This window comes from Leptinotarsa decemlineata, unplaced genomic scaffold, assembly GCF_025532065.1.
Source record: "Leptinotarsa decemlineata unplaced genomic scaffold, Ldec_3_MD MMD2_tig00004307_RagTag_RagTag, whole genome shotgun sequence".
Classification (NCBI taxonomy): Eukaryota; Metazoa; Arthropoda; class Insecta; order Coleoptera; family Chrysomelidae; genus Leptinotarsa; species Leptinotarsa decemlineata.
In genome coordinates this window covers 7,314,080-7,386,168 of record NW_027412606.1, presented here as the reverse complement: position 1 = coordinate 7,386,168, position 72,089 = coordinate 7,314,080, and the positions used below count along the sequence as shown (strand labels likewise).

Below are 72,089 nucleotides of genomic sequence, written 5' to 3'. Positions count from 1 at the left end.
TGTCCCAAGATAGTGGCTGAGGCACCTGAGTCTAATAACCCCAGTAAACTACGCCCCAAGACTTCAACTTTAAGGTAGGGTCTCTCATCGTTTTCGGCGTGATCCAGAATATAATCAAGGATTGGTTGAATAGCAGTCGCCGAGTGCAATTCGCGAGCGCCTTCCCCTCGACGATTCAAAGGCGTCGCTTGTCGTTTCCCGACACGGAGCAGTTTGGACAATTACGAACGGTATACCCTTTTCTCTTACATCTGTAGCATTCCAGTTGCTTCGGTAGAGCACATCCTATAGCACGATGTCCGGGTTGATCGCATCGGAAACATACTATCTCCTTCGACTGATTGTTCGACGGAATTCGTGCCGTTGCTATCTCTAAGGCATTCAATTCCTTGGTGACCTCTACGAAAGCCAAATCCTTCTCTATCACGTTGCCACGACGTGCTGATGGTTCTACGTAGCTATTGATTATGTCCCTTCTGGCTTCCATTCTTCGACATACCGAGCGAAGTTCTGAAATGGTTGTGGGTAAGGGTTCACGTAATCTGTCTTGGTAAAAGGGATGTAAATTCTTCATAACTATGTTCAGCTTAGCTTCCTCTGTCATTGGGCAACCTAGGCGGCTGAAGTAGCTTGACATCACTGCAAGATAAACTCCGATGGTTTCTGAGTGGTGTTGAGTCCTTTTCTGCAATTCTTCGAACAATGCGTCAGAATGATTGGCAGAGAGATATTCTTCTCGAAACTCTTCCACTAGTTCTTCCCAGGTCGATACTCGATTCCGACAATCTTTATAAAATTGATACGCCTTGTCAGCAAAAAGGTCCACACCTGAGTCCAACAAAACAGCGTTGGGGACATGTCGCGCCAGTCTCAACTCCTCTATTCCCTCGAAAAATGCTGTCACCGACATTCCTTTATCATCTCCAGAAAACTTCTTCAGATTCCATTTATAAGGCGGAATCATTTTACTGGTTGAGTATGGGTCAAAGACTGGATCTTCCGTCAGAGACGATCGAGCAACTGCTCCTAAGTTAGCATGGAATGATTGCGCTCCCAATCTGCTTTCTAATTGATTTAGTGCAACCGGCACACGCTTCGTATCACTTCTCTTGCTGCTGTCAACTTTATGTGAAAATTCGTCCATCAACGACAGAGCCAAACCCAGGAGTTCGGATTTCCGGGTTTCTTTGTCCTTATCCTTATCTGGGTCCATATTGTCTATACGATTCAACACATGTGCTAGCTTGGTCTGAAGTTTCATTGCCCCGCTACTCGTTCCAGAATCGGTTATGTCATCAATCAGCCTTCTGATATCATCTAGTTTCCCTCTGATTGCAGCCTCATCTTCCTCGAAAGTGAATGGATATGAAGGATATCGAAGACTCTCGCCGTACCTTTCCATCTGCATTACTTGAACCAAACGATGTCTCATTTCCTCACAAGTGCCAGTTGCTACGCCCCGATATGCTAATTCATAGGTCAGTTCGTCTTTATCAAGACGATTTATTACCAGTCTTCTTGCCATAACGCTATTCTACTAGAGTGGTATCAATTAAAAAAAAAATATTTATATTTTTCCAAAGTTTCCAAAAGTCACCTACTAAAGCCAAAACGCAAAAAAAAAACCTTCTTTTAAGGGCCCCACGTTGGGCGCCAAAATGTCACCTCACAAACCACAAGAGGGGACTAAATCATCTGTCGGTAACAAATAAGACAGATGGGTATCCGCGGCTAAGCTAAACAGTGGAGACGGGAGTGGGTTAAACAACTTAGCAAATTTCAAATAGATCTTAATGGGCGCCAGGTAAATTTAATCCTCCAGATACCCTAAGTAACTCACAATATCAATAACTTACCAATTAATATTGGAAATAAAAGATAAAAATCCCCAATATGATTTATTCAGTAATCCTAACTTACATGGATTAACCAACAACGCTTCTAAGACAACAATGCAATATTCACACTACTACGCGATGTTCAAATGTCCATACAAGAGCGCGGTGTATCTAACCACGAATTCAATCAGCCATAAATTACGGTAGTAACGACGCTCAAAAAACTACAATACGTCGAGTAAAACTACCACGAAAATTGAGTAGGTGAAATCGTAAATACTAGTATCGGATGGTAAGACAAACTCGTTTGCGTCGCGTGAGCTCAGGCGTAGGCGCATCGGTGTCAATCAGCAATCGTGAAAGGAAGAATATACCTCAATTTCCGTTTCACAAATATCTATGTCAATCAGGTATCAATAACAAACTCTTAATCAATAAACGATAAACAAACACTATCTCAACAGGTATCAATAAACATAAGGGCAACAATTATTCAAATATCTCAGTATATCACAAATATTCAATTAAATCAATTATAACTTGCGTGCTCCTTTTGGGCCACCCGGTATATGGTGTTAGGCTACCCTGTAGTATGGCGGAGATGGATCACCCTGTAGCACCACCAAGATAGATCACCCTGTAGGGCACGACAAGCTGGACCAGTAATGGATCACCAAATAAGATCCAGAAAGAAAATAAAGGAAAACAGGAACCCTTGACGAAGACAAAAAAAAGCAGGAAGAAAAGCAGGAAGAAAAGCAGGAAGAAAAACAGGAAGAAAAGCAGGAAGAAAAAGCAGGAAGAAAAACAGGAAGAAAAGCAGGAAGAAAAGCAGGAAGAAAAAGCAGGAAGAAAAACAGGAAGAAAAGCAGGAAGAAAAGCAGGAAGAAAAACCCTACGGAAGAAAATTCTCAATCAGAATCAGATGAAACAAGGTGAGATTCAACCCCCATTCAATAGGACTATTTGACTAATCAATACCCCTGGTATATTTTCATCAAGCAAAGTAGCAAGATAACAAGAGTATATTTTTGGGTGCCCTGTATAACCATATGATCCGTAAAAATCAAGAAAATTGAATGAGTGTTGAAACCTCTCTTCAATACTAATATTCCGTTGAGATATAACGATGGAACCAGAAATTACTAAAATCATTTAAAACACATTTAATGGTAAAATTCTTACCCTGGCCAAGGGGTTTTCTATACGATTCTTCGTGTGCGGTGTTCTGCACGGAAGTCCTGCTGGGACTTGATGAGTGACTGAGGGCCTTCTGTTTCTTATGAATCTAGAGACGAGAAACGAAGGTTGTAGAATTGAAGAAGTGATATCATAGCTAAGATCACATGAGAGATGCGACAGTGATTCAGACATACCTAATTTCGGAAATCCTTCCACCTGGCACGAGTTCGGTAACCACCACAAATCCTCAAAAGAGCTTAAGTTTCCGACTGCAAATATCCACACCAAAATGACCAATCAGTCTTCCACTATACAATCCTGACTTGTAGAAATAATCCCCGTGAAGGATGGCACAAATACAACCAAATATATCCTACAATCAGTCTGATGATACCCTTTGAACTCCGAACCAAGCTCACCGAAGGCTAACTTCCAAATACTAAGAGAATGCCACATCTGACAGCTAACCAGTTGTTGCCACAGTGCATCCAATCTACACTACAAGCACCAAGGGGGCGCTGTGCACAACATCATAAATCTAACAATTCCTCCACAGCCACTTGATACATCATCAACAAGTCCATGACCCATCAAAACTCCTTCTCAAAGCAATGCAACCCTAAAACAACCCTTGACAACTTGAGTAACCGATAAATCCTCCACCCGTGAACAACTGTAGAACTAGTTCGGTGTAAGTCGACGGAACGACACTACGAAAGTTCGGCAGATGTCAACCAACAGCTGTCTTTTAACCTTGTTTACGAATATTTACAAAATATATTGTTCCAACCTATTTTCAACTATTTACCAATCCTTATTCATGCGATGGAATAGAAACATATAAGGTAAGTCGCCATAACCTTCCCTTTCAGTACAAATATTAGAGCATTCATATTATGCAGAATATTTACCGAAAATATCAAACAGTATTCAGAAACCCAGAGGTAACTAATATTGTTTTTCAGGCGATATGGCTCTAATATGTCAGTAAACCTTCTGGAAGTGATGAATAACAATCTATGCAAGAAATATTCTCGGAAAGGTATAGGGAATAAGGCAGACAACGGCTGAAAAAAATGATAGGTGAAGAAAACTGAGAAACAAACAATAACAACTATTTCAACCTAGCGAGGAATTTCGGATCTCCAATGTCGATTGGCAATAGGAGAACGCGTAAGTACTGGTCAAAGCAGTTAGTCAGGGAGCATACATTTATTCTTATACATTTCAGGTATGGTTTTCTATGGAACGGAAGATTCCCATTACTATGATGTTAAATGAATAAAATGAACTTGTAACTGAATTACATTGTTAATATCCTCTGAATAAAGATCTTAAAAGGTAAGGTAGTGGTTTTGAAAGGTCACATAAGAGCAGTTTGATCTAGTGCTAAATTGAAACGTAACAACTTCTTTGAAAATGTAGGTCGGGCACACTGACAAACCAGATGTGTCCCTAGCTGTGACGAAAAGTTCGTCATCAATAAATGACAATTCTGTCGATTCCATAGTAAATAAACGAACAATATCTACAATATTTACAAGTAAATTTAGACCGTTACAATTCCCCCCTTGCCTCAAGAAAATTTACTAGCGTAAATTTTCATCAGCGCTAGCTGACTTTAGGTCTTTCGCATTCCATATTCCCTTATAATTACCGTCTTCATCTCTTAATTCATATGTCCACGGGGATACCCTTTTTTTAATATAAAAAGGCCCGACAAATCTTGGCGCTAGCTTAGCACTAAAATATTTGTCCGCCTCTGATACCACAAAATTCTTCCTCCAAACGGGTTGATTTGGCCAAAATTCTTCACTCCTTCTTCGAAGGTTATAAGTTTTTTCATTCTTTCGAGCAGCCACATCTAACCTTTTCCTTATCTCCTCAAAGAGTTTTCTGAATCCTTCAGGCCTCGAATCTTCAGCAGGTTCACTATCAACCAATAGATTTTTCCTCCGAGAGATCTCCTCTCCGCACAAAACCATTGAGCGGCCGAAATTCACGAAATATGGAGTGTGGTTAGTCGTCTCATGTCGAGCCGTTCTCAAGGCGCATGATAGCTTGGGTAAGTTGAAATCCCAGGTCCTGTGATTATCGGACACATACATAGCCAACATTGACTTCAATGTTCTGTTCACTCGTTCAGTCGGGTTTGCCTGAGGATGATAATGGGCATTATACCTAATTTTCACCTTATATTCTTCCACGAGTTTTCTCATCTGTCGAGATCGGTATTGCGGCCCATTATCGCACAAAAGAATTCGGGGAACTCCATATACCAGAAAAACTTCCTCTTCGATCTTCCTTATGATGATTTCTGCTGTTGACGATCTTAGCGGAAAGACTAATGAAAACTTGCTAAAGTAATCTGTTACGACTAAGATAAATTTATTGCCTTTTGTAGATCTAGGTAAGGGTCCCATGATATCACTGGCGATCATTTCCCATGGCCGGGTCACTTTCGGTTGTGGAGTCATTAGTCCATTTGGTCCTCTGAGGTCGGGTTTATAGGCGGAACAAGTGGAACAATTTCGAACAAACTTCGACACGTCAGATTTCATCTTTGGCCAATAATGCCTTTCCCTGATACGATGGTAGGTTTTGAATATTCCTTGATGTCCTGAGGTCGGGTCTGCATGAGCTTCAATAAGAATTTTCTTCCGATCCGCTTTTGGTACAACTAACTTCCAAACGTCGGTTTGGTCTTCTAATTCCACGTAACACGGTTTGACGTACTTGTAGAGTGATCCCTGAGAGAATCTCCAATTGGGGTATTTTTCGGGTTGTAAACTCACTCGATCTTTCACGCGCAGGTACCACTTGTCCAAAATCTCTTCTTTCATCTGCTGGTTGATGGCATCAATGACTGGGACCGATCGAGAAAGGGTGTCAGGAACGATGTGATCCTTCCCTTTCCTGTGAACAATTTTGAAGTCATATTGCTGCATGCGGACTGCCCATCTTGCCAGTCGTCCTGATGGATCTTTCAAATTCTGTAACCAGACCAAGGAATAGTGATCGGTTATTACGGTGAACGGAATAGCTTCTAAATAAGGTCGCAGTTTTTCAATCGCCCACAGCACGGCCAAGCATTCCCTTTCTGTAGTAGAAAAATTGCGCTCTTGTTTCGTCAATGATCTACTCAAATAGCAAATTACTACGTCCTCATCCTCGCGAGTCTGAGTGAGAACAGCGCCAATTCCAAATGCCGAGGCGTCTGTTTGCAGAACAAATGGGAGGGAATAATCCGGACAGCTCAAGACTGGTGCTGATATAAGACGTTCCTTCATCTTCTGAAAAGCGATATCGCAAGTTTCGGTCCAATCAAACTTTCTACCCTTTTTCAGCAGCGATGTGAGTGGAGAAACGATGGATGCAAACTCAGGTATGAATCTCCTGTACCAGGAAAAAGTACCCACCAGTCTCCTGACATCTTTTACCGATTCTGGTCTAGGAAGCTGCAACATAGCCTTGACTTTATCGGGGTCGACATGCAACCCATTTCTATCTACAACGTATCCCAAATACTTCATTTCTGGCCTACAAAATTGACACTTTTCGAAGCTAACAGTGAGATTTGCTTCCCTCAATCTGCGGAAAACTTCATCAAGAATTGTCAGATGTTTCTCCAGAGTTTGGGTAACGATCACTACATCATCCAAATAGACGAAGACGTGTGGTTCTAGTTCAGGTCCTAGGACGGTATCGATCAACCTCTGCCACGTTGCTGGTGAATTATGTAATCCGAACGGCATCCTTTTAAATTGGAACAAACCACGCCCAGGAACGGTAAACGCTGTATACGGTCTCGACTTTTCCGCCACAGGAACTTGCCAATACGCAGACTTGATATCAAGAGAGGATAAATAATGTGCATTTTTCAATTTATCGAGCGTGTGGGAAACATATGGGAGAGGGTAGCTGTCTCGTTCCGTTACCGAATTTAGTTTTCTGTAATCAACGCAAAAGCGGTAGCTCCCATCTTTCTTCTTAACGAGAAGAACCGGTGACGACCAGCCACTATTCGACTTCTCGATAATATCGTTCTTCAACATCTCTGTTAGTTCTCGATCAATATGTTGTTGAATAATAGGCGACACTGGATAATAACGCTGCTTGATGGGTGGTGAGTTGGTCACGATGACATGTTCAGCTAGATTAGTACAGCCTAAATTATTCCCCATGAGCTCCTTGTTCTTCTCTACTACAGCGTTTAGCCGGGCCTCTTCCAATGGTGATAAAACTGTTTGTCCTCGAAGATGGTCCAATGCGTTCAGATAGCAAATTTCCTCAGAAAATTTCCACTCGTTGTGCCTCAGATTCGGAACCACTCCCATTGCTCTCCAGAAATTCGTTCCCAAAATTAAGTGATGAGGGACATCAGGAACCACTAAAACTCGAATTAATTTCAGCTTGCCTCTTAAACAAAATGGCACTTCACATTCTCCTATGCTTTCACATACTTGACCATTGGCAACAGTGCAACTAATTCTCTTTGCTGAATTCAAATGTACCAAATCTTTTACGATTTGCCAACCTGGGTGTCCCAAGATAGTGGCTGAGGCACCTGAGTCTAATAACCCCAGTAAACTACGCCCCAAGACTTCAACTTTAAGGTAGGGTCTCTCATCGTTTTCGGCGTGATCCAGAATATAATCAAGGATTGGTTGAATAGCAGTCGCCGAGTGCAATTCGCGAGCGCCTTCCCCTCGACGATTCAAAGGCGTCGCTTGTCGTTTCCCGACACGGAGCAGTTTGGACAATTACGAACGGTATACCCTTTTCTCTTACATCTGTAGCATTCCAGTTGCTTCGGTAGAGCACATCCTATAGCACGATGTCCGGGTTGATCGCATCGGAAACATACTATCTCCTTCGACTGATTGTTCGACGGAATTCGTGCCGTTGCTATCTCTAAGGCATTCAATTCCTTGGTGACCTCTACGAAAGCCAAATCCTTCTCTATCACGTTGCCACGACGTGCTGATGGTTCTACGTAGCTATTGATTATGTCCCTTCTGGCTTCCATTCTTCGACATACCGAGCGAAGTTCTGAAATGGTTGTGGGTAAGGGTTCACGTAATCTGTCTTGGTAAAAGGGATGTAAATTCTTCATAACTATGTTCAGCTTAGCTTCCTCTGTCATTGGGCAACCTAGGCGGCTGAAGTAGCTTGACATCACTGCAAGATAAACTCCGATGGTTTCTGAGTGGTGTTGAGTCCTTTTCTGCAATTCTTCGAACAATGCGTCAGAATGATTGGCAGAGAGATATTCTTCTCGAAACTCTTCCACTAGTTCTTCCCAGGTCGATACTCGATTCCGACAATCTTTATAAAATTGATACGCCTTGTCAGCAAAAAGGTCCACACCTGAGTCCAACAAAACAGCGTTGGGGACATGTCGCGCCAGTCTCAACTCCTCTATTCCCTCGAAAAATGCTGTCACCGACATTCCTTTATCATCTCCAGAAAACTTCTTCAGATTCCATTTATAAGGCGGAATCATTTTACTGGTTGAGTATGGGTCAAAGACTGGATCTTCCGTCAGAGACGATCGAGCAACTGCTCCTAAGTTAGCATGGAATGATTGCGCTCCCAATCTGCTTTCTAATTGATTTAGTGCAACCGGCACACGCTTCGTATCACTTCTCTTGCTGCTGTCAACTTTATGTGAAAATTCGTCCATCAACGACAGAGCCAAACCCAGGAGTTCGGATTTCCGGGTTTCTTTGTCCTTATCCTTATCTGGGTCCATATTGTCTATACGATTCAACACATGTGCTAGCTTGGTCTGAAGTTTCATTGCCCCGCTACTCGTTCCAGAATCGGTTATGTCATCAATCAGCCTTCTGATATCATCTAGTTTCCCTCTGATTGCAGCCTCATCTTCCTCGAAAGTGAATGGATATGAAGGATATCGAAGACTCTCGCCGTACCTTTCCATCTGCATTACTTGAACCAAACGATGTCTCATTTCCTCACAAGTGCCAGTTGCTACGCCCCGATATGCTAATTCATAGGTCAGTTCGTCTTTATCAAGACGATTTATTACCAGTCTTCTTGCCATAACGCTATTCTACTAGAGTGGTATCAATTAAAAAAAAAATATTTATATTTTTCCAAAGTTTCCAAAAGTCACCTACTAAAGCCAAAACGCAAAAAAAAAACCTTCTTTTAAGGGCCCCACGTTGGGCGCCAAAATGTCACCTCACAAACCACAAGAGGGGACTAAATCATCTGTCGGTAACAAATAAGACAGATGGGTATCCGCGGCTAAGCTAAACAGTGGAGACGGGAGTGGGTTAAACAACTTAGCAAATTTCAAATAGATCTTAATGGGCGCCAGGTAAATTTAATCCTCCAGATACCCTAAGTAACTCACAATATCAATAACTTACCAATTAATATTGGAAATAAAAGATAAAAATCCCCAATATGATTTATTCAGTAATCCTAACTTACATGGATTAACCAACAACGCTTCTAAGACAACAATGCAATATTCACACTACTACGCGATGTTCAAATGTCCATACAAGAGCGCGGTGTATCTAACCACGAATTCAATCAGCCATAAATTACGGTAGTAACGACGCTCAAAAAACTACAATACGTCGAGTAAAACTACCACGAAAATTGAGTAGGTGAAATCGTAAATACTAGTATCGGATGGTAAGACAAACTCGTTTGCGTCGCGTGAGCTCAGGCGTAGGCGCATCGGTGTCAATCAGCAATCGTGAAAGGAAGAATATACCTCAATTTCCGTTTCACAAATATCTATGTCAATCAGGTATCAATAACAAACTCTTAATCAATAAACGATAAACAAACACTATCTCAACAGGTATCAATAAACATAAGGGCAACAATTATTCAAATATCTCAGTATATCACAAATATTCAATTAAATCAATTATAACTTGCGTGCTCCTTTTGGGCCACCCGGTATATGGTGTTAGGCTACCCTGTAGTATGGCGGAGATGGATCACCCTGTAGCACCACCAAGATAGATCACCCTGTAGGGCACGACAAGCTGGACCAGTAATGGATCACCAAATAAGATCCAGAAAGAAAATAAAGGAAAACAGGAACCCTTGACGAAGACAAAAAAAAGCAGGAAGAAAAGCAGGAAGAAAAGCAGGAAGAAAAACAGGAAGAAAAGCAGGAAGAAAAAGCAGGAAGAAAAACAGGAAGAAAAGCAGGAAGAAAAGCAGGAAGAAAAAGCAGGAAGAAAAACAGGAAGAAAAGCAGGAAGAAAAGCAGGAAGAAAAACCCTACGGAAGAAAATTCTCAATCAGAATCAGATGAAACAAGGTGAGATTCAACCCCCATTCAATAGGACTATTTGACTAATCAATACCCCTGGTATATTTTCATCAAGCAAAGTAGCAAGATAACAAGAGTATATTTTTGGGTGCCCTGTATAACCATATGATCCGTAAAAATCAAGAAAATTGAATGAGTGTTGAAACCTCTCTTCAATACTAATATTCCGTTGAGATATAACGATGGAACCAGAAATTACTAAAATCATTTAAAACACATTTAATGGTAAAATTCTTACCCTGGCCAAGGGGTTTTCTATACGATTCTTCGTGTGCGGTGTTCTGCACGGAAGTCCTGCTGGGACTTGATGAGTGACTGAGGGCCTTCTGTTTCTTATGAATCTAGAGACGAGAAACGAAGGTTGTAGAATTGAAGAAGTGATATCATAGCTAAGATCACATGAGAGATGCGACAGTGATTCAGACATACCTAATTTCGGAAATCCTTCCACCTGGCACGAGTTCGGTAACCACCACAAATCCTCAAAAGAGCTTAAGTTTCCGACTGCAAATATCCACACCAAAATGACCAATCAGTCTTCCACTATACAATCCTGACTTGTAGAAATAATCCCCGTGAAGGATGGCACAAATACAACCAAATATATCCTACAATCAGTCTGATGATACCCTTTGAACTCCGAACCAAGCTCACCGAAGGCTAACTTCCAAATACTAAGAGAATGCCACATCTGACAGCTAACCAGTTGTTGCCACAGTGCATCCAATCTACACTACAAGCACCAAGGGGGCGCTGTGCACAACATCATAAATCTAACAATTCCTCCACAGCCACTTGATACATCATCAACAAGTCCATGACCCATCAAAACTCCTTCTCAAAGCAATGCAACCCTAAAACAACCCTTGACAACTTGAGTAACCGATAAATCCTCCACCCGTGAACAACTGTAGAACTAGTTCGGTGTAAGTCGACGGAACGACACTACGAAAGTTCGGCAGATGTCAACCAACAGCTGTCTTTTAACCTTGTTTACGAATATTTACAAAATATATTGTTCCAACCTATTTTCAACTATTTACCAATCCTTATTCATGCGATGGAATAGAAACATATAAGGTAAGTCGCCATAACCTTCCCTTTCAGTACAAATATTAGAGCATTCATATTATGCAGAATATTTACCGAAAATATCAAACAGTATTCAGAAACCCAGAGGTAACTAATATTGTTTTTCAGGCGATATGGCTCTAATATGTCAGTAAACCTTCTGGAAGTGATGAATAACAATCTATGCAAGAAATATTCTCGGAAAGGTATAGGGAATAAGGCAGACAACGGCTGAAAAAAATGATAGGTGAAGAAAACTGAGAAACAAACAATAACAACTATTTCAACCTAGCGAGGAATTTCGGATCTCCAATGTCGATTGGCAATAGGAGAACGCGTAAGTACTGGTCAAAGCAGTTAGTCAGGGAGCATACATTTATTCTTATACATTTCAGGTATGGTTTTCTATGGAACGGAAGATTCCCATTACTATGATGTTAAATGAATAAAATGAACTTGTAACTGAATTACATTGTTAATATCCTCTGAATAAAGATCTTAAAAGGTAAGGTAGTGGTTTTGAAAGGTCACATAAGAGCAGTTTGATCTAGTGCTAAATTGAAACGTAACAACTTCTTTGAAAATGTAGGTCGGGCACACTGACAAACCAGATGTGTCCCTAGCTGTGACGAAAAGTTCGTCATCAATAAATGACAATTCTGTCGATTCCATAGTAAATAAACGAACAATATCTACAATATTTACAAGTAAATTTAGACCGTTACACTACTCTGGAACGCTGCTACTACTAGACTCGAGAGTTAGCGATTATAAGCTTCGCAACCCTCACCAAATAATGCTAACATTAATACTCACATGATTCTCGCTAAAAGTTCTCTCGCGCACTGGCGACAAATTGAGTCCATCGTACTGTGCCTTACTATGGCTTGGGCACTACAGCTCGCGATAACTGGTCCTCTATACTTTGCCGAATGCGTTGGCCACGGTTCATACATTTTTTCGAAGAGCCCACTTGCTCTTCTGGATTCCTTCGCAATATATTAATTTGGGGTTGATCCTGACTTTTTCTACTCTGGTGCAATTATACTAGCACCTCTATAGTGGGGTATGTCCCTGAACAGTCAAGGCGTTACTACTACACCGCAATCAAATTTGAGTGTACGCCACTCCTGCTTCCTGATACAACGTCAGCGACGCTACTGGTTCATTATATACAGTACGATGCAAATGTATGGAATAAATTCGATATTCACACAAGGAGCGTCTTCCGGAAGAAATCCAAAAACAGGTCAACTTTAATTTTTGACGGCCCATCTCATAATATTCATATGAAAGACGTTTCGTCACCAGTGTTGGCGTGATGACGTATTTGACAATTTTTTAAATGCAAACAGGGGTCATGTGGCACCCCATTCAAAAGGTCTACTACTCGTCTATTCAACGGTATAATGGTTTCAATATGTATTAATACAAGGTCAACCGAAATTATGTATTCAGAAGACTGGATTTACAAATAATAGTAATTCGTTGAACCAAATAATGCTATGCACCGCCACTGAGAATAAAGTATCGTACTGTCTTCTATTGTTTTTGTTGATTAGAAAAAAGAAATGGTGATAAAAGTCCTACACTCTACTTGAGATTATTCAATGTCATTGAACTGAAGTATCATTGAAGCGGTTGACATTATTTCTAGAAAAATATTTAAATCACTTATAATCTGTCAATGAAAGTAACAGAAACCCAAAGAATCGAAATTTCAATTATGATTGGCTGTGGAGATAAAGTAAGGACTCAGGCAGAAGTTCGTGATTTATTCAATGCGAAATACCCCAACCGAGAACCCGTTTCTCAATCATCAATAAGTAAAATTGAGAAAAAGTTTCGAGAAACGGGCCATGTTAAAGATCTCCCTAAAAGTGGTAGAAAATCAATTTCAGAAGTCCAAAAACTTGATGTGGTACTTGCGTTCCAAGAAAACCCCTATACCAGCACGAGGCAAGTCGCACTGGGTAATAATTTACACCAATCGACTGTTGTTAGAGTGTTGAAAAAAGAAAAGTGGCATCCGTATAAAGTTCAGCTGGTCCAAGAACTGTTAGAAGATGACTTTGACAGAAGAGTCGAATTTTGCGAAATCATGATGGAGCGCTCGCACAGAGATCGGAGTTTCATACAAAATATAATATTTTCAGATGAAGCTACTTTTATGCTCAACGGTCACGTAAACCGTCGGACTTATCGATACTGGGCAAGAGAAAATCCACATTGGATGGAGGAGCATAGCACACAATATCCACAAAAAGTGAATGTTTGGGCCGGAATTTTGAACAACCAGATAATAGGACCATACTTTTTTGAGGAAAGCGTAACTGGTGCTCGGTATCTACACTTTCTTCAAGATCATCTGATGCCACAACTGAATCAGCTATTTCCAAATAGAAATGATTTGTGGTTCCAGCAGGATGGGGCGCCCCCACACTACGCCGTTGATGTACGAACCTACCTGGATACTGTTTTCCGAGGAAAGTGGATAGGAAGAAGACGGCCGATCGAATGGCCACCAAGGTCTCCGGATTCGACTCCGTTAGACTTTTTTTTTATGGGGATACTTGAAGAGTAAAGTTTACCAAAATCGACCAAATGATTTAGAAGAGTTGAAGGAACGCATCAGAGCGGAGATTGCACAAATAACCCCCGAAGTTATCGGAAACGTTAGAAATGAATTCAGTGCCCGGCTTTCACATTGCATCATAGCTGAAGGTCATCAATTTGAACATTTATTATAATTTTATTGCACTTCAATAAATAACATGTTTTGGTTCATCTTGTATAAATGAATATTGGCATGGTTATACCGTTGAATAGATGATTAGTAGACCTTTTGAATGAGGTGCCACATGACCCCTGTTTGCATTTAAAAAAATTGTCGATTGCGTCATCACGCCAACACCGGTGACGAAACGTCTTTCATATGAATATCATGAGATGGGCCGTCAAAAATTAAAGTTGACCTGTTTTTGGATTTCTTCCGAAAGACGCTCATTTTGTAAATATCGATTTTATTCCATACATTTGCATCGTACTGTATAAAGATCCCTGACCTTTTTGCCTTCATCCTGAATTCATAAAGCGCAAAGAATCGATGATTCGAAACTGCACTGAAATCTCATTAACATGTTTCGTGAAGGAGATGTACTTTTTTTGTGATGGGGAACAGATCAATCGTACCCCTTATTCTAGATGCAATAAATGTGATGATAAAAATGTGCATCATAGCAACTCAAATTGTGGAAAACTAAGGTAACTACATGGCTATCTTTGTAGTTCATATTACACCTTGCGTGCGCGGGGCCACGATAATTATCACGTGGCATAAGATAGTTATGGTCAAGTACTTTTGATATTGCCTCAGGCATTCTGATGGCTGTTTCATTGATTCTCTGACATTCCTCAATATGTTTCTGTAGTTTTCTCAGGATCGAAAGTACTGTAGGCAGAGATCACAAAAGTACTTTTGACCATTTTTCTTTAACAACTACTTCGTTGAGAGCCTTGATACGTTCTTCATCCATACGTAGTGATAGCGAACTAGAGTTTCAGATTCATCATAAATGTCTTGGATCAGTAATGAGTTTACATGTCTATCTTCCTTTTCTTTTGTGAGGTATGTAGGTAAAATAATGAATGTTTTACATTTATTTTTTAGAAGGATGTAAACATTGATGGAAATATAATTTAGTTTTTCAAATCTCGGAATTTGTCTAAATATCATCGAGAAATGAATTCGTCCAAGTTTTAATGCTTCAGAATAATGAGGATATGATGAAGTACGATCAGTATTTTTTGCTCAGGATAGAGTGCTGAGGTAAAAGCCCACGCAAAGCAGGCTCATCATCGTTTTTCACATTTATGCAAGCATTTTTCAGTGAAATTTGAGGTGGAAAATTTATGAATGAGGACCATAGCTGCGTTGTGAACTCATTGATATTCACACCCAAGTTCAAGATCTTCTTCCGTTCTTGAAACACTTCGAGCCCTGTAAGTATTGGTACTGTAGCTTTTTTATCGAACCGATCATTGAGGGCGGTGTTTCAATATATGGGAGAGTTCATAATGGTGAAGTACTTGTGCTCCTTCAGTACTCTGTCTCCCTTTACTATCTCAAATTCTCCACAGAAGGTGGTATTAACCTCGACAGATCAATCTTTCTTCAGAACATTCTGAATTTTACGCTTGCAGTCATCTATAAAAGTTCTCCAGCACCCCCAGGTAATGATGCCTGCCCCGTCCTCTTGTTTCGTATCACTTTGAACTGACATTTCAGATTTTTGATATTGCGAAAACAAGCTTCCAAATGCTGCTTCTCACCCAGTGATGATCCGGTCTTATCGCCTACCTTATTATTAGAGAACCTTCATCACATTCTATGCAGTGTTCCTATCAAACTTTGTTGATAACCACCTCAAAAGAGAGGAGAAATACTGCACCAAGACAGCGAAGAACAGCATTTTTCTGTAATAAAATGTTTGAATTTGCTCAAAATGTTCAAATATCTGTAAAAGAATGACAAAATTCAGCTGTGCGAGCGCTTTCATCAACTAATGTTAAGGTATGTGTTTGTAGTGGGTAAGGAAGTTTATCATCAATTTCACTCGTTACGCCCCCTGGCGGATGTTGGTTGCGATACACCAAAGTTGTTTATATTCACTGTTTATCATTTCACCGGAAATGATTGAGCATTTTGTAAAATTGTTGTATACGAAGAGGGGTTTTGAAATAGAAAAAACGATGTATTCACGCTTTGTAGATGATTTTTGATCAGCACCCATTATCTATATTTTCAATATTAACCCGATTTCGTGATCTACTTTTACCAAAATATTCTTAGAGTAACCCACATTTCTATTTTACGCAAAGTTTCTACATTTTTTCACAAAAGACAGATGGTCAGAAATTATTTAAAAAATTTCATTTCGGGAGAATGAGAGGGTGAGCGAATTCCAAGTTTTGTAACTCGAGCATCATGCAAAAGAAAAAGGTTTTCGATTGATGACTTATTTGTTTTGTAAAAATTAATATTCAATGTAGAATAAAGAAAACAGCGTTAGCGATGACACTTCAAATCAGTGAAGGTTGATACGATACAATACTGGCGCGCCCTCCAGAATGTATCGGGGCTTCGGGGGATAGGGCCTGACCAGCGAACACTACGGTGGAAAATAATAATGATAATTCTTTAGCTTATCAAAGCGCCTGACTTTCGCTTTCCTCAGGTCGAGTGGGCTGAAGTCGGAAACTGAAGGGTTCATCATGACTTGCTAGGATGATGCCTTCAACAACTCAGTCTACCGCAGTCGCGTTATGGGTATACAGGTTCCTAACACAAGGTGCAGGGCCTGCCGCGAGGCGCCCGAGACCCTAATGCACTTGCTATCAGCATGTCCGGCATATGCGGTCTCGGCCTATATCCATCGACATAATCCTGCCCTGAGAGTGCTATATTACCCTCCACGGCACTCTTACGGTATTGATGAGACGCTGGTGTTGCCCTACGCTCCGGGGGATACTGAATCCGTTGTGGGGAACGAGAAGTGTCGAATTTATTAGAACTATTCGTTTCTCCCCCTCAGACTCATACAAGCTAATAAGCCTGATGTAGTCCTTCTCGACCACCAAAGCGAAACGATATTTGTCGTGGAGTTTTCAGGTCCTGGCGAGACAAATATCGTCCAAAAAGAGGAGGAAAAACGTATAAAATATCGAGATTTTCTCTTTGAACACCGCAGACTCTATCTATCCAGATCACTCTGTCAAGATCGTTGTTCTGATTATTGGAGTCCTTGGTGGAATGATGCCCTCTCTACTACGAATCCTAAAATCATACCGGCTTGCCGCACTATGGCAAAAATCTTAGCCGGACAATTTAGAAGGCTGTCATTCTTGGCTATTTGTGCTTGCTTAGGGCACATGATTCTCGGACCCAATGATCACTTGCCCCACGGTGTGGGGAGTGGTCATTGGTTGATGATGCTGGCGCGCCCTCCCGAATGTATCGGGGCTTCGGGTATAGGGCCTGACCAGCGCACACTACGGTTAAAAAAAATAATATAAAGAAATCAGACAACATAATATTAAAATACTTTGAATTTACGCAGGGATTTATCGGAGTGAACTGAACATGTTTCCCATTCTATACCTGTATAACAATATCCTTTACAATTTTTATATTTCTTCAGATTGTGCAAGGTGAAAATACTCAAGGTCGACAAAAAACTGATTCTCCTCCACAAAAAATTAGTTTCGATTCATGTGAGAACTTAGTACATCCTCAGTATAGTACACTATGTACAGAAACTATATAGATGCAAACAGTGGGAAATTTTTCACAATATAATAATTATTTCAATTCACCAGGGAATACTCGCGATTTCATTCTAGATGATTGTGATAATGTACAAAAGTTACAAATCTGCCAGCCGCTTCAGTTCGAAAAGATAACTTTCATATAACCATACATTTCTCCATACATTTTGCACATATTAATATCCTAGGTTTCATTGAAGAAAGGAACATTCAAAAGTAAACTGAAATATATATAATTTATTGCGATTTCTAAGAGTTGCCGTTCGCAGATGATTGACAGCTGTATGACGAAAAAACAGATTTTATAAGTCAACTTTTAATAATATCGAAGTTTCGAAAATTCTCCCTACACAACAGAAGACAAGAAAATGCAAAATAATACTGAAATGAATATATTTGATTTCAAAAGAACATCCTATGAACTAGTGTTAAACAACAAAAACTCAATTAACTTTCAAAAATAATACAGATTTCAATGATCTAACAACTCAACGTTGGTATGAGTCTTTTTGTGAGCTTTTAGAGTACTACTCCGCGCGAAAGATTTTGAACAAACTGTACACATAAATGGCCTTTCTCCTGTATGACTCTTTTCGTGAACTTTCAAAGTTCTGGCACGAGTGAAATATTTCAAACAGATTTTACACTGAAAGGGTTGTTCTCCAGTATGACTTCTCTCGTGATCTCTCAAATGACTACTTTGAGCGAAAGACTTTGAACAGATTGTGCATTGAAATGGTTTCTCTCCTGTATGACTTCGTTCGTGAACTGTCAAATAAGATTTTTGAGCGAAAGATTTCGAACAGATTGTGCACTGAAATGGTTTTTCTCCAGTATGACTTCGTTCATGAGTTTTCAATATTTCACGTCTCGTAAAAGCTTTTGAACATATTTTACATCGAAACGGTTTATCTCCCGTATGAATTCGTTCGTGATTTTTTAAATTACCTGTATGAGCAAACGATTTCAAACAGATATTACACTGAAATTGTTTCTCTCCAGTATGACTTCTTTCATGAACTTTCAAATAACCAAGCCGATCGGAAGATTCTGAACATATTCTATACTGAAATGATTTTTTTCCAGTATGACTTTCTTCATGAACATTCAAATCATGAAGTTGCATGAAAACTTTTGAACACATTGTGCACTGAAACGAACTTTCTCCAGTATGTCTCCGTTCCTGAACTTTCAAGACATCACTTTGCAGCAACTTGACATCTGGAGTGATATCGCGATCACGAATATCGTCGGTCAGGTTATCATCATCCATGATCTCCGTTTTGATATCTTCGTAGTTGAGGTCAATTCCATCATCACGTTCAATTTTTAACGGGTCATGCATATTGTCCATATCATCCTGGTAATCAATAGAGTACGAATCAGCAACTTGCAGCATCTTGTAGTCATCTGGAATATCGTCGATCAAGTTATCCTTATCCATTATCTCCGTTTTGATATCTTCGTAGAAAATGTCGATTTCATCAGCACTTTCAATTTTTATCTGTTTATCGATGTTACCCATATGATCGTGGTAATCCATAAAGTACGGATCAGTAATAGAACCACTATCGGACTCACTAAACGTTTCAACTTCTCGTGGTTCAACTTTTACTGAATTCAATTCGAGAGTGACTTCATCAGGAACAGACTCATTGGTTTTCGCAATTGTCATTTGGTATTTACTGATATCCATTATCAAAGTGTATGAAAACCCGAACCAGTATATAACGATTACAAATTTCAATCTGAACTAACATTAGTTAGAATTGATTTTCTATTTATATGAAAACTAATTGAATATGAAGGGTCATTGTGGCAAACCTGTACCTGATATCGAATTTCTGCTACCTAAACAGGTACCCCTGACCCCTATTTGTTACCCCTATTTTGTTAGTCCATCTATAAACCTACCTTTTATAAAATTTATGTTAATTTATAGTGAATTATTGATGTGATAATGTGTTTGTTGGAGGTCTCATAACATTCTGAACAGATGAGTTGAAATTATTAGGTTTGTTCTAGCAGCGATTTCAAACGATACGGAATCGTACGAAGCATGCGCATACGACTATAGGCGTTCTAGCAAAGCAAATCCAGAATCCAGGAACTAATAGTCGCATGTTCTAGCGAAGACGAAATCCACTTTGCAAACCGTATGAGAAATGTCGAAGTAGTCCAGAGGAATTCGTAAGGATTTTCAGTTTGTAACATGCGCAAATATTCGGAGTGATCGAGTGATCCGATATCACGTTTGTTATGATTTTGGAATATGGATTTGTTGGTTATGTTATGTACTAAAGAAATGAGAAACCAAAATAGAAATATTTAGTGGCCTGATAATTGGTTTAAAAATCTTGTTTTTGGTAAATTTTCGTTATGTGGATACCCGGCGATTTTGAAAAAATTTGTGACTGTACTTACGTATTTTGATGCGTAGATTACGAATCCGAAAGAAAAAAGCGGCGCTCTCTCTTATTTAAAAAGTTACGGCCCTTCAAAGTTCAGAAAAGGGCAACTTTTCAGCCTTCTTTTTCACTAAATAAACTATTTAAAAACACAAGCATTTATTCACTAGGTCACCTTTACACCTTATTCCTCCTTCTTTAACACTTTTCACTTCAATAATCAACATTTTTCTTATAAAAATGTTAAAAAATGTACGGAGCTGCTTTTTGGTTACATATCACTGTATTTTACGTTTTTAAGGTTAATGATATGGTTGGTACGACTGATGCAGTCCATATTCCTGAAATAATTCAAATGTTTTTTTACCTTCATTCTTTAGATCGTAAATTGTTGTAAAGTGGTGTATTACGAATTTGAAATAGTAGGCGACGGCAAATAGGTACCAACCGCTTTTTTCTGAAATGTCAATAGTAACTAACCTAAAAATAGGAAAACAGGAAAAACATTCGTTTTTAAATTAAGTTTTTTATAAGAAAAATGTTGATTATTGAAGTGAAAAGTGTTAAAGAAGGAGGGATAAGGTGTAAAGGTGACCTAGTGAATAAATGCTTGTGTTTTTAAATAGTTTATTTAGTGAAAAAGAAGGCTGAAAAGTTGCCCTTTTCTGAACTTTGAAGGGCCGTAACTTTTTAAATAAGGGAGAGCGCCGCTTTTTTCTTTCGGATTCGTAATCTTCGCATCAAAATACGTAAGTACAGTCAAAAATTTTTTCAAAATCGCCGGGTGTCCACATAACGAAAATTTACCAAATGATTTTATGTTTTTGAATGAAAATCAAGCAAGCATTTGGTGATTTTCAACTATGCATCAACTATTCAACTCCATTATTACAGGTAGGATTAGCCGAAATGTCATCATAGTCATCAAGCTCTGAATCAAATTGGGGAAATAATTTTGAATCATCCAATGATGAGGAACTTGTCGAAATGCTGTTTCATCACCATGAGGAAGAGGATGAAGATAATCACATCAATAGAGATGCTGCAGACCACAGAAATTTTGTAGCGTGACAAGTTTTAAGATAGCAATAAAATTGTAATATTTCTGTTTGTTGATGTTCATTTCATTGTTTGGCATAAGTTAAATAAACATCTATTCAGGTAAAATAAGAATGACTTTTAAAACAGTATAAAAATATAATTTGCTGAAGGGTGGGTACTTTACGACCGGATTAAGAGTCAATTAAAGTAATGTGGTGTCATGAGAATGACACCACATCCTGTCATTTGCTAGAGAGACACCACAGCCCCAGCACTGATTATTTTAACGGGCTGTTAATCAGGTCGTGAAGTACTCGTCCTAACACATAAACTAATAACTTCTTTCTATATAAAATCACATAACAGGAACTAAATCCCTCATACTAACATTGAATTCAGAATATTTATAAACATCTGAATTCTTATTTTTGCTCATTTGTCTGAGAAAATTATTTCTTGTTTCTAATAATTAATTTCTCTTCTTTCTTATTTTTAACTTTTCTTTTTCCAATTTTAACATTTCTTCTATTTTGAATTTTTCCATTTTGACCAAGCCGATGACTATTCAAGCCAATTCAATATGTTCATTTTTATCGGTTTTCACCTTCACTTTTCCCTGCACAAAATATAAATTCAAATTTCCAACTAATAAGTCAGTTTAAATGACAATTTGACAATTGACATTTATCAACACAAATAAGCGTTCTAGCAGGACATGAATCCCAAACTATTTTCAACCAGTTTCACGGCATACATGCGCAGTTGGCCAGTCCATAACACCAGCTTCAAACCATCCGAAATTTCTTGCTAGAACAAACCTATTATCTATATATTATAGTTCATTATCGACCTATTTGGACACTTTCACCTTCCACAATCTGAAAAATATGAAAATTGTAATGAAGAACTTTATACAAGTGTGGGGAAAGCCAAATTTTTAGTTCACTCCGATAAATGACTGCGTAAATTCTAAATATTTTTCACCAAGAAAAATGTTTTATTCAATTTCATTCAAATTTTAAGACGCCTTTGACATCTGTCGAAGAAGTTAGGAAATGAAAATGATCAGTGAAGGATGAACTGCGTACAGACTTGAATTTTGTTCATTCCTGAATGGTCTCAGAAATGTTGAGGTGAGTATTGTAAGATTCCTTAGATCTTTTTTGAAAAGCAACCATATAACTATCATTCAACGTTTGAATTTTGTTTGAGAGTCCCTGGCATTATTTCAACACAATGCTTCGAAAATAAAGTCGTGAGGTGTGGTTTTTGAAAAAAGATAAAGTTTCATGAATATTATTGTAAAAGACCTAATATTCACTTACGGAAATGGATTGGATTGATATGTTTCAGAACAAATGTATTGATGAATCTGTCGGTATTTTATACTCTTTAATACACTCGGTAATTGATAAACATGTTGGAAAAAATCCCACATTCCCAAAAATCATTCTAGAAGAAAAAAATATCAAAAAGACATCCATGTGATCCATTATCTCACTTTCAAAATATTGAGAGCACTGATAAACTTACATTACAAAACCATATCGGATGTCTGGCAATATGTTGCAACAAACAAGTTTTTCTCTATAAAATAGCATCGAGTAACCAACAGTCAAAGCTTTTGTGAAATATTTTCGGATTACTTTTCTTTAACTCCTAATTACCATTTACGATTTCAAAACAAAGTCTAGCAGAAATATTCATGAAAATATTTGCAATTACTACATACGCAAAAATATGATAAGAAATTAAATTGACAGCTTTCCAAACAAAGAACCTGGTCCGGTAGCCTCCCTACATTTTTTTAACAAAGAGTGTACAGAAAGTTTGTCTTACCCCGAGGAAAGGTTATTTTTCCTAACACTGCAATCAATCCTATGTTGTACTGACACACAAATCTGGCAACAGACAATTGCCCGAGAAACGTATTGGAGGGAGCCAATCCTGGAAGATTCTGCCAAAAGTCCATAAATCTTATTGCTATTCATTTGTTCAATATTCGTTTGGCAAAGCCTGAAGCGATGCCAATGTAAGGTTCTGGTCCGATGAAGCTACTTGCAGCACCCTCCTTTGCAAGGGAGTCAACAGCCTCATTGCTTTCCAGGCCAGTATGGCCAGGAATCCAGACCAGAGACAATCAGTTGAGTCTTTCTATCGAAGAGAGTAGTTTTTGGAAATTTGCTACCAATTTAGACGTTGCTCGTTGGGAGCCAAGAGCTTCCAACGCCGCTTGACTGTCCGAGAATATTTTTATTGACTGGTATATGAGGTTGGATTCTTCCAATAGTTCCGCACACCATTCAATAGCGTAAATTTCCGCTAGAAATTTAGTCGCATAGGTTCCTATGGCAGGTTGATATCTCTGTCCTGGGTTTGCGACTGAAAACACCCGCATCAGAATCGGAAGGTGTTTTTATCCATCTGTGATCCAACAACTCTCCGCTCTGGATATTTCCTTCTCCCGGAGGATCCAGTTCTCTCTACTGGGGAATAGTACTTTATAAGGCAGTTCATAGTTGACAGTTGGAAGCATAAAGTCAGAGGTCATTTCCAGAATGCTGTAACTTCCAGTGTCAACCAACAGTCTGTTGCATTCTGCATTAAATTGATTTGTGCAGTAGGCAATGTGCACAAGTCTATATGCAGTCCATCTAGCATCTCTCTCCATAAAAATGTGGAGGGGAGTTAGATCTAGATGGATCTCCATCGCCTCTGACTGTGGGCTGACTGTGCTAATGGCCAGACAAGCCTGCTATTGTAAGCCAGAGAGCTTCGCCTGAGCCTTTTTCTGTGAAGTTTTCGGCTACCAGACAATTGCTCTATAAATAATCATTGGTCTGACAATAATCACTTGAGTCCAATGGATTTGTTTGGGACATCAACCCCAAGTTTTACCACAAACCCTTCAACATCATGTCCATAGAGACAGTCTGGCTTTGAGTAGAACTTTATCCAAGTGGGCGTTCCAGGTGAGCCAAGATGACAAGATCATCTGCATAAGCTTGCAGATCATCTTTTCTTCTGTCGAGGGCAGCAAGCAGACTATCCATCAGGAGCGACCACAGAAGGGGATAAAGTACCCCACCTTGAGGATAGTCTCTGATGACCCTGAACTTAGTGGCCACGCCTTGAAAAGTCGTAATTGCAGTTTTGTTTACTAGCATGGCCTAGGTCCAGTCAGTTATGGTCGATTCTGTACCTTTCCTAGCTAGAGATGATCTTATAGATTCAGGTAGTGTATTGTCAAATGCTCCTTGAATATCAAGAAATACAGCAACCGCAATCTCCTTGTCAAGAGAATGGAAACTTTTCTCCATGAGGTTGTAGATTTGACGGTCTGATAAGCATACTGAAGGTTATGCATATAATGCCACTCTTCTGATATATCCATCCAATATCCTCTCAAGTCCCTTCAACAGGAAGGATGTAATGCTGATTGTTCATACCGATTTGGGGTGTGGATCTTTCCGACTCAGTTTAGATATATATACCACCATTGCTACCAACCAACTGGATGGTATATAGTTCAACACCAAAATAACTATACAATTTTCTAAGAGTAGGTAAGATTATTTCCAGTTCGGTATGAAGAAGATCTGGAAATACACCATCCTCTCCAGGAGATTTGAAGGGCTAAAACGACTTGATAATCCATTCTGCTGTCGGTGTTGTGATAACATTCTTGACAATCTCGCAATCGTTCTTTTTTTGGCATTTAACGTCCTCGAAGATGGGAGGTATGTATGTATGTTATTAAGACTCAGATTTTCAGGAAAGTGGTTTTCTATCAAAAGCTCTAATGTTTCTTCACTAGAGGTCGTGAATGTTCCATCAGGTTAAGTTCAGCTTTTTCCCTGGTTTTCTCGACTTTGTCTCCTGAGAACCAACTGGTTTTCCAGCCTTGGGATGGATGTGACCCGCTGATTTATCCTTATGTTTGGATGGAGGTTCGATTGAACTCCTTCTCATAGTTTGATTTCCACTCGGCCCCGCTTCATTTTCTCTAACGGGTATATTAGAGTGACAAATATACGAAATATACTTTGAAAACTTTGAAAGCAAAATTTGAGTGCATGCAATGGTTAAATAGTTACCAAGCTTGCTGTAGTCGTATTGCTGGATCACTGCTGAATTGGTTTCGATATTACGTAAGTAACCGATGTCAGGCGGTTTCTATTGAAAATTATATCTCTAACTCAATTCGCATAACAGCTGGAGTTCCCCCAGGGATCAAATTTGGATCCACTACTCTTCAACATTCACATGACTGTTGTATCAGAATGTTCCAAGTTTTCCAATGTATGTATTCCATGCAGTCTGTAATTGGAATGAATTTCTGTTGATACACGAAAACTTTGACAGGTTTTTGAAATACTGTGAAAATAATACGCTTTACCAATACGTTCACGAATGCTATTGTATTACATTTCATGTGAATAATCCATCACATTTTCATAGAAGAGAATTCATAGCAGATATAACAGAAAAAAATCTGAATACAATAAAAAAATTGCATACATATTTAAAAATACATGACTGGAAAAGAATTGAGTACTTAAATGGCATACATCATGTTAAGACACAGTAACACGAAAGTTCACAAACAAATAATGAATTTTGAGTGAAAAAGTGTTTTATAAATGAAAGTAAAGTTTTAGCTGAAACAAAAATTGTATAAAACCGATGAAGTATATCTATTCATTTGCCAGTGACACGTACAAATTACTCATGCGACTTCATGAATTGTTTGATGTGTCCAAAATAAGCACTTCTCCTAATCATCAGAAATGCAATACTCTTCTGGACGCGGGTTTCATTAACCCAGTTGGAATGTTCAGGAGAGAATTATTGTGGTACAAAATTCATGAAAAATGGTGCATTCAAAATTAATAGTTGGTTGATTCTACAATCGGAAGAACCAATAAGTTAGGAAAATGATTTAGGGAAGTCAAGTCTAGCACCTATATATTGGAAAAACAGACAGAAAAATAATATTATAGTTGTTAAAGTGAAATTATGAAAGGGACTTGATAGAGTATATATAAAATGATTGAATGAGTCACTCAAACTGGAGATATAAACAACTCATACACCATGGGAAAACAGCAGAAAAATAAATATATCATCCTAAACTTTGTTACTTATCTGAAAAAGGACAATGTTAACTATTTGAAAATTGCGAAAGTTTGAGATGAATGAATATAAATATTGTTCAATGAAAAAACCTCTTACCGCAAAGGAGTCGAGCATCATCAAAGAAAAAGTAATGAAGGAAAATACCATTGGAATTAAGTAAAATCAAGATGGCGAATTTTGAATGGGTGAAGTGACTGTAACAAATACAGTAAGTACACAAAGATTATAACGGCCAGATCTTCTGAACGTACTAAATTATGTCGAATTATTTTAAATTCCTCATTTAAGATTATGTTTTCGAGTAGGAACTGACCTCAATATATTCACTATCAGATACATTATCTTATTATGTTTCAAATTTACAATGGGTCACTAGACCACAAAGACGAACCATATATCTTTAGAAAATGTTATACTACATTATGGTCGCATAAAATGCAAAACGTGTAAGTTTATAATGAGCTTGGTATGATTTCATATTGCCCTCAAACGAAGTATTTTCCGGTTTTGTAGGTAATGACAAGTTTTCTAACAGAACAAATGCATTTTATGATGGTCAGTTTAATAACACTGCAAGTTTCTCCTCGTCATTTTAGATTTCATTTGCCACGACGAAATACCTCAACCATCTGATGAATGTAAGTATATCAGGGTGGAGTATCATCATGAAGTGATGTCATAATGTCATGGAGTGACATCATGACATCACTTTGCAGTTGCTGCAAAGTGATGTCATGCATGCATGTTGTCATTGCGAATATCGTCGGTCACCCTCATACACAATTTCCTTCGTAGACAATGTCGACTTCATCACCACGTTCAATTTGTATCTGTCCATCGATGTTGTCCATATCATCGTGGCAATATATAGATAACGGATCAGCAACTTGCAGCAAATTGACATCTTGATATCTTCGTCATTTGATATCTTCGTCATTTGATATCTTCGTCTTGAGGTCATTTGCACTTTCAATTTTTAACATGTACATCAATGTTGTCCATACCATTTTAGCAATCCATAGAGTACGCAGAACCTTTAGAACCTTCATCAGATTTACTGAAAGTTTCAAATCCTTGTGGTTCAACTCCATTCAATGTATAGAATTAGAAAGTACCTACAGTTATTCGCAGAACAAATAGAGTTGAACTAGATAAAATAATTCAAAGAAATTGTTATGTTGGACGGTTTTATTAAAAAAAAAACAGTGTACGAACTAGTATTCATTTACATCAACCTTATTAACTTTCAGAACTAATTCAGATCTCAATGAACTAACTTATATGACGCCTTTCGTGTACTTTCAAAGTATCACTTCGAGTGAAAGACTTCAAACAGACTTTACACTGAAAGGATTGTTCTCCAGTATGACTTCTTTCGTGAACTTTCCGATGGGTACTTTGAGCGAAAGATTTTGAGCATACTGTGCATCGAAATGGTTTTTCTCCTGTATGAATCCGTTCGTGAACCTTCAAATTACTACTTTGAGTGAAAAATTTCAAACATATTTTACACTGAAACGGTTTTTCTCCAGTATGACTTCGTTCGTGAAGTATCAAATGATGCCTTTCAGCGAAAGATTTGGAACAGATTGTGCATTGAAATGGATTGTCTCCAGTATGAGTTCGTTCATGATTTTTCAGTGTAATACCACGTGTGAAAGATTTCGAACATATATTACACTGAAACGGTTTTTCTCCTGTATGAGTTCGTACATGATTTTTTAATGCGATACCACGCGTGAAAGACTTTGAACATATTTTGCATTGAAACAGTTTTTCTCCTGTATGACTCTGTTCGTGAACCTTCAAACTACGAGTATGAGCAAAATATTTCAAACAGACTTTACATTGAAAAGGTTTATCTCTGGTGTGACTTCTTTCATGATCTGACAAATAACCAAGTCGATTGAAAGATTTCGAACAGATTTTACACTGAAATGACCTGCTTCCACTATGACTGTCTTCGTTAACTTCCAAATTATGACGCTGAATGGAAAATTTTGAACACATAGGACCTTGCAACGAAATTGCTTCAGTATATCTATGCCCCTCAACTTTCAATACATCACTATGCAGCAACTTGACATCTTGATTCATGTCGTTATTGCGAATATCGTCGGTCACGTTATCCTTGTACACAATTTCCGTTTTGATACCTTTGTAGACAAGGCCGATTTCACCATAACGTTCAATTTCCTTCTGGTCATCAATAATGTCCATGTCATTGTGATAATCCATAGATAACGGATCAGCAACTTGCACCAACTCAAATTGTGAAGACATAACGTCATTGCGAATATCGTTAGTCACGTTATCCTCAATTTTTATCCGTTTATCAATGTCCATATCATCGTGGTAAGCCATAGAGTACGGATTGGCAACTTGCAGCAACTTGAAATCCGCCATGTTGTCATGGCGAATACGATTGGTCAGGTCATCCCCATATATAATTTCTTTTTTGATATCTTCGTAGAAAATGTCGATCTTATCATCACGTTCAATTTTTATCTGATCATCAATCTTGCCCATATCATCATGTTTATTCAAAGAGTACGGATCGGTACCTCGCCCCAACTCAACATCTTCAGTAATGTCACTTTTAATATCGTTGGTCATGTTACGCTCATCCACGATCTCCGTTTTGATATCTTCGTAGTTGAGCTCCATTCCATCATCACGTTTGATTTTCATCTGTTCATCAATATTGTCCATATCATCTTGGAAATGCCTACTGAATGTTTCAAATTCGTGTGGTTCAACTTTCACTGAATTCAATTCGGGGGTGACTTTATCAGACACAGAATGATTGGTTTTTCCAATCGACATTCCGACCTTACTGTTATCCATTCTCAAAGTCGATAAAGACACGAACTTATCTGCATATACTGAATATATAAACCAGTATAACGATTACAATGTTCAATCAGAACTGAACCCACTCTGAAATTACTTCCTTTTTATATGAAATCTAATTGAATGTGATTGGTCATTATGGCATACCTGATTTTAGAAACAGGTTCATCTACTTACTATAGAATAAATGGACTCTGAGAAATTTTGAGTATTTTCAAATTGATTTATGATGACCTTATGTCATATAATGATCCTAGAATCATTGACAATGAAGTAGGTAGTAAGTAAATTGCAGTTTTCAATTACAGTACACGTCACAAAAGTAATTCCTCTGTTATACCAAGACCAGAAAAAAGCACCTGTAAAGAAGTTATGTCTACCTCTGACCTAAATTATATAGCTTGATTTCCAAGTATTTATTGACCAAAACGCGATACACTTGGTATATGTGGTAAGTCAGGGTATATATTCAAAATATGACATTATGAGTACCCCAAGTCAAATAATATATTATATATTAGAGGTAACTGAATATTATTATTATTATTATTGAATTAGAAAGTACCTACAGATATGAGTAGAACAAACAGGAAGTTGAGCTATATAAAATAAGTAAAAACAATTTGTTATGTTTAACGATTTCATTGAAAAAAAGGTAATAACTTGTTCTTAGCTTATAATTGAACAAGTGTTGAGATAATGAATCACATGTTTGAAGGTGGTTGACAATGTTTCGTGGTGTATTTCATTGGTTCGGACTTTCATTGTCTGATATAATATAAATTGATTTGAAAACCCTGAAAAAACAATAAAAAAATAATAAGATTAACCGAAAATAACAATTTTATTAAACAAAAATCTGAAATTATGAAGAATTAACATAAAAGCAACAAGCAAACGAATAAAAATGAAATATTAATAGAAACTGAAAAAAATAAAAATTAAAAATTATTATTAAGAAAAAATAAAAATGACATAAATTCCAAAATTAGCAAATGGCTACCAAAAGTACCACAAACAATTTTGAATCCCCGGCGGTAATACATTCATGGAGCCAAAGTCGCCAGACAATTCACCGTTCCCTCAGAGCACAGATTCCTTAAGAGATTCGAATATGCGTTCGAATATATCCTTGTATAGTTATTCATCAGTGAATGAGAACTAAACGAATGACGAGGTATTGAAATATCCCGAAACCTTCATGGAAGTATTCATTTCAGGTTTAAATAGTCGGACATCAAAACAGAACAAATGACAAAATGAAACCGTAACAGCTTATCTTCTAATTTTTTGTAGAAGTCATCAATAGGGAGCAAGCATGCTTCACCAAATCTATCAAAGGAATCAATATGATCATAAGGCATGATCCCTTTCTTAGTAAGTAAATTAACCAAGTCTTCAGGTAACTCAGAGAACTGAGTCTTAACATTAGAAAACTGTCGAATATGATACTAACATATTCAGAGATGAATTCATAAAGCGCAAAGGATCGATAATTCGAATATGCACTGCAGTATCATTCATTTGGAAAAGTTTTTTTGAAAAAAATAATAATGATGTAGATAATGTTCTAAAAGCTGAAAAATAAGTCGAAAGTCCCAGTTAGCAGTCATCACACCGCTCTCCTCAGCAATCAGATGAAAAAATACTAAAATCGTTGGGCATAGTATGGTATCCGGGAGGTTCTTTAGAACTCGGTGGGTGACTTCCAGGTGCGGTTGTTCTGCCGAGATAATTAGCTTATTGTTATTGTGTAGAATACAAACATACGTTAGATAATAACTGAAGCTTATACTTATGAAGGTATGATCTCTAGATAAGCATTCAAAGAATAAACGAGAAAATTTGAAAACATTGGAGAGGTTAACAATATAAAATAGTCATTTGTATAGGTTGAAGCTAAACGATGATGACAAATAAAGATGAGTGGTGGCGAATGCAATGAAAAGGATTCATTCATCAATTACTTGAGGCACGGAAAGAAGTGAGGATACTTCTGTACAATGAATGATGTTAAGGCAGATATGAATTCGTATCGCAAGCAACCTGAAAACTGAAAATTGAATAATGGAAACTTCAAGTGAAAAATAAAACTTCAAACTTCCTTTTGAAGACGATCACTTGGTGATTGGAACACGTTTTGATGAGATCAAAACTTCAGTAAAATATCACCAGTACTTCATATAACTTTTTTTCCTAAAATCCTTCGTTACCAAGTAACGGGCCCTCGAAGTTACAAAATGAAAAATGTTTTTCTTTGATAACTTTTCAAGTGAATATTCAAAATCATCCAAATTTTGGTAATTGACTAAACAAATGAATTCCTTCGATGAGCTTTCATGCAGGAGTCAGTTGTTTTGCTACAAAGTCAGGAACGGACTATCCCCGATGGTCCACACCACAAAACTTTGAAATGACAGATATTTTTCAATATTTTTCAACAAATTAAGGTTACTTGGACAATTTTATGAATAAAAGTACTCGTGTGGAAAGTCGATAGGAGCAACGAGTCTTGATAAAAATGTAGTTTCACTCGACGACATCAAACCCGCTCGTCCACCATTATTTGAAATGAATAATTATCAAAGCAGAAATAATAATGATAACGTTAATTCAACAATATTTATCCTGAGATGTCTACCATTATTCGAAAATATTAGTTTTTAAGGAAAATGGAAATGATAGGTAAAATGTTCATAACGAATTTTTATATTGCAAACACGTTTAACTAACGAAACTCAAGAGCCTCAAGAGCAAACAGAAATGAAAAATCCGCTACAGAAACTGCTCGATATGACCACCTTCTCTCTCTATACATTTTCTTAGTCTGCGAAGACACCCTCTCTGTACTTGAAATAGCATTCCAGGGTCGTTTCGTATGGCTTCACAATGTAATGTTATTCTATTCAACAATGCATCTCGTGTGTGAATAGGTGTAGCGTAAACAAGGCTTTTTAGATGCCCCCACAGAAAGAAATCCAATGGATTTAAATCCGGAGACCGCGATGGCCATGAATATGGCCCACCTCTACCAATCCATCTATTGTGGAAAATATGGTTCAGATGGTCACGCACAATCAAACTAAAATGAGGAGAAGCGCCATCATGCATAAACCACATATCTCTTCGGGTTTGCAATGGAACATGTTCCAAAAGTCCATTCAAATCGTTCTGAATGAACTCCAAATAACGTTCTCCATTCAATCGGTCCTGTAGAACGAATTGTCCTATAAGATGGTTTCCTATGATACCAGCCCAAACATTCACGTTGAATTTCCGTTGGTGTTTGGTTTGCAATATCCCATGGGGATTTTCTTCGGCCCATATATGGAGATTATGAGAGTTGATAACTCCATCTCTACTGAAACCTGCTTCATCAGTGAATAAAACTCGATTAATAAAAGTCATATCCTCTCTTTGCCTATCCATGAACCAATTGGCATATTCCAGTCGTGCTGGAAAATCTTGAGGTGTCATGGCATGTACCTTCTGGATGTGAAATGGGTGGAGCAGTTGTTCCCTAATTATTCTATGAATAGTGGACTTGGATGTATGGAACTGTTCTGATAGATTTCTGATGCTCATTGAAGGATCATCAGCGGCGGCTTCCAAAATATTTTCCTCCAATACAACGGTACGTACAGTCCTAGGAGCACCCTCACCACCTCGTTTTGGCAAAACTGTACCTACAATAATATCGAAATAAAACAACGTGCTCAAATTAATTATCAATTATTACATACCTGTCTCCCTCAAGCTGCGATCGACACGCTCGAATGTTTCTCTTGACGGTACCGTTCGATTGGGAAAATGGTCGGAATACAGACGACGAGCTTCTGCAGCATTACAAAATGCTCGTCCATAAAATACATGCATATCTGCATATTCATTGAATGTAAACTGTTCGGCCATATCAAAAAAATTCAAAATATCCTATAGAATATTGACAATACAATGATAGTCATATGACAACGCACCACTCAACAAAACAAAATCGCATTCCAGTTTCTCATTTTTTATCAAAACTTTCTAAAAGGTTTTTTTGTCAACATCTGTGAAAGAAATGGAACAAATTATTCCCTGGATATTTTTCACCTGATCATGTGCAGCCGTTTTTGTAGTTCATTCGTTTGCTTTTTATTAGTATAGTGAATATTTTTTCCGATGTGCGTTTTTTCAGCTAAATTTAGATTCGTGTTAAAGAATTTCTCCCATAAAATTATAATTATCAGTGAAACTCCTCAACAGTTTAGCTGTGAAGAAGAATTTGAAACATTCGAATGTTGAGTTTCATGAGATTCAGATAACTGATCAACACGAAACATGATTATTACACACGTATTATGTACATACAAAATATGGAATGAATTCGATATTTCATAGTAGAGTAGCTTGTTAGTTTAAAAACACCACGAATCTACAGAACTTGATATTTCTTTTGAAAAAATATCTGCTATCACAATTGTGACTTAAACTTCCATATAGGTACTGTACTTTTTGTTTACGACTTCATTTTAGCATACTTTGTATTATTCCTGTTATAAATGTTGTTGAATTAACGTTATCATTATTATTTCTGCTTTGATAATTATTCATTTCGGGTTTGATGTCGTCGAGTGAAACTACATTTTTATCAAGACTCGTTGCTCCGATCGACTTTCCACACGAGTACTTTTATTCATAAAATTGTCCAAGTAACCTTATTTTGTTGAAAAATATTGAAAAATATCTGTCATTTCAAAGTTTTGGGGTGTGGACCATCGGGGGTAGTCCGTTCCTGACTTTGTAGCAAAACAACTGACTCCTGCATGAAAGCTCATCGACGGAATTCATTTGTTTAGTCAATTACCAAAATTTGGATGATTTTGAATATTCACTTGAAAAGTTATCAAAGAAAAACATTTTTCATTTTGTAACTTCGAGGGCCCGTAACTTGGTTACGAAGACTTTTAGGAAAAAAAGTTTTATGAAGTACTGGTGATATTTTGACCCCATCTATACATTCCCGAGAGGAAAAGAGGAAGTCCAGGGACACCCTGTATAGTAATTGAAGATTGACCCTCTTTCCGTTGACAGATTGATCTGAAACGCGGTACATACATACATATAATATAATAAAAGCTAAAAAATACTTCGAAAGGTCCCAGTTAGCAGTCATCACACTACTCTCCTCAGCAATCAGACGAAAAGATGCTAAAATCGTTGGGCATAGTATGGTATCCGGGAGGTTTTTAGAACTCGGTCGGTGATTTAGTATAATTCAGGTGCGGTTGTTCTGCCGAGATAATTAGCTTCTTATTATTGTGTAGAATACAAATGTACGTTAGATAGTAACTGAAGCTTATACCTATGAAGGTATGATCTTCAGATAAGTATTCAAAGAATAAACAAGGAAATTTGAAGTAAACATTAGAGAACAGTATGAAATAGTCATTTGCTTAGGTTGAAGCACCAACATCATTGATACGAAACCAGATTAGAACATGGACCAATGAGACGCAAACATAGTACTGGATAAAAGTACCTGGCAACAAACACAGTAGAACCTTCATTGGGGAACCGTCCGAGAAAAGAACCGAAGAACTACTTCAATGTAGTATGTAGTAGGGTTACTAACCGGTCATTGTCCGCTCAGAGGACACCTGAATAAAATGGGGCTGTATAACGGAGACCTCAGCTGCAGATTATGCAAAGAAGGGATAGAAACAGCTCTACACATCTTATGCGAATGTGAGGCACTGATTCACAGGAGGCATGCAATATATGGACGTACGAAATTACGTCCAGAAGAATATGACGAACATCCAACACGGAATCTGTACAAACAAGTATAGGGAACGAGACTGATGGAATGGGTGTCATGAGAAGATGGGAGAATAAACGCAATAAGCCCAAAAGGCTGCAGTGTTTTCTGGAGACTTGAACTAAATGGACAAGTCAGACAGCTTCCAAGATGCCAACAAAAGAATAGGTTGAAGCTAAACGATGATGAGAAATAAAGATGAGTGGTGGTGAATGCAAATTAAAAAATGTCCATTCATCAATTACTTGAGGCTCGAAAAGAAGTGAGTATACTTCTGTACAATGAATATTGTTGAAGCGTATATATAGATGGCAACCAAACAATATCGATGGTCCAACATATGGAATATTTGGGAGTATTCATAGACTGTAATTTGAAATGGGACATCCATATCGCCTTCGTCTTGAAAAAACTACGAAGTACATTGTCAAAGTTCAAATATCTATCGAATATTTTGACAATTGATCAGCTTCGGATATTATATTATGCCCTAGTTGAACCACACTTAAATTCTGGAATATTAGCCTGCGGAGCGGCAACAAATAATTATACCAAACAACTGGAAAAAATACAAAAGTGGACCATCAAAATAATATTTAAGAAACCATATACTTACCCCACTAATGATTCATACCGCGAAACGAAGTTATTCGATCTTCGACAACTATATTTTCTATCAGCAGTAATGCGACAGCATACTCACAGAAATACACTGATAGCCATAAACCATAACTACAGTACACGTCACAAAATCAATTCTTCTGTTATACCAAGAACAGAAAAAAACACTCTACAAAGAAGTTATGTCTACTTGGGACCCAAATTATATAGCTTGATCCCTCATGAAATGAAAGAATATAATTCCCATCAATTATTCAAAGCAAAAATTAAGGAATGGATAAGCGCCCAGTCACGCCTTTCCATCCATCAATATATTGATATAAAAAACATATATTACAATTTGTTATAAAAAAAATCACATAGAAATTATTGCTCTATAATATAAGTATTCTTTCATTATAAGTATTCTTTCGTTACTGTTTCTTTGGTATTCATATTTAATATATAAAACATTATTCTCTCTTCATTCAAAACTTCTTTCATGATATTTTATATATACATTACTTTTAATTTTATATTTGCAACACCATTTTTACATTTTATATATAAAACACTATTTTTCCATATTTTATATACTTAAGACTTCATATATGAATTTTATATCAACAGCACTATTTACTACTCTTCCGATACCCTTTCCATGATATTTTATATATACATTATCCTTAATTTTATATTTACAGCACTATTTTTAAAATTTTATATTCACAAAACTATTTTGAATTTAATTTTCACAACAATATTTTATATTTTAAACACTTTATAATTTATATTTCAATTTCATATTTTCTTTTGATTTTCCTGATATGATTTCGAGATTCTGGATCTACGTAGACAATTTCAATGTAGTCAAGGTCCGCCTGTTGGCATTTTGTCTATTTTGATAGAAGTATAGATATTACTTTTGTAAAGTTTTACTCCCACTACCAAGGCTTGCCTTGTTGGGTAGTATGTATTTATTCACCATTGAATGTCTTCTTTTATTGTAACTTTTCTTTTAATGTAATGTAAATAAATATTATTATTATTATATGGATTAGTGTCGCAAGCAACCTGAAAACGTTTTGAGCCATATAATATGGATGCAGTGAACAGAACTAAAAATTGAATATTGGAAAGTTCAAGTGAAAGATGAAACTTCTCTAGCAGACGATCACTTGGTGATTGGAACAAGTTTTGATGGGATTAAAATTCCAAACAGTGCATCACAAGTATTGAAAACTGAGATCTCGTTAATACATTGCTCGCATAAGTTTCAACTTCAATAATATAGAAATTTTGAGAAAGTTCTACCAACATTTCACATTAAACATCAAAAACATAAGTTTCGTTGAAGAAAAAAAACGCAAAATGGAACTTAATTGAATATATTTGAATTAAAAACATGGTGCACGGATTAGTGTCTAACAGTACAATGACTCCTTTTGTGAACTTCCAGAGTACCATTTCGCATGAAAGATTTTGAACAGACTGTACATATATATGGTTTCTCTTCTGTATGAATCCTTTCGTGAACTTTCAAATACGTTTTTTCGGCGAAAGATTTTGAACAGATTGTGCATTGAAATGGTTTTTCTCCAGTATGACTTCTTTCATGAACTTTCAAACTACTAATACTAATGAAAGATTTGAAACATATTTCACACTGAAATGGTCGTTTTCCAGTATGAGTTCGTTCGTGAACTCTCAAATGATGTATACGAGCAAAATATTTTGAACAGACTGTACACTCAAATGGTTTCTCTCCTGTGTGACTCCTTTCGTGAACTTTCAAATTACTGTTATTAGTGAAAGATTTCAAACATATTTTGCACTGAAATGGTCGTTCTCCAGTATGTGTTCGTACATGATTTTTCAATGCAATACCTTGCGAGAAAGATTTTGAACATATCTTACACTGAAACGGTATGAGTTCTTTCGTGAACCTTCAGATTATAATTGAAAAGTGAAAAAAGTAAAAGTGAAAAGTTTCAAACATACTTGACACTGAAATGGTTTATCTCTAGTATGTTTTTGTTCTTGACGTCTCAAACTACTAGTATGAGTAAAAGCTTTCAAACAGATTTCACTTTGCAGCAAATTAACATCTGGAGTCATGTCGCCATTGCCAATATCGTCGGGCACGTTATTCTTATCCTTGATCTCTCTTTTGATATCTTTGGAGACATGGTCGATTTCATCATCACGTTCAATTTTCATCTGGCCATCAATAATGTCCATATCAATGTGGTAATCCATAGAGTACGAATCAGCAACTGGCAGCAACTTGACGTCGTGAGTCATGTCGTCATTGCGAATATCATCGGTCATATTATCCTCATCCTTAATCTCCTGTTTGATATCTCCGTAGAAGTCAGTTCCATCATCACCATCAATTTTAATCTGTTCACCATTGATGTCCATAAAATACGGGCCAATAATAAAACCTTTATCGGACTTACTGAAAGCTTCAAATTCTTGTGGTTCAACTTTTACTGAAATCAATTCGGGAGTGACTTCATCAGAAACAGCATCATTGGTTCTTTCAATTGACATTCCATATTCAATGTTATCCATTCTCAAAGTTGATGAGGACATGAATTTATCTAAAGGTACTAAATATATTAACCAATACAACGATTACCATGTTCAATCAGAACTGACCACACTCTGAAATGACCTTCTATTTATATGAAATCTAATTGAATATGATTGGTCAACCTGTTTTTAGAAATCGGTTTATCTTCATACCTATGCATTAATGGATTTCAAAAAATTTTGAGTTTTTCCAGATTGATTTATGGTGACATACCTAATGACACAATAACTCATTGTTTTCCATTGTCCTATAATTATTGTCAATGGAATAGGTATTGAGTGAATTCCACTATATTCAATATATAGAATTTGTTATAACTGCTATTGCGATGGTTACCGTGAAATATTATTTCATTCATAGAAATTCGAGGTCGATCACCCGTTTCTTCGGTGTCGATATTTTTCCAGTTGAAAAAGCGCTGAATTACGTTATGACTGTCGGACCTTCGAGCGTCGTTGTGGTCATGTTCACAGTTGAAATAGACTAAATAGAAATTGCCTGTAGATTGCATTTCTTAAAAGGAATTCATAACAAGGGAAATTATTTATTTTTTCCATTCTAATAATTTGGAAAGAAAATTATTGGTTCTTCACTTCGTATCTTTGGAAAGCTTTCTTAGCGTGTTTGTCTTTTTTTGTCCCCAACTTGGTTAGTGAAACGCGCGTCACAACCAGTGTTACAGTTCCAGTGTTTGAAAGTAATACCAGTTGTGAGTTATTGTCATTCCTCAACTGACCGTTCCAAGTACTGTTCGCAAACAATTGCTTTTTCAATAAATTAAGTACACTATTTTACGTATATCTTGGCAACTTTTCATCTATGCATTCATTTGATACGCTACTATGGAATTTTATATTGATAACCCAATCTACGATCTCCACATTTTCCTACCAATTTTTATCAAATTTGCGACTCTTCGAGATCCCATACTAGCCAATTACACCTCTCATTATGGACATATCTTACAAGACTAAACAATTTCAGTGATACATACTATTTTGGGCTTACTTTCACGAAGTCCGTTAACAGAAACACATATTTCATCAGATATTTTTCAATAATATAAAAATTTTGAAAGTTTGATATGTGAATTTCGTCAATGCTGCTGATTGACTCCTAAAATATTCGATGTAGTACAAAGCGTTCTCTAATATCGGTTTATTGCTATTTCGCCACAACCCATATTTTTTCTGAAAATGGTTTGCCATGTATGATCCATTTTCAAGGAGCTGTTCACTCCAAATCTGAGAATATATGCTTACTTGAAATACGTACTTGAAAAAAATATGGATAGGAGCGAAATAGCTTATACCAGAGAACATGTTGTATTACATTAAATGTTTCAGGAGTCAACCAACAACATTGACATACTTCTTTGACTGACGACTTGTTTATTTTGTGGAAATTCATGTTAACTAACGATACAGTATGAAAAACACTTTTGTCTATTTTCCACGATATTTCTCTATTGTTGACTGGATGATTCCATCCTGCCTGATTGGAGACGCGAACATCACGTGCAACCTTGATAGCCTAGAACGTCGAAGAAAAGTTGGAGATTTGTCTCTCTTCTAGAGATTCTTTCACGGGAGGTGTTCAAGTGACTTGGCACATTTGATTCCACCAAGAGCGGTACATATCAGAAATATGCGACAGACTGTGGCTGCTCATCGTTCTGAGGTTCAACTCAGTACACTTCGAACTTCACTGTTTAAGAACTCTCTCATTTGGAGAACTGCTTCTGTGCTGAATGATTTTCCTGAGGACGTTATTACAGACGGATTTCATCTTCAGCGAGCGCCTCAATAATTTCCATATAGTGTTTGTCTTTTGTCCTTAGAAAAAATGCGTTGCCAGTTTTTAGTATAGCTTGTCAAATGTAGGAAGAGCATTCTGAATTCCGTTATGGCCTTGCCCACTAGATCTGCGTTCATTCGAAGTGAGAGAGAGAGAAAGATTCCTTAAGCCTCTTCCTAGATTTGACAAGCTGTATGATACTTTACTTCTATTGATGATGAGAATGATGACAATGAGAAATAAAAAAAGATGAGTGGTGTTGAATGCACATTGAAAAGCGTCCATCCATCAATTACTTGAGGCACGAAAGGAAGTGGGGTGAAAGTGATCAGGAAATATTACACGGTGGGGGGGTACAGCAGAATAATCACGTGTAGTTTTTTTCTAAGACAGTTGTATGAAGTTGCCTTTATCTATGAATAAAATATACAGGGGAATTTGAATGTACTTGTTTAAAATAATGAACCATTATAGTATTAATGTCACGGAATTTCTCTTACCGTTTCAGGTACCCCTGACCCCATTCCGTAAGCCTCTTATGAACATTGGAAATGGGTGTTTGAATTATACTATGATGCAAATCATATATTGAGAAAACAAGCCAAACTTCACGAACTCTGAATCGATTCGAGCGAGAACTTAATGTTGAGCAACTAGTAAAATCCCGTTGATACAGCCACTTAGCCTTGGCCGAAAGCTAGTGAAATAACCTAGGTTTCGTTGAAGAAAGGAAAATGCAAAATTGAACTGAAATGAATATAATTGATTTAACAAAATACTGTACGGACTATATAGTGTCCAATTACATCAATCTAATCAACTTCTTGAACTAATACTGATCTCAATGAACGGTAGTATGACTCCTTTTATGAACTGTAAGAGTACTAATTAATGACTCCTTCCGTGAACTTTCAAACTCCTAGTATTAGTAAAAGATTTCAAACATACTTCACACTGAAATGGTTTCTCTCCTGTATGACTTCGTTCGTGAGCTCTCAAATGATGTATTCGAGCGAAATACTTTGAACAGACTGTACACCCAAATGGTTTCTCTCCTGTATGAGTCCTTTCATGAACTTTCAAATAAGTTTTATCAGCGAAAGATTTTGAACAGATCGTGCATTGAAATGGTTTCTCTCCAGAATGACTCCTTCCGTGAACTTTCAAACTCCTAGTATCAGTAAAAGATTTCAAACATACTTCACACTGAAATGGTTTCTCTCCTGTATGACTTCGTTCGTGAACTCTCAAATGATGTATTCTAGCAAAAGACTTTGAACAGACTGTACACCCAAATGGTTTCTCTCCTGTATGAGTCCTTTCGTGAAATTTCAAATAAGTTTTATCAGCGAAAGATTTTGAACAGATCGTGCATTGAAATGGTTTCTCTCCAGAATGACTCCTTTCGTGAACTTTCAAACTACTAGTATTAGTAAACGATTTCAAACATACTCCACACTGAAATGGTTTCTCTTCTGTATGACTTCGTTCGTGAGCTCTCAAATGATGTATTCGCGCGAAATACTTTGAACAGACTGTACACCCAAATGGTTTCTCTCCTGTATGAGTCCTTTCGTGAACTTTCAAATTACCAGTATTAGTGAAAGTTTTCAAACATATTTTGCACTGAAATGGTCTTTCTCCAGTATGAGTTCGCATATGATTTTTCAATGTATTATGATGCGTGAAAGATTTTGAACATATCGTACACTGAAACGGTTTTTCTTCAGTATGGCTTCTTTCGTGAACCTTCAAATTATCATTTTCAGTGAAAAGTTTCAAACATACTTTACACTGATATGGTTTTTTTTCAGAATGACTTCGCTCGTGACGTCTCAAACTACTAGTATGAGCGAAAACTTTCAAACAGATTAGACACTTGAATGAATTCTCTCCAACATGGTGTTCCAAATAGTCATTTCGATTGAAATATTTTGAACTGTTTTGCTCGTGAACGTCGAAAACATCACTTTGCAGCAACTTAACATCTGGAGTCATGTCGTCATTGAGAATATAGCCGGTCACGTTATTCTCATCCACGATCTTTGTTTTAATATCTTCGTAGACGAAGTCGATTTCATCATCTCGTTCAATTTTTATCCGTTCATCAATAATGTCCATATCATCGTGGTAATCCATAGATAACGGATCAGCAACTTGCAGCAACTTGACATCATGAGTCATTTCGTCGGTTAGGTTATTCTCATCCACGATCTCCGTTTTGATATCTTCGTAGTTGAGGTCAATTGCATCCTCACGTTCAATTTTGATATGTTCATCAACGTTGTCCATATAATTTTCCATAGAATACGCAGCATTAGAAGCTTTATCGGATTTACTGAAAGTTTCAAACTCTTTTGATTCAACTTTAACTAAAATGAATTCAGGAGTGACTTTATCAGAAACAGTATCATTGCTTTTCCCAACTGACATTCCATATTCAATGTTATCCATTCTCAAAGTCGATCAGGTCACCAATATATCTGAATATACCAAGTATATTAACCAGTACAACAATTACAATATTCAATCTGAACTGACATCACTCTGAAATGAACTTCTATATATATGAAATTGTATTGAATATGATTGGTCAGTATGGCATACCTGTTTTAAAAAATCAGTTTATCTACCTATTTACCTGTTCAATGAATGGATTTTGAAATCAATTTATGGTGACTTAATGACACATTAACTCATTGTTTTCGATGTCATTTCAATGAAATGGGTAGTTAGTAAATTCCACTATATTAAATGTATAGAATTAGAAAGTATAAAGATATTTGTAGAACGAATGAGGAGTTGAACTAGATAAAATAGGTAAAAAAAATGTTATGTTAAACGGTTTTCTTGAAAAAATATATTATTCGTTTGTTAGAAGATGATTGACAATGATTCATGATGAATTTCACTAGTTCGGACATCCCCAAAACAACTAAAAAAGAAGAATTTAAAATGAATAGTTGAAAATAACAATTATATCAACCAAAAATAACCTGAAATGAAATAATAGTGAAATAAAATACAAGTAAAAATAAAACGATTGAACAGAAAATAAAGAAATAAAAATGAAAATAAAAATTAAAAGTTAAGAGATTCCAAGTCACGTTAGTTCACGACGTTTCGATTGTTAGTATCTACAATCGTCTTCGGGTGATGACTGGACTGATTCCTCCGAAAGATGACTATTTATGGGTCGTTCGAGTACTTTCAATTATCCCCGCTTTCCATTTTTTCCGCTTGACTGGTTCAGTGGAAGATGACCGTTTGGCGGGAGTTGGACATTTTTCGCTTGATGATGGGTTTCCATATGTTGCGTATCTCTACGCGAGCTTGGCCGAATACGTTGTTGGACAGCATATATGTTGTTTCAACGTTACGAGAAATTTCAAGGAAGCCGCAAGATCAAGATCGAGGGTCGGATAGTTAGTCTCAAAAACAAAATTACCATCTACAACACGATGTTCAAGCCTATCATCATGTATGCTTCAGGCGTCTGGGGACAAGCGGCTACGTATAATATCTCCACTCAGGAGATATTACAAAATAAGTTATTGAGGATGCTTGTGAATGCTCCTTGGTTCGTGCGGAATGAAGCCATCCGCAGAGATTTGCAGCTACCTTCGGCAGTCCATTCAGTCGAGAAATCAGAGAAGTTTTGATTGCGCAGAAACTCATGATAATCCGTTAGTCAGGAAAGCTATGGATTATACTGTAGACGACCCCTCCCGATATAGAAGGCCCCGACACTCTGTCGAATGAGGCCCCTATGTCCTCCGTTAAAAGATGAACGATTTCTTCATCCATCTCACCCCAGCCAGGTAGGGGTACATTGCGAAGGGCGGCACTGATGTCTGAGGACTTCATGCCGCCAACATCTCAGTCATGAACCCATTTGTCTTTCTTCGACAAAAATCAGTTCAAAGGGTAAGGGAGCTGGGCTCCAACCCGAATGAAATCAAGACGACGTGCAGGAATCAGTCCAGTAATCACCCGAAGACGATTGTAGATACTAACAATCGAAACGTCGTGAACTAACGTGCCTTGGAATCTCTTAACTTTTTATTTTCATTTTTATTTCTTTATTTTTTGCTCAATCGTTCTATTTTTACTTGTATTTTATTTCACTATTATTTCATTTCAGGTTATTTTTGCTTAATATAATTGTTATTTTCAGCTATTCATTTTTAATTCTTCTTTTTTAGTAGTTTCAGAGATTTCAAATCATTTTATATATTAGACAATGGAAGTCGGAACTAGTGAAATTCAAATATATTACTGTTGATAATCAAACAAGTGTTCAATGTTGCTCGTTTATCACTGTTGGAAAACATATTCGGTGTGCGATACATTTGGGTCTTGGAGCCATTTTCTACATGCCTAAGTAAAGGATCATACTCTATAGTTTTCCCTAATACACTACAATAATAATGTAGATGATAAAAATTAATTCGCAAGGTCCCAGGTAGCAGGTATCACTCCACTCTCCTCATCAATCTACGGTGTAGATCAGATAAAAATAATAAAATAGTTTGGCGTACCTTAACCTGCGTGAATATTTAAATACCACACCCAACGATTTGGTTCTGTATCTGTAGAGTAGGGAGGGTGAGTGTTCACCCACAGCACTGAGGCCACATGTGACCCATGATACATCCTCCCGAGGAGTTTTCCTCCTAGGTCATCGTCCATCCTGTCCTTTTCAGAAAGGTGGACAGGTCACTAGGCCTTTAGGATGTACCATTATATTGGCAGGTGTAGGCCAAGACTCGCCGAACACACACTCTCTTTGGCAACCTTGAGGTGTCTCACGGTGGCCCCCGTGAAGGTTTTGGAAGGTGCAGTGACATTACTGCACTTATAGTTGCTGCCACTCCTGCCTCCTTCGCTCTCTTTCTTCTTTTGGCCTCGGCACCGCAAATGCGCTTACGCCTTGGCCTTTGTATTACATCACGAGGTGATCTGCCTCATTCCAAGCGGTAGATTGGGATGGACATTCCTGTTCATCCCCAGCCACCGCCTTAGTTTGAGGTGAGCACTTCTGTCCAGCCTCGGGATTGGTTTTTGTTGGTTCTGTTTTTGTGTTTGTTCCATTCATGTGTTCCCACGAGTAGCAAGGGAAGAATTGGTCACCTCTGGCAGAGCCCCGCATCACCAGAGGTATGCGGGGCTAATGCGTAGGCTGATCACAATGAGGTTTCGCCCAGTTCTCCAAGAGGATCGTTCGTAACCGAATATCAACCTGCAGCCATTCAGCTGCCGGCACGATTCCTTACACCTCAGCTTGGTTAGGCTAGTCTACGGTGGCATGTTTTGCAAAGGCTTTTGGGGGTTTTAGTTCCCCTCACATAGGCTTCCCGGATAGGGCCTCCAGTCCCCGGGCCGTTCCCCTATCCGCCACCTGGGTACGCGTCCGATAGGTAGCCCAACCCACGGACAACGATTCAGTTATTTTTTCATCTGATCAATACCACAGATTGCTAAGGAGAATTGTATTTTTTGAATTAGACATTAATTAATATATGAAAAGTGCCTACAGATAGGTTCATGGAGAAAAAATATTTAGCAGAACTATTTAGACATAAGGAATTTATGTTGATTTATAGTGAATTATTGATGTGATTAGTGTGATTATTGTTTATTGGATGTCTCACAACATTGCGAATTGGTGAGTTGAAATTATTATCTATTTCATCATCGACCTTCTTTGGACACTTTCACCTTCCAAAATCTGGAAAATATGAAAATTGTAATGAAGAACTTACAAGTGTAGAAAAGGCCGACTTTTCAATTCATTCCGATAAATTAATGTGTGAATTATTTGTAAATTTTTCACAAAGAATGATGTTTTATTCATCAATAACTTGTATTCAATAATTTTGTTTATAAAACATGCTGAAATATCATACAATACTTATTCTAACGTTCTGGAGGCCTAAATTTGCCTCCGTCTTCAGGACAAAATTCAAGTCTATATGCAGTTCTTCCTTTGCTGATCCGTTCATTTCTCAATTTCTTCGACAGATGTCAAAAAAGTTTTGATATGTGAATTTCGTCAATGTTGTTGATTGACTCCTGAAATATTCGATGTAGTACAAAATGTTTTCTAATATCGGTTTGTTGCTATTTCGCCACAATTCATAATTTCCTACAAAATGGGTTGCCAGGTATGACCCATTTTTTAAGAGGTGCTGACTCTGAATATGAGACTATATGCTAATTTTTCAAGTTTATGTCTCTTAAAGTGAGGTTCATTATTGGCAACCAAACTCGTCTTGTTCCACTCAACTCGATGTTCAACGTCTGATTTTAGATGGTTTTTAAGAGTGAACTTAAAGAACCAGCATATAATATTCTCATATCTGCGAAAAAGTATATTCCGAACAGTTCCTTAATAATGGATCGTACTTAAAAAAATGGATAGGGGCGAAATAGCTGATATCAGAGAACATCTTGACTACATTAAATGTTTCAGGAGTCAATCAAAAACATTGACATACTTCTTTGATTGACGACTTGTTTATTTTGTGGAAAATTATGTTAACTGAGGATACACCACAAAAACCCACTTTTTTCCTCGATATTCCTTTATTGTTGACTAGTTTCGGTCATTACAGTTTTGAAAATGGTGCAATGACCGAAACTAGTTAACAATGAAGAAATATCGTGGAAAATAGATAAAAGTGTGATTTTTGTAGTGTATCCTCAGTTAACATTGACATAATTCAAGTTTTAGAACTCCTTTGACATCTGTCGAAGAAGTTGGGAAATGGAAATGTTCAGTGGAGAATTAACTGTGTATAGACTTGAATTCTGTTCATTTCTGAAGACGGGGGCAGATTTTGGCCTCAAAAACGTTTAGGTGAGTATTGAAAGATTTCTCAGTTCTTTTCTGAAAGGCAAAATCATGCAATACAAGATTACTGCTGAATGGTACATTTTTCTACTTCACAAATACTTTGAATTGACGCAGGAACTTATCGTAGTAAACTTAAAGTTTGCCCTTCCCGTACTTGTATGAAGTTCCCCGAAAGGACACTGTTTCATGATTTTGCCAACCAAACTTTTAAAAAGTAATTACAGTTAAAACACCAACCGTTTATGTATAGCATGCAAACACGCAAAGCTGACAACAAACAGACTATAAGAGAATACCTTAATATGACAAAGCCCAAATATGACTTAAATCCTGAATAAGATGTATCTACACCTCAATTATTACAAACACACCTACTACACTCACCCTAAATATGTCATTCACTATAAGTATTCGAAAGGAGATAATAATAAAATATAAAATGAATAATTATTTACAATTTTATTTATACATTCACTAGTTGTAATTTCTTTCAACAAGATTATGTACTGATGTGCTCCAAAATATTTATACCACTTTTTTGTCATTGTATACTATAGTGGTATACTTTTTAGTTTTGAGTTTAATATCACATACTAGCGATAGTTTTATACTAAAGCTTCGTGATTTTTTCCTGTTTATTCACTTAAAATACATTAACTTCAATTATTGTAAAATTTTGAGCTTTCATGAATAAACATTATTATTATTATTATTATTACAATTTTATTGCTTTTTCAGATTGTGGAAGGTGAAAATACACAAAGAAGTCGATAAGAAACTAAAAAAAATTACTTTCGATTTGTGCGAGAACTAAGTACCTGCCTACATCCTATATTTATTTAACCGATACAACTTCGCTGAGGAGTTTTTCACAATATAATAATTATATCAATTCACCTGAGAATACTCGCGATCTCTTTGTATATAATTGTTATTGTGTACAAAAGTTATGAATCTGTCATTCCCCTCTAGTTCGAGAAGATAACTTAAAGATATAGCAGACAGAAATAAAGAAAAAAAGTGCGAATACAATAAAAAAAATTATGCATAATTAAAAAAACATGAATGTAAAAGGCAGTTTCTTGTTTCGTCAACTGCAAAATATACCTGAGCCAAAGTATGAGCAAATGACCTAATATAGTCAACGGCTACCGGGATACTAATGGATGGAAAATATGAATGGAAATTCAACAAATGAAAATAAAACTCACATCTCTTGAATGTCCTCGTTACTTGTCGAATGGGGGATCACATTGTTTATTTCTGCCAACATTTTATTTTTCAGGTACCTGTGAAAAACAACTACAATCAATAAAAGATTGTATGAAATGATAATACATAACTGAAAGAAAAATCCATATGTTGTGCATCTTCTTGGTGACACTCTATGATATATTTTTTGAAATTAAGTACTGGGATGCTCATATTATCAGTTTAGGAATAATCTGGGACTGAAAGTTAAGCTTCAGACTATCTCCAATAGTTCAAGAACATGGAAGGTATTCATGTTGAAAATGAAACAATTTCGGTTGAAAATTATGAAAAATTACAAAAAAATTTGCTTGACATTTTGTAACGTATACCCAGGTATACTAGCACAGAGGTTAAACTCATTATTGAATACAAATTTTTCAGATATTTCCTTAATTATCACTTCACTAAATCCAATTGATGGAACCTGTTATTCAAATGGCCATTAAATATAAATCATTTGGGTATAATTTCGGTCGTAAATTGAATAAGGTTTATGGATTCAAATATCTACCTAATTAAACTTTGTTACCAATTATACAATGGAGAAATGACTTGACCCCCTATGCTTTTTGAAATCTATCGAGCAATCATAACCTCTATAATTTACAGACGTACAATCGGTTCTTGTCCCATTCTTGTACGTCAAACTGTTCTAAACTTAAAAGGGGGGGACTATTAAAAGCCACACGGTATAGACGAATGAGGTAGAAGAATGTTTTTCAAATATTCACTGTGGGATTATTTCAAAATTTTCATGATTTTCAACTGAGAATGATTTTTTTTTCAACATAACTTAGCCTTCTCTTATGTAAAGAAAAGTATTCAATGTCATATCGTTTTGCCTTTGCAATATAATCTGAAGTAGAATATAAAATATAAACATACCTTCGTCTTGCTTGCCGTCGAGATTTTCTTCGAGAAAATAAACATTTTTCATGTTTGGCAGTACGTTCTCTTTCACTAATTCGACCCATTTCTCTTTCAACAAGTCTCACTTATAATACTCTCAAAACAAGAACTCAACAATTCAGTTTCCAAGAGATGCACCAGAATAATTGTTTGTAGGTACGTTTATGATATTTACTCACAATTCACCTACCTAAATCATGTCATTGTCTCCCAAGTAACATCAAAACCTAATCTACTAAATACGGAGAGTGGAGAGAATTCCCTTACTGGCGTACGAGAAAAGGATAGCAATAACCAATCTTGTCGTATCTTCACGATGATTGCGGTATGACGATTCTACAGTGTTGCCAGATGTGTTCAATAGTTAAACTACTATGTAGGTGGCAGCTCCAATCAGTCATCAATTTCGCGATCGTAGAATCGGTTTTTTGCAAAAACTAATGATTTCGTGGAAGACATATTTTTTGTATGGACTCGGTGGTCCTATAAGAATTCGGGAACTTCTTGATTTTTCCAATTTATAATGTCATATAATTTTTTTCTTTAAAACTCATCATTACCAAAAATCACTGAAGTTCCCGAATTTACAAATATATGTAGAATCATTCGAAAAAAACAAAAAAAAATTCAAGAAAAACTGAAGGGTTATGAATGGTAAGGACACCGAGCGAGATCCATATCGAACATAACCTTGAAATTTATCGAGACAAATAGGGGCACACCTTATTTCCTTCAAACGATCGCCAGAAGACGTTCTGACCGATTCGTCATTTGACGTTTACGAGTAGGAGAGAGAGATGGAGCAGTAGAACGCCCAACACTTCTTACATACAATCGCATTTGCTGCAAACAAAGTTTGGCAATGTGGCATAAGGAGAACGGTATTGTGATTTTATTCATAATATTCCAGGTAGGAACTAGGAAGGGCGATGTTAGATCTATTGTTTACACAGCGTAGCTTTATAGGCATAAAATGTTTTTCTTCTGTGGTCTATAAACGGATAATTCTTTCGAGTATGAAAATTCATTTGAAATAATTTAAACTCTTTCTCCAAGGTATATTGGAATTAAGTACTTATATAATAACTCTATTTATTTTATGAATACATTTAGTTCGCTTATCTAAATTGGGGATAAGAAAATTGATATTACTAAATTCCAAGGTATAGATATATGTAAAAGGAAGAAACGAATAGCAGATACGACCTCCCAGGATTAGGAAATATTTCTCTTTACGGGGCAAAAGAGACATTTTCAGTATATATTTCAATCTCAACAAAAACAATTTATGGCACTACTCTAAGGTATCACCTCATTTTTTTGGTAAATTATATCAGTTATCAAATTTCAAAAATGAATTCACATTGTCAGGATTGATTCATTTTTTTAAAATATATAATACCTAATTTTATAATTGCTCTAAAACGTGTGACTACAAATTATTTCCTAATTGGTCTTCCTTTTGGATATTGTGGATCAATTAACTCTGGCAAAAGGTGGTTGAAGTAAAAATCTTTCAATTTCGGTAACATCTCATTTTCCCAAAATGAATGATCTTTTTCTATGTGCAACAACATTTTTAAGTTAGTATTCTTTGTGCTGATACACATTTTTTTTTTATTTTAAGAAAGCATCCTCACCTCTTCCACAAGTAATCCAAGAGGGCTCCATATACAAAAATATGACGATTTTCGGCGAGTAATAGCAAGTTGTCCTTGAACTTGGAAATAATAAGCATGATTCCTTTTCAATCGCATTTGATTGTTCTTCAACTCAGCAAATGTTATTTTCTTCTCAGCAATACCTTGTTCAGGACTCATGTTAGAAATACTGGAAGGGCATTTAATTTCTAATAATTTATCTTCCTCAACAAGGCCATCTGGCGTTGCTCCCAAAAATGGAAGATCCTTGTCAATAAAGAGGCCACAGTTCTTCACTTCTTTATTAAATTTTTCCCTGAATGATTGAATAGCATGGGACTCGTTTGCTATGCCATACCGAGTGGCTTGATTACCTGAAAACTTATTATATAACATATTTTTTATACAATTTGCTCTTGAAGTAGTTTGCCGCATTTTACAAATCTGTCCAAAGTGGGAAGCTGTTATTCTAAGAACTCTTTCTTGGATCCATAAGGGATTACCAGCTTACCCAACTATAGCTCTTTCGATATATTGTTGGGTCTTCTTCAATTTGTTCAAAAATTCAGTTTCCATTTTCTTATATTTTTTATCATCCAACGATAAAGCACACATGCTTTTGGTCCATAAGCACACATGCTTTTGGTCCATAATCTTCATCAGGTAAGGATGATTTCACTTTCGGATGAAATTTTTTTTTGCGTACTTGTAATCTTTTTTTTTTGGTTCTGGAACTGTGGGTCTGCTTGAATTTCAGATAATGCATCATAATTAACATAATAAGACCTCTTAGACCAAGCCCCATCTGTGACAACTGTTATACACGGCACTCCGTCATTGTCAATATCTCCCACGTCTCTTGCTAGATTCGCTTCTTCTTCGGCTGCCTCTTGCATTGAATCCCATGTAGATTTTCTCAGGACATCGGAAACCTTATCGTGATATTTATTGAAGGTTTTATTGGTCACCATGGGCATGTTGACAGTGGCAGCTATTTCATCGAGTTGAGAAAAACCGACTCCTGTAGAAATGGCAGCTACGGCTAAACCCGAATTGATATCCATTTCAGTGCATTCCGACCTCTCCGTTGTGATAGTTTGGATTAAGCAACACATTTTGCATTTCAGAAGAAAACTGCTAAAAAGGCCTTTTCTTGTTTCTCGAATTGGAACCATATCTGTTAAATCACAGGAAAATGGTTCATGTTTTCTGTCGCTAAAAATTTGTGCAAATAAATGTTCTATGTCGAAAATCTACCTACCACTGAAAGTTTCATGGGTCGTAGCCACTTGCCTGAAAAAATATAATATGTGAATGCAACTCAATAATGTTGATTATTAATATGATACAATCAAGGAGCAGACATAATTACATACTTTTTCGTTATCTCTAGGTAATCTTCATCTGATGAAAATCTTTTTATATCAGGGAGTTGTTGGGTGTCAGTTTTAACCTCGATTTCTAGTCTTGCAGTCGAAGGTAAACTCTCCGGTACAGCAGTTTGCTGTTCTGACCAACTAAATTGCTCACGACTTTACCTCTCCCAAGTTTTTATTGAATAATCCTAAAAAAATTCAGGAACTTACAGGATAGATCAAAGAATAATAATCCACCGGCTAAAAATGTTTATTGCGATTTTTCAATAAGTTATGCTTTAGTTAATTAACAATTTCATGTAGCTTCAATATTAACATTGCAAGTGCGATTATTGTTAAACCACAAATCTCAGAATTTTTCTGTTCGTGGAACGATTCTTTGAAGGCTTTGAGAGTTAGCAGAATAAAAAAATGTTAATCTTCACATTATTAACAATTTATATCGGTGACAAATTGAAAAGTTGAATATATCATGAAAACATTTTTTATTATTAGTATTTATTCGTTTGCTACTTAAAATTTTTTTTTACCTTTTATTGTTTGAAAAATTGTTATAAACATGTGCGTTATTTATAAGTTGATTTCCAAAATATTGTTGGAAATTTAATCTTCAATGCAAATTATGATTGAAAACCACAACTTCACAAAATTGTTTTGTTAACATTAGCATTCAATATTGAGGAATCATTTCTCTTTTTCAATCATAATTTATCATAAGTACACATTGCTAACTAAGTTTGTTATGAATAATTAATGCTGAGTTATAGTGAATTATTAATTTGTTTACTGTAAATTTACTCCTAAACAAGTGAGTTAAAATTATTATCTAGTTAAGTATCTAGTCACTGGAAATTAATATTTCAATTATATGATATAAATTGAGAAAACAAGTCGAATTTTACCAACTCTGATCCGATTTGAGCGAGAACTACGTATATCAGGATATAGTATACTTCTGTACAAAGAATAAAGTTGAGCAATAAGTAATATCCCATTAATACTTAGCCTAGGTAGTCGACAGCTGGTGAAATAACCTAGGTTTCGTTGAAGAAATAAAAATACATAATGGTATTGAAATGAATATAATTGATTTAACAAAATACTGTACGGACTATATAGTGTCCAATTACATCAATCTAATCAACTTCCAGAACTAAAACAGATCTCAATGAACGGTAGTATGACTTTTTTTGTGAACTGTCAGAGTACTATTTCGAGTGAAAGACTTTGAACAGATCGTACATTGAAATGGTTTTTCTCCAGAATGACTCCTTACGTGAACTTTCAAACTACTAGTAGTTGCGAAAGATGTCAAACATATTTCACACTGAAATGGTCGTTCTCCAGTATGAGTTCGTTCGTGAACTCTCAAATGATGTATTCGAGCGAAAGATTTTGAACAGACTGTACATTCAAATGGTCTCTCTCCTGTATGACTCCTTTCGTGAATCTTCAAATAAGTTTTGTTAGCGAAAGATTTTGAACAGATTGTGCAATGAAATGGTTTTTCTCCAGAATGACTCCTTTCGTGAACTTTCAAATTACTAGAGTAGGAGATTTGAGCCGGTTCTAAGCCTCCCCCCACCACTATGACGTATTAATTGCTTTTTTATTGGTTGTTGTTTGGTGAAGTCAAGGTGATGTGACCTTGAAGGGTGTGGTGTATGGATCGTTCAGAAATTTTTGCCCGGTTCTAATCCTCCCCCCACCAATATGACGTGTTATTTGCTTTTTTTTGTTGTGCAGTGAAGTCAAGGCGTTGTGACCTTGAAGTGTCTGGTGCATGGATCGTTCAGATTTTTTTTTTCATATGAGATTTTGTGTGTGTATGTGTGTGTGTGTGTGTGTTAGAGAATGCACGGTACAGGGTTTCATCATGTGCTTGTTTGTCTATGTACAAACATACGTCTGCATACTTCGAAGATCCTCCAAGTAATGAATGCTCCATCGGTGTGAGGGCACCAAGTTAGTAGTGGAGTGACGTCACAGCAATAACCGTTCAACGGCTAGAGAGCGACATGTTCACTCTACGACGTGTGGCAGAGTAATGCGTATTCATCGGTCTGCTCTCACCTCCCTCGATGTAGTGAAGGATGTGACGTAACGCCCCAGACTCGCCATCAATGGTGACACGCAGGCGGGCGAGGACTGTGCTAACGTCTGTCTTCTCCGAGAGCGCAACGACAATTGCTTGTTCGGCTATCGCTCTCGAAGCAGTGAATGATGTGACGTAACGCATCACCCTACCCTCGCTATTGATGGTGACACGCAGGCGGGCGAGGACTGTGCAAACGTCTGCCCTCTCCGAGAGCGCAACGATAACTGCTTGCTCGTGCCGGCAACTCGCATCAAATTGGGAGATGGGCTTGGCTGTGACGTCAGGCATCTCTAGCGGATGCATCGATGTGTCCTTACCTACCCTCACTCTCTACGGTGATGCGCAGGCGACGTGGATTATGGTATTTAAGAAGGGGGCGAGTGTTGGTTATGTCAGTTTCCATCGAGTGAGTTAGTGAGAACATATCATAGAAAATGTATTCTTGTGAATGTGGTAAATCCTTTACCCGTAGTGACAACCTTCGTCGTCATCAGCTCCAGAGTTGCCAAGGAGGGCCATCAGTGAAACGAGTGAGATTAGATGACGCTGCAGCACCTATGTACACATGTAATTGTTGTAATGTGATGATTCCATTGACTCAAGTGAATTCTCACAATAGAACTCTACAACATAAGAATAATACATGTGTTCAATTCAGTGATGGTGTTCAAATTATAAAGAGCGCCTTCAAACGTCGGATTGCGACATACAGGGTGCAGAGTTCCATTGTTTCCACCGATTACATGTTATTCTTTAATGAAATCAGGCAGAAAGTTATAGAATTATTGGAATCGGCCATCAGGGTTCACAAAATCATCAAAGTGAATATGGAAGTATTTGGGAGTTATATTCTACAAACACAAGACCTGAAGGAAACCAAATCATTTAATTCACAGAATAGAACAGTTGATCAATCTACTGATTTGAATTCCTTATTTGATGGATTTCGAAATGGGATTATCGCTCAAACTACAGAATTCCAGGAACGTGATTCAGGTAAACATTTCTACCAAGTTTTAATTGGATGGATTAGTAATATTGTTCTGTATTTAAGGTTGGACTTGTGAAAAAATCATGTTTCTGGAGTTGAACATTAATAAATACAGCCCGCTCAGTGGATGTTCATATGTGAAGCTGCCTGAATGTATTGAGCGTAGGAAGGCCGTGGTTAATGTCCGTAATGAAGATCAGCATTGTTTTGCATGGGCTATCACTTCAGCACTACATCCTGCAATCGATAGAACATCAGAAGTTTCATCGTATCCACATTTCAGTACAGTCATAGATGTAACAGGTATGAATTTTCCGGTAAAGTTGAAAGATATTGTGAAATTTGAAGACAAGAATGATATTTCAGTTAATGTGTACGGTTTAGAAAGTAAATTCGAGAAGGGTAAAATAATGTATGAAATAATTGGACCATTACGTTACTCTCAGAGAAGACTTAGAAGACATGTCAATTTGTTACTTATCACAGATGATTTCGGTAATAATCATTATTGTTGGATCAAAGATCTTTCAAGATTAGTTTCAAGCCAATTATCGGCTCATGAACATAAGAAATATTTTTGTGATGGCTGTTTATTATATTTTTCTAATGAACAATTACTATTACGTCATAAGATAAATGATTGTAATCACTTGAGTACTACAACACCATCAACCAATTTCAAAGTCAATAAATATGGGAAAACGGTACCTGAAAATATACTAACTTTTGAAAACTTTGAGAAACAAATGAAGGTACCATTTGTAGTGTATGCAGATTTTGAATCAGTACTGAAGCCGATTCAAACCACTAAACCAAATCCTGAATACTCGTATTCGATCAAGACATTCAAACATGAGCCTTATTCATTTGCTTATTTGATTAAATGTTCATACAATGATGATTTATCAAAATTTGTTTCGTATAGGGGTGTGGATGCAGCCCAAAAATTCGTTAGCAAAATCGAAGATGATTTGAAAAATATTTATGAAAATCATCTCAGGTTTCCTATTCCTATGGATGTACAAACTCCTGAGGAAGAGGAACAGTTTGCTTCTGCCACAAATTGTGGCATTTGTTCCAAACAATTTAATGATGGCGAAGTCAAAGTGAGGGATCATTGTCACCTCACAGGAAAAAAAAGGTCCCCTGCTGCTCATTCATCTTGTAATTTGAATTTTAAATTGCCAAATTTCATTCCTATAATTTTTCACAATCTCAGTGGATATGATTGTCATTTATTCATAAAGGAATTGTATAAAAACAAAGATAAAGTGGATGTCATCCCACAAACTAATGAAAAATATATATCTTTCACAAAACATCTCTTTACACACTCCTATACGGATAAAGATGGTAGGGTGAAGAAGAATTATTTGAAAATGAGATTCATTGATAGTTTCAGATTCATGCCTAGTTCTTTGGAGAATTTAGGTGCAAATTTAACATCTGATCAGTGTATCGAGATGCGCAAACATTTCCCACAAATTGAAAATTTCAATTTGATGAGAAAGAAAGGTGTATTTCCCTATAGTTTTGTTGATGACATCGAAAAACTGAATCATCCAAGACTTCCAACCAAAAATCAATTTTATGATAAACTCAATTGTGAACATATATCAGATAATGATTATGGGAGAGCTCAACTTGTTTGGAATTTATTCGAATGTCAGGATTTGGGTGAATACTCTGATTTATATTTAAAGTCAGATGTGTTACTATTATGTGACATTTTTGAAAACTTTAGAAATATATCTGTTGATAAATATAAATTGGATCCGGCACAATACTTCACTGCACCCGGATTATCGTGGGATGCCATGTTGAAATATACTAATATTGAATTGGAATTACTAACTGATATTGATATGGTTCACTTCTTTCAAAAAGGTATTCGTGGTGGAATAAGTCAATGTAGTGAAAGGAAACATAAAGCAAACAATACATTTTTACCGGATTATAATCCAAATGAACCATCTTCATTCATTTCATATTTGGATGCAACAAATCTATATGGTCACAGCATGTCGCAACCATTACCAACAGGTGAATTTTCATGGTTAGCACCTCATGAAATTCTCAATCTTGATATAATGAATGTGGATATCGATAGTCCTTATGGATATGTATTGGAAGTGGATATACATTATCCTCAAGAACTTCATGATAAACATTCCGATTTACCATTCTTAGTTGAACGTTTGATACCTCCATATGCAAAATCGAAAGTTCCCAAATTAATTCCAAATTTAAACGACAAAAGAAAATATATTGTTCACTATAGAAACTTACAGCAAGCTGTCAATCATGGTTTGATAGTGATGAACACACATAGAGTATTGAGGTTTAAGCAATCATGTTGGATGAAGCCTTATATAGATTTGAATACTGAAATGCGTAATAGGTCTAATAACAAATCTGAAAAAGATTTCTACAAACTAATGAATAATGCAGTCTATGGAAAAACAATGGAAAACGTAGACAATAGAATTGATGTTAGACTCATTACACATTGGGAAAATATAAAAAGAACTATAGGTGCTAGTTGTCTCATATCTCGACCAAATTTTAAAAAATGCTCTATTTTTACAGAAAATTTTGTTGCCATTCAATTGGCTAGAGTAAAAGTTCATTATGATAAACCACTATATTTAGGATTTTCCATTCTAGAATTATCTAAAACAGTTATGTATGATTTTTTCTATGGATGTATCAAACAAGAGTTTGGAGAAGATGCGTCCTTACTCTACACTGATACCGACTCCCTTATTCTCAAAGTAAATACAGACAATTTCTATGAATTTATCAAAAATAATATAAATAAGTTCGATACATCTAATTATAAAATAGGAAACCAATTCAATATTCCAGTGACAAAGTCAGTTCTGGGTAATTTCAAAGATGAATTCCCAAATGATCCAATAATCAGCTTTTACGGTACAGGTGCTAAAGCGTATTACGTGAAATCTGTTGATGGTGAACTGAAGAAGGCCAAAGGTGTGAAACGATCTGTTATAAAGAATGAATTGACATGTGAAGACTATGAAAAAATCATTGAAGAGGGAGGTATGATATTCAGGAAGATGAACTCGTTCAGAAGCGTATTGCATGATATTTACACTGAATTGAAAAATAAAGTCGCTTTATCGTATCATGACGACAAGAGATTCATCATTCCGAATACCACTCGAACTCTTCCATGGGGTCATAGCGATATAGAATTTTATCGAAATGATCCTAATGATAACATTCGTTGGGTGTCTGAAATCGTTCATTCTTTTTCTCAAGAGAGCGCCTTAGACCAACTAATCAATTTGTTGACTGTAGAGATGAATAATTGAATTATAATTCGAAGTATTATTGCTTATTCCTTCAAACCGGAACATTCTTATTTGTGATTATTTGTGATTATTGTATTATGTATTGTATATGTATCACTTTTACCAAGTTACTTAGATGAATAAAAAATGATAAAAATATTATTTGTTTCATTTCTATTTTCCTAACCAATTACTGTAAAGTATATAGCATAATGTAAATGAAAGAAATATCAGTTTGAAAAGAATCATCGTAGAGTGCACAATGTCTAAAACAATCGATAAGTTTGGTAGAAAAAGAAAATTGGGTGGTAATGTCATTCGAGGTCCTCCCGGGATTGGTTTTAAATTAACAAAAGATGGTCATTATGACATGCAAAGAAAAATATTGAAAAATATAAGCGAACCAATTGACAAGAGTGATTGTGTAACTGTATCATATCTTGAGGGGGAAATTAACGGAACAAAGGAGGTTATACTTCTAGCCCTACAAGCTGCAATACAATCCACAATAGGTAATATTGCTCGCGATGCCCGTCAAGCATTTGACGATAAAATTGCAGAGGCTCGGATAACTTTCACTCGTAAATTTGACAAACTTACAAATGATGTGGACATAAAAATGTCTGACATAACAGCGTCTACAAATAAAAAATTTGATGCTATGTCAAACATAACAGGGACTACAATGAAAAAGTATGATGTACTAGAAGAGAGAGTTGAAGTTTTGGAGAAAAGCCATAAAGTCAGGCCATCAGGTGGACTGGGATATCCAGGACTGGACATTGATCCAAATGTTAGAATAATAGAACCAAAACCAAAACCAACAGATGACGTATTAATTGAACCAACATGGTGAATTTACTCCCGCGTTAGGTTAGATTAGATTAATACATACTGTAGGTTAGGGTCATAGGTGTTAGGTTAGGTTAGGTTTCACGGCGCGCGAAGCGCGCGGGTGGGGGTGGGGGGCCACCGCGCCGGCGCGCGAAGCGCGCCGGCGCGGTGGCCCCATTACGCTCGCGCCGGCGCGCGAAGCGCGCCGGCGCGAGCGTAGCGAATTGGGGCGTAAGCCGCGCGGAGCGCGGCCCGCTTTCTTCCCACCATTGCTCACCCCGCCCACTTCCTACCATTTCTCGCCCCACCATATTCCAACCATTGCGCATGCACGCCCCCACCTCATTCCCTCCACTCCCAATGATGTTGATACCCCGAGGAGCACGTTCTTCTACATTCAGTACGACAACTCCAGTCATCCAGAGCAGTCCAGCCATACTCAACCAGAAGCAGTGTACTATACGACGAGGAGCTAAGTTTGAGTAAGTTAACAATGTACTTTAATTTTTTACATCTACTAACTTTGTATTATTTTACATTTTCAGAATGGCATCCAACACTCAGGAATTAAATAACGCTGTGGCATCCATCATGCCTATGACAGAGCAGGAGAAGGCATCCACTTCGCGAGTTAGGTGCAGATCCACCAGCCCTGACTTATTCGAGGAGGAGGAGGAAGTCAGGCCTGTAAAGAAGGTTTGCCAACGACCTGCAGCGAAGGTTGGTCCTATTTCTAAGTACCGAGCTACTTGCAATAGGACTAATCCTTATGCAGGTAGTTGGTCGACCGCTCCAAACAGCTTAAGGCCCTCCACACCACCCGCAGCAGTAGTGGAACAACCTAGGGCGCCTTCTCCGGAGGAGCCACCAGTTGTATTGTCCCCATCGGAGGAGGCTCCCATCGTATTCACTCCGTCGGTGGTGCCGCTTTCGCCGATGCTGGCAACACCGGTGACGAATCCTGAAGTGTTAGTGCCACAAGTGCGACAGCCTATCGGAGAGGTTAGTGAAATGTTGGACAGTTTTCTACAGAGATGTAAGGAAGCAGAACATGCTTCTCGAGCTAGTGAGGCCGCGTTGGTTAAAAGGAAGCGCGAAATGGCTGAAATTGTTAACCGACGGAGGGAAGCAGAAAAAGTAATAGCCGAACTAGATCGGAAGTATGCATCTCTGGAGAAAGAGTGTGAAGCAGATACCTCTTCGATAGAGACTTATAAAAAGTTAGTGACTTTTATAAAAACTTTCCCATAGATTAAGTGTAAGTGTAGTAAGATTAGTTTTAGGTTAGTTAGGAATATTTAATTAAGATAGTTTTAAGTTTATGTTTGTAATTTTAGGAAATAAAAATAAAATAAAAAAAAAAGAAGTGAAATTAAGGGTGTACATTGTTTTGGTTTGGTACACATTGAACAATGCGATGGTTGGAGCATTTTTCTTCACTTCGTCTCATTATTATTTCCTTTTTTTATTTCAATTACAAGTTCTTCTATGCAAATACCTCACATCAATTTTTGTGTTCTCTAATCTATTGTAAATAATCTCTTGGGAAGAAAATATGTTTCATAATGAAATCAATAAGTATATTTCATATAATTCATATAGTATTTTCAATTTTCTCTTTCATGGAATATAGCTCATGTCATTTTTGAAATTCATTCCCACTTAATCCCCTCTCCTCCCCACTCCTCCCCCACTCCCTTTCAAAAGTATAAAAGTAGGAATTATCTGTTGGAATATTCAGTTGATCAGCCACCTTCAACATGGAACCTGATTCAACTACTGAGCCGTACAGTGACCCAGCGCATCAACATCCTTACTGGGCTTCTATCCATGAAGGTTTCGTTACCTCCACGACGGCACCTCACTCGATGGATTATGATGACATAATTTATGATGATCGGATACAAGTGCTTCACGTTACTGGAACCGATCAAGCGGACCTGTCTGATGGGGATTATCCAGATCCCTATGATTGGCGGAATGATTACGAATGGGATACACAGTCCGGAAACACAGACGACGACGACAGCGATGACGATGATGACGGTGACGCTGACAATGAGTCCGATGATAGTCCTCCACCATCCCCTATCCTGATTGATGAAGTCCTGAATTCAGACGATGATATGTAATCGTTTCCTCATTTCTCCCATCCTTTCTATTCCTTTCCTTTCCTTCCACGGAGTACACACTTTTTGGTTGGTGTACACGAGGCACTGCGAGGTTGGGGCAGTGTCTTTTTCCCTCTCCCTTATTAGTTTTTTTTATAATAATCACTCAGAGTTTCTCATAATAATAATCACCCCCTCCTTTTTTTTCCAATATAAATAAAGCATCAATCCCAGTTCTATATCATTCTTCCACAATGTCGAGTGCTGATTCCACCACCGAACCGATGAGTGTACCAGAGTGTTCTATGACGAGTACAGGCCCCATCCAGGTACATGGAATAGATTCAACGTTCGATCATTTCAGTACAAATTTTGCACAAATGCTGCAACGTATCTATGATCTACCTGATGATTTCCCGGCACGTATGGAAGAAGGTATGCAAGAGGAAGTAGAGGCAGAGTTAGAGATGGATGTCAATGAGTTAGACGATCTAGAGGATAACGAGCTAGATAATTATGCTAATGATGATGCCATTAGTATATCGTCTGATTCAGATGATTATGAGGATGACATCATCAGTATATCATCAGATACAGATGATGATACAATCATCATTGTTTCTGATGATGATGAGGAGCGTTAGTCCATACCATTGCATGGATTAATAAAAAAAACAGCCCTTTTCAGGGCTACAATTGAAGACTGAAACAATAAAAAAAAATAGCTCTTTTCAGAGCTATCATTATACTTTCAAACAGAAACAGGTTCATACCATTGTTAACATTATAGTCTCAAACAAAATGTATGTATGTAAAAGTATTCATCATTATATGCATACAATGATTGACAAAATGCCAACTTCAACTTTCATTTAAAGTAGTACTCATCATATGCATAGATATTCAATGACTATCAAATTCCAAATATCGACTTTTCAGTCAAAGTAGTAATTTATTTGTCATATAATGTATAGATATTCAAAGACTAACAAATTACTTAGACTTTTATTAGTCAAAGTATTCATTTGTCATATAATCTATGAATACTAATACAACTAACTACTGTTTGTGTGAATAATGTAGCCCTGAAAAGGGCTGTTGTTTTTTTTTGACCAGTAGGTCCACGGTTATTGTGCCACAGGTTGGACATTATTACATATAATACATGTAGATACTCGGGTGAAGTTTGTTAGTGGCCTCTCGCAAGCTTCACACCAATTCTGTCCCATTTCCATAATTGAGACAGTGTTGTGGGTGTTGACATGGGCATACCACCCTCCATTATTGTTTCTATGCGAATAAAACCGAAAGCAGCACCAACATAGTTTTTTGTTCTCTCCATCTATTGTGCTGATCAATACGTATGCATCCATTGCACAATACAAATCCAAGGGATCTTCCAGTGTCTCACTGACATTGAGCGTTCGCATACCGATCCTCAAAGCACCATCGCCTTCAGTTGTGTCAGCTTCTATCCCTTCATCATCTCCTTCTTCATCCATGACCCTCTCAAACTCCATCACGTCATCATCTTCGTCGCTTTGGTTGGCCTCGTTTTCAACTTCGTCTATCTCATCTTCATCGACTCCAACATCTTCTGCTTCAACTATCACTTCCTCTAGCGGAACATTGACATCCTCATCATCTGATTCGTCTATCCAATTGTTTTCATCAACAGCAGATATTCTATTTAATGCAGCATTTATTTTTGCAGAATTCATCTTGTTGTTGTTTGCTCACAGTTGTAGAGAGTGAATGAATGAACTCTAGGTTTGCAAGTCGACTTATATAGGAGGTGATGCGACTCCCACTTGACTCGTTTAGAGTGGAATAGTAGGAGAAGTTATCCCACTATACTTTCACATGATGTTGATTTGTATAAATAGAGATCGTAGGTGTAGGAGAGAGCATTCAGAGTTTCTGTAAGTCATCTCTTAATATTTCTAATCGAATTAGTAAAATGCCGTTTCCAAAAGAGTGGAATGAAAAACCAAAAGTGTGTGTCTACCCAATGATGATTGCAGGGGCTATTGTGTGCTACTTTTGTCAAATAAGTAGACCTAAGGATTCAATCAATCCATGTACTGGTATGTGTAGTGATTGCGTGTTGCGGATTCAACTATCGCCTCCTTCTCATCCACCGAAGCGAACAAAATCGGATTATCGTCAACAACAGTTACAGTGTCTGAAGTGTTCCGAACCTATAATATTTAACAATATAGGTATCTGTAGAAATATTTGCGGTACCTGTGCTGCCGTTCCAACTCCACTGCAACGTTGTTTGCGTTGTGATACATATTCCATGAATTGTTGGAATCATGTATGCAATGCATGTAGAAGTACTTGGGATCTGTGTGAGAAGGTTGGTCAACTCTACCCCAATAGGAGAATCCATTTTTTTCAATGTTGGTGTTTGACGCACGAGCAACAACTATTGAGGAATAGAGTCAAAGAACGTTCCACATCCACAGAGACATATTAACATTTTTCATTTTATATTTTTTATTATCGTTATTGTCCTCTATTATTAATAAATATATATATATATATTTTGAATTTATTTGTATTATTTTCTAACATTTAAAAATACATGCATGCAACACAAAGTTTTCCTCTTAAATGACAAAGATTGTTACATGCGTGAATAGTTTAGTGAGAGAGCGCATGTGCCAGTTGATGAAAGAGCGCATGCGCTAGTTTATTTTCTTCTATAAATGGTGAGGTCTCAGTAACATCATCACCTTTCCTATCCACATTCTATTGCTATCACATATCATTCCTCAGACCTTAATAATCATGAGCTCTATGCCGCTATTGATTGCTGAAGATGGTTCACCACTTATTGATATCGATCAGACTGATTTTGAAAATATTCCAGTATTACATTTATCCAGTCAAGATTCGATAAATGATTTTGATATTAACGACTTCGTTAACTTTGCAGATGTGCCAGAACCAAATGAGCAAATTATTATTGAAAATCCGATCGTTTCGCAATTATCATCACTCAAACACTCTTCATCTACCCTTCCTCTTGGTGTTGATAAGAAATCTAGAACAATCAAGAGGAAGGTTACTAAGGCATCTTCATCGATTGTCACTGACTTTAAAGAAAAGAAAGAATCCAAAAGTGTTGTGCGACAGAAAAAACCCGCAACGAAAAGTGACAGATCGAAGAGGAAGCCAAAAGGTACTCCTAAAGAAATGAAGAGTGATTTGAAAGCTGAACCGCTATCTTCTTTCAGTCCCCTCCATCGGTTTGGGGAAATGAAAAGGAAAGCAAAATACCGTCTTGTAAAGGCACAGATGACTATTGCTGAACTTGAAAAGAGTGAGCGAGCTATTAATGCTAATAATGAAACTCTTGAAGCATTAGATGCCAAGATTGCATTAGCGAAGGTTGAATTGGCTAGAACGTCTAAAGATGCTGATGAACTCCGTTCAAAAATAGGTAAAGATAAGCAATTCCATCAACGTTCGAGAATGCAAGCTCAGGCTGAGCTTGAGCAGTCGACTAAGCTTTATGAGACGGCATTATCAGTGAGAGATAATTGGCAAAAGGAGTTGGATACTGCATTTCAAAGTGACGGCGATTAGTTTTGGGAATGATAATGTGTTTTCAATATCGTGAGTTGAAAAATATAAGCAGGAATGGAGTATACAATTAATTTGGTTTGGTATACACAGAACATTGCGAATGGCTGGGGCAATGTTTACCGCTGCAATATTTTTCAATTCACATACTTATAATTGAAATGAAAACAATAATGAACTTTAATATTACTTTATTCATAAAAGTCACTATTAGATACATTTAAACCATATTTGATTCATCAATCCAAGAATTTTGTTCGCTAGGAAGACCTAACCACTTTACATATACTTTATTTTTTCTTCTCTTCAACACCTTCTCAATCAGATATACGTCAGGATTCTCGGTTCGTAATAACTCTTCTTCGTAAAAACATCCTCTAATCGGCTGTTCATTCATATCTTCAAGATTATAAGTCGTTGGGATGGTTTTATTAATTTTAACAATCTTGAATAGCTCCGTGGTAAAATTCGCAGTGTAAGACTTTTCAAAAATATTTTTGTATTTACTTATACGTACAATATCATTCAATTGGAATTTGGGTTTACTTTGTCTTCCTCCAATTCCATTGATACCCTTGAATTTCAATTTTGTTGTTGAATCAACATTGATGGGTGCCATACCTATTGTACGATGAACTTTATTATTATATCTACTAGTTATAATTGGAAGAATATCAAGCCATTTGTGGTGACCTCTCATCGAAAATTCCTTGTAGAGCCATGCCTTTATTGTACGAATCACTCTTTCTGCTATAGCTGCCTTCTTTGTGCTGAATGTTGAATAATGATTGATATTATATTCTCGCATGAGAGATGAGAAGCTTCTATTAAAAAATTCTTTCCCTTGATCGCTTTGTATATGTTTAGGGGAAAATTTGGCTTCCTTCAGTACATATTTCATTGCATTAGTTATTGTACTACCTGTTTTATCTTTAACTGGCACAGTCCATAGATATTTTGAGTAACAATCAATTACTACAAGTATATATCGGTATCCTTCATTACTTTTTGCATAAGGTTGTAGTTCAGCTAGATCTATTTGCCATAGATCTGCAAAACCTTTGATGGTAGTTATTCTTCTACGAAAATTACGTCTTGCAGGTCTATGTAATTCATTAACAACTTGTCGTTTGATATCACTTACTTCATTAGTCATTCTATTTCAATATGATTAAAGAGAAAAAAAGTGATAATGTTACTGCATTGAATGATGATGTGACAGTGATCATTACTTGTGGATATATATTAATATATTATACCTTCTTCACGTAATTCTTCAATTATTGAAATTATTTCATTATCATGTCCGGTATGTCCAGCTGACTTTGATGCTACCAATAGTCGTAGGCGAGCAACTAACTCTTTCGGTGAATTCCAGTACACATAATTCGCAGGTTTAGAATTATATGTTTTCTCCATTTTCACTCGTTTGAGTGCTCCACTTCTACTCCTAATTGGATATTGTCGTGAGTCTAATAGTGGTTTGATGACTTCACGAAATTTTTTAGAATTTGTATTTTTAAAACCATTCTTCAGATGATATTGTTTATATGGAGCATTCGTTATTTTCAATATTTTGGAATATACTTGACGAGTTTCTTCATTATCAACATCTTGTGGATTCTTCAAAAAGATCATATCATATAATTCTGGACTACCTGCGCATTCATATTTTTTTACTTTATTAGCATCCCAAAATGAAATGTTTCCATCTTTGAAATGTACCACTAGACTTCCCATTTTCAGCTTTTGTGTAATTGGATCCATACGTACGCCAAATGTTCCATCATATGCTGGATTTCTAGATTTTACATTATTCAAATGTTTCATCAAAACATCTTCACCACTTTCATTCATAACAGGTGAGATGTCAGGATCCGAGGAATCGATGTGGGACGATGATGGTGTTTCGAATAGAGTTGTTCTCATATCGTCTTGAAGTGTGCTCGTGTCACTATTCACAGATGATACACCATCAAAAGATTGTTTTCTTCCTATTGGAGTACTCATGGGATAATTTGAAGTAGATTGAACAGATCCACGATTTGGTGATAACACTGCTGATTTAGAAGTAGCGTTTGATGATAAAACATTCAATGGTTTCATTATGGGCTCATACAATCTTTCAAGTGTCGAACGATTTTCAATATTATCATTCTTGATAGAGTTGAATTTCTGTCTGACAGCTTCTGTTGTCTCTACTAGTTGACGTTTCAAATTCATTTCATTGTTTTTATGTTCAGAATCGTTTTTTGTATTCATAATGCCCTTTTTAAATTATAGCTCAATTCGTTGATGAAGTGACCTCTACAATATTCAGTGATCGAATAAGTTTCAAAAACAAGATCATGGGTATATAAAACTATCGAATCCTTTGCGATATCTACCTTCATCTATTTTTCTATCCTTATCAATTACTAGAAATCCATATTGATCCTCCCAGCATTTAACACACATCAATTGGAATTGTTTGAATGTTACATCGGGTGAAACATGCTCTGAATAAATGTGATGTAAATTCGTCTCATCTTGTTTGAACATTATAATGAAATTGGTATTGTCACGCACTAACTGTTTGGGTACCCGTGAATATGTCTGTGCTAGATAAAAACAATCAACATCCTTATGACGTCCCATACAGAAATATGATCTAATAATATCTTGCTTTTCACATATCACATCATCGAAAATGAAAACAGAATTAGGCTTAGCGTCGGAGGGTTCCACTATTTCTGCATTATTGCTGAATGTATAAAAACCTAATCCTTTTATAGGTTCCAAAACACTTCGCAAGTACTGATATTTAGGTTGATTGAGTGACTTCGAATAGAGATACACATTTCTAAATCTCAATCCTTGTGGATGTGTTAATAGTGATATCATTGCATTCGTCTTTCCACAATTTGAAGGTCCTATAATGAGTCCTCGAACTGATGATGGAAGTAGTGGACCATGTCTGAATACTCTTTGTCCATTCAATCCACACCCAAATTTCTCATCTAGATTATCTACAGCAAACTTTTCTTTCTGTTTTACAATGCGCATCGTGCCGTGGTTGGAGACTATATAAATGTTATTAGCTTATTCATTTCAATGTGTACCATCAAACGATACGGACGTATTGAAAGTGATCGTAAAATTAAAAGAGGTTGTGGTTTTGTTAATGATTTAATAAACAAACTTCCTTTCGAATTACATCTACCTGGAGGATATCAATACTGTGGACCGGGTACAAAATTGAAACAACGTTTAGCTCGTAACGATCCTGGAATCAATAAATTAGATATTGAATGCAAAAAACACGATATTCAATATTCTAAGCATCCATCTGATCTTGCAGCAAGACATTTAGCCGACAAAGAACTTGAATACAGCGCTTGGGATAGGGTTAAATCAAAGGACGCGAGTATTGGGGAAAGAGCAGCTGCATTACTTGTCACCAACATTATGAAAGCGAAAAGACATATGGGCATGGGTTGTAGTACCAATAAGAAAAAATGTAAGAGGAAACAATCGAAGAAAAATAATATTAAAAAAGTTGCATTTGGTGCTGGGATAGTCCATAAAGTGCGAAATGTATTGAAGAAAGCTGGTGGGAATCAATTTGTGACGAATAATAGCAAAAAAGCTATCACTGTGGCATTGCAGGCGGCACGTAAATACCTTAAAGCTGCCGGTGGAAAGAAGAAAATCCGCACACCACGCATAATTCCTGTTCCCAAGATCGGTGGACTTTTACCATTGATACCAATTTTTGCTGGACTATCCGCACTAGGAAGTTTGGCGGGAGCCGCTGCTGGTATTACCAAGGCCGTGAATTCGGCAAAAGCCAGCAGAGCGGCTTTAATGGAAGCCAATCGTCACAATAAAACCATGGAGGCTGTAGCATTAGGCAAACGCGGAAGTGGAATATATCTCAAACCATACCGTAAAGGTTTAGGACTATATTTAAAACCATACAAAGCCACAAACAAAACAAAAAACTGATTGAACCCCTACCTCAGAGGCCTCTTACTGATCTCGATCTCAGTTATTATGCACAAAAAATGAAAATTCCACATTTTCGTGGTGTTTTTATGCGTGATAGATTACCATCTTCAGGTCCAAAACAAAACGAGACAGCTATTGTTAATTTAGATGGAATAAGTGGACCAGGAACACATTGGGTGGCATATAAAAAATGTGGGAAAGAAGTCACATATTTCGATAGTTTTGGAGATCTACCCCCACCATTGGAATTGACTCGATTCTTTCGAAAATGTTCGAATGTAAAAATCAAATATAACTATGATCGACAACAGAAATTTAATACAGTTCTCTGTGGTCACTTGTGCTTGCAGTTTCTCTCTAAATAATTTTCCAAATAAAAATGGATTCAACACCAAAACTGGATCGGGAGGCTATCAAGGGAATGGGGTTTTCACTTAGAATGTTTTCAAAATATGGTACCTTGAAAAAAATGGATAAAGTGATGCTTGCAAATATGCCTAAGGAAGTGATACTTGCATGTGTTGCACATGAGATTGCATATGTTTGGGAAAAGTTGCCTAAGCATCTGCAAGATGACATCGATATAATGAAACATAGATATTGTTATGAGCACCACCACGATCAAAATTCAGATTCGGATGTTAATGATGGTCCTATACCTCGAAAATCTATGTGTTGTATTTGTAATATAGAGGATGTGAATATTGGTATCAATAAAAATGATACTTATTACAATACAACACCTTCCAAAAAGTGTAAATTGTCTCAAATGTGCTGTTGCTGTGTACAATAATAAATTGAAATGTGTTTCAAAATATTCATCAGTCATGTCACGAAAGTTCGAGCTACAAGCTGTCGGGACAAGTGTCTTGAGTGCGGATTTTTTTCCACCAATTGAATTGGATAGGAACAGTCGTTATGGATTAGGACTTTTGGGATTCTATGGATGCAATACAATCAATAATATAACTGAAGCTAATAACTTAGTTAGTTTTAGAATCAGTAATGACAACTCATCGATACCCCAAAAGTTGACAATTGAAATTCCATGTGGTGCTTACGAAATAGAAGAGATCAATGCCGTCATACAGAAACATATCATGTTCAGATTGTTTCATGATAAAAAACCAAATGATGTCGTTGCAGATGATATTTTCTATCTACACGCCAATAATAATACATTCAAATGTGAAATGCGATCCAAATATGAAATTGATCTGACACATCCAAATTCTATAGCAGAAATGATGGGGTTCGCTCATGGAATATTTTCACCAAATCAGATACATGAATCATCATTACCAATAAACATTACAACTGTGAGACTTATCCGCTTAGATTGCAATATAATATCAGGTTCATATATAAATGGTGAAGAATCTCACATTCTTTTCTCATTCGATATTGATGTTGAACCTGGCTACAATCTTACTAAAGAACCACACAGTATTATATATATGCCTGTCAGTCCAGAAGGTCGTCAATTGATTCACAACATTACAGTGCGTATTTTGGATGAAAAAAATAACCTTATCGATTTTGGAAGTGAAGAAGAGATTTTCATTATTTTGGAATTGAAGAAAATCGAATAACTGTTGTTATGGGTTTCATTTACAATAGACAAAATCGCATTGAACAATCCCAAACGAGTTGCACTATCAAAAAGAAAGGTGTGCATAAAAAGAAAAGTGTGCATAAAAAGAAGCTCATTCCACAAGTGTATGCTAAACAGTTAGCACATAACGCTCTGTCTGTGAGTGATCTTAAATTTTTGAAATCGATTGGATTGAAAGTGAGAAAATAACAATGGTGCTCGAAACAAACAGTGAAAAGTTGAATATATTCAATGAACCAGTGCTCGATCATTCTCTCATAAGTTTACATGAGCACACATATAAGCCCTATGGATCACCGCTATTCAGGAATTCGGATGAAATCAGAATTGCAATCAATAATCAAGATGTTATACTAGATATTGCCGACAGCTTCATTTACATAGAAGGTAAATTCACCCCCAAAGATGTAGCGAAAACATGCTATCTCTCGAATAATGCAATTGCATTTCTCTTTGACGAAATTCGTTATGAAATGGGTGGTGAACAAGTGGCTGTTGTTAGAAAACCTGGGATAACATCTACAATGAAAACCATGATATCATTTGGACAATCTCATGCTAACACATTATTGACATCTGGTTGGGGACTTTCACAATTGAAGCAAGATATCTTGGATACAAACAGTCATGTTTTTAGTGGAAAACTACCACTGAAATATTTGATGGGTTTTGCTGAAGATTACAACAAAAGTATCTTGAATGCCAAACAGGAATTGATTTTGATTATCGCTCGATCATTCAAAAACTCGTATATAGGTGAGGTTGATGCTGATTTGGAAATAAATAAAATCGAATGGAAAATAAGACATATTGTACCAGATGATAAACACAAGCTAAAACTTTTGAGTAGAATAAACAAAAGCGGTCTGAATGCCAAAATCAAGTTGGCGTATCGTATGTGGGACCTCTATGAACTACCATCATTACGTGGGACTTCTTCAGACATATGGGCCATCAAAACAACTAATGCATTGGAAACTCCTCGTTTTGTCATCATCGCATTCCAAAGTACTACCACATCTGAAGATAGAACACAGGATATTACAAAATTCACAACTGCTGATATCAATAGTATTCGAGTATACTTGAATTCTGAAGTTTATCCATATGAGCGTTGGAATTTGAATTTCGATAAAAAACTTGATGCTCCTGCTTATTATGCTTTTGAGAGTTTCCAGCGAAGTTATTATGATAAAGATATGAGTGAACCTCTGATGGACATTGGGCAATTTAGAGAGAATCCACTATTCGTCATCGATTGTTCCCATCAACCGAATGCAACAAAATCATCAACTATTGATATAAAGATTGAGTTTGAGACGAGGAAGACCAAGTTTCCAGACAACACTAAAGTATATGCATTAATTTTGCATGATACAGTTTTAACATACAATGCATTGGATGGTTCAGTTCATAGCAGATATTGACACTTTTTTTCACTCTATCATATACTGTTTTATGATCTTTTTTTTATTTGTAACTGACTTATATCATGTATTGTATTTTATATCATATT

General features: G+C 36.7%; 5 protein-coding genes across 6 annotated transcripts; 1 reads left to right on the top strand and 4 right to left on the bottom strand.

Moving 5' to 3' along the window:
• Positions 1–7,737: 7,737 nt before the first annotated feature.
• LOC141483893 (uncharacterized) lies at positions 7,738–12,136 on the bottom strand. Of its 2 annotated transcripts, none has more exons than XM_074178899.1 (2): positions 10,586–12,136; positions 7,738–10,295 (listed from the first exon to the last, which is right to left on the bottom strand). In XM_074178899.1, exon 2 carries the CDS (start codon positions 9,085–9,087, stop codon positions 7,738–7,740), a length of 1,350 nt encoding a protein of 449 aa, XP_074035000.1. In that variant the 5' UTR covers positions 9,088–10,295; positions 10,586–12,136. The 2 variants fall into 2 exon arrangements, with proteins under 2 accessions (XP_074035000.1, XP_074034999.1); XM_074178898.1 differs by having other exon boundaries at positions 7,738–10,688; positions 10,777–12,136.
• Positions 12,137–27,605: 15,469 nt separating this feature from the next.
• On the bottom strand, positions 27,606–29,180 carry LOC141483972 (uncharacterized). The gene has a single exon (XM_074179111.1). The coding sequence runs from the start codon at positions 29,178–29,180 to the stop codon at positions 27,606–27,608; it is 1,575 nt and encodes a 524-aa protein (XP_074035212.1).
• An 11,693-nt stretch (positions 29,181–40,873) lies between these two features.
• LOC111509271 (uncharacterized) lies at positions 40,874–49,639 on the bottom strand. Its single transcript, XM_074178891.1, has 3 exons — positions 48,984–49,639; positions 48,056–48,133; positions 40,874–42,323 (listed from the first exon to the last, which is right to left on the bottom strand). Exons 1-3 carry the CDS (start codon positions 49,070–49,072, stop codon positions 40,874–40,876), a joined length of 1,617 nt encoding a protein of 538 aa, XP_074034992.1. The 5' UTR covers positions 49,073–49,639.
• Positions 49,640–50,105: 466 nt separating this feature from the next.
• LOC141483971 (uncharacterized) lies at positions 50,106–53,018 on the bottom strand. The gene is made up of 2 exons (XM_074179110.1): positions 52,926–53,018; positions 50,106–51,900 (listed from the first exon to the last, which is right to left on the bottom strand). The coding sequence occupies exons 1-2, from the start codon at positions 53,016–53,018 to the stop codon at positions 51,307–51,309; spliced, it is 687 nt and encodes a 228-aa protein (XP_074035211.1). The 3' UTR covers positions 50,106–51,306.
• A 6,572-nt stretch (positions 53,019–59,590) lies between these two features.
• LOC141483890 (uncharacterized) lies at positions 59,591–60,514 on the top strand. Its single transcript, XM_074178892.1, has 2 exons — positions 59,591–59,745; positions 59,809–60,514. The coding sequence occupies exons 1-2, from the start codon at positions 59,591–59,593 to the stop codon at positions 60,512–60,514; spliced, it is 861 nt and encodes a 286-aa protein (XP_074034993.1).
• The last annotated feature ends 11,575 nt before the right edge of the window (positions 60,515–72,089 follow it).

Excerpts from the sequence above, each read along its gene's own strand:
- LOC141483893 (XM_074178899.1), bottom strand. The coding sequence starts at position 9,087 with ATGGCAAGAAGACTGGTAATAAATCGTCTTGATAAAGACGAACTGACC.
- LOC141483972 (XM_074179111.1), bottom strand. The coding sequence starts at position 29,180 with ATGGATAACAGTAAGGTCGGAATGTCGATTGGAAAAACCAATCATTCT.
- LOC111509271 (XM_074178891.1), bottom strand. The coding sequence starts at position 49,072 with ATGGGTCGAATTAGTGAAAGAGAACGTACTGCCAAACATGAAAAATGT. Across the intron at positions 48,134-48,983 it reads CGACGGCAAGCAAGACGAAG|GTACCTGAAAAATAAAATGT; the intron begins GTATGTTTATAT and ends TGTTTTTCACAG. Across the intron at positions 42,324-48,055 it reads AACGAGGACATTCAAGAGAT|TAAATCCGATAAAGCTTCTA; the intron begins GTGAGTTTTATT and ends TGAAACTTTCAG.
- LOC141483971 (XM_074179110.1), bottom strand. The coding sequence starts at position 53,018 with ATGGGATATTACTTATTGCTCAACTTTATTCTTTGTACAGAAGTATAC. Across the intron at positions 51,901-52,925 it reads CTCAAATCGGATCAGAGTTG|ATTTTCGACATAGAACATTT; the intron begins GTAAAATTCGAC and ends AGTGGTAGGTAG.
- LOC141483890 (XM_074178892.1), top strand. The coding sequence starts at position 59,591 with ATGCACGCCCCCACCTCATTCCCTCCACTCCCAATGATGTTGATACCC. Across the intron at positions 59,746-59,808 it reads CGACGAGGAGCTAAGTTTGA|AATGGCATCCAACACTCAGG; the intron begins GTAAGTTAACAA and ends TTACATTTTCAG.